Here is a 72,089-nt window from a genome sequence, read left to right on the forward strand (position 1 = left end):
TCTGAACTTTTTGATAATAATAAATGTTTAATTTCTGTTAAATTCAGTAAGTTAATTTTACACCAATTTTTTTTCAGCAGCTCCTTCTAGAACCAAATTTTTATGTAAATTGAGATATCTATCTATCTATCTATCTATCTATCTATCTATCTATCTATCTATCTATCTATCTATCTATCTATCTATCTATCTATCTATCTATCTATCTATCTATCTATCTATCTATCTATCTATCTATCTATCTGTCTGTCTGTCTATCTATCTATCTATCTATCTATCTATCTATCTATCTATCTATCTATCTATCCATCTATCTGTCTATCAGACTGATAAATTGAATAAATATATAAACAGACACTGTAACATTTAGTAAATCCTGGCTGTTAGCTACCCAGCATCTCTGCATGTAAGTTATCTAGCTATCCTTGAGGTATGATCCTTACCTAGTAATTCAGGCCCAGACATACTTGGAAGAGTTGTGTATTACTGCAGTGATAGGAGATATATAAATACTCTCTTAGACTTCAGGACAAGCTCCCTAAGGTACCTACAGATTAACACTACAGCTAAAATAAGACATAAACTCTATAGACCCAGCAATAATCTTGGGATTCTTTCCTTACAGCAATTTTATCTCTAGATCTGTAATTCTGCACTAGGACAACGATGCAAACAAATAAAGTTTATATTATGATAATGGGCTAAATACATAACTGTTTGTGTTGTTGTCAAGGGGCTTCTTAGTAAAGGCAAGGTCATGTTCAAAATGCGTAGAGCACCGCTTCACCTATGTATTCCACATATTTGTTAATGGTCATCTCTGTCACTAATATCTATAGCTGTGTGAGGTTGCTTAATACATGATATCATGCACCAAAATGAGAACTATTACTAATGTAGAAGGGCAATAAGCCCAACCTCAACAATAAAAAATCAGTTAGTAAAACTGTGTAATTGTAATTGGTAATATTATAATGTTTTCGTATGCATCTAACCTGATCAAACAAAAGGAATCTCTACAATCTTTTATTTGATTGGTTGATATTTTTCGCCTACACTTAAGTCCAGCAGGCAGAATTCATAAGAACTGTAATGTCCTTGTGAAGTATCTTGTAACGCGGTCGCGTCTTTCAGTTTCAAAGCTCATTTTTTTCAATATTTTTTATTTTGTACTTATTTTATTTCTCTTTAACTGTTTTAAAATGTTATTTTTGCAAATGTTAAAGATGGATTCGTGTTGCTCTTTTCTTATATTTACAGATTCTATCAGGGAAATGATGGCCCCCGTAACCCAGAGAAGCAGCATAAATTTAAATAAAAAGAAAATATTAAAAAAGGGGAAAATTAAAAACAAATTCTGTGCAAGTTGAACTCCCATATAAATCTGCAATAAACAGTATCAATATACCTCAAAATGTGTTTTCTGCGTTATTATAATATACAGTATATAATGTTTCTATGATTAACTTTCACATAACCAACAACTTTCCAATTTTTCTGACACCGATTAGAGCAGGCCATACTGTATTGGACCAATAACTAACAACATTTGCATGAGGCCTCACAGGTTCCACCGCGCAATTTGAAAGTTAGCGCATCGCTGCCAGTGGGTGAGTTAGGCATGTTACAAAAGACTGACACCACAAAAATGAATGCCCTTGATAATCTCACAATCACTCAGACTTATAACGTAGTTGCTATACACACAATGATTCTGGATCCAAAGGTTTCAGGCTATTCTCCCAAGGATACTGCCCGGACACTATACTCACACCATAGCTGTAACATGCACTCTCATAGCAATCAATTACAACCGACAGATAGATGGCAGGCATGGAAGACTCCCAAGAGCCTCAACACCACAGCTATTAAGGATTTTGCTGTTTTAAGTAACTTCATGGTGCACCATCCCGACATCAAGCAATGATACTCACTAAAATACTACAACGGGGCATCAATTAACTGAGTTGGACATTTACAACAGTTTAGTGGCCACCACACAAACCACTAAAGGTTTGAAGACACAAACCCTTATGTAAACTGCTAGCCCCCTATAAAGGGTTCATGTATCTTTCAACTATCCAATTGGACATTGGATTGCCCCTTGCTAGCACTTCACATACTTTCATTTAGTACACCTTGTGAACTCTGGCACATCTGACATATTTTCCCAAAGTTTAATATGGTGGCTCTGCCCCTGCACTCACAGAGGGTTGACTTAAATTAACAAGATATTGCAGCCAGCAGCAAATATATCCATATCACATTTCATATCTAAAATGCCTTAATCCTATTGTTATTATGTCTATTTTCTGTCTGTCTTTTCCCATGGTTAACTTTCTTTAATAGATGTTTACATTTAAATAGTACCCTAGGCCCACTGGGAATGATGTTAAACAGTTTAAAATTCCTTCAAAATAACATTGGGATATAGGACTATCTATCGGCAGGGATATAGCTATTTATTGAGATACGCTTTTTAAATTTACAAGAGATTTTCACAAACGCTAGCATAACGCAACCTCTTATAATCAAAACCCCTTCACTTGGGCATTAGATACCCGTATATATTCTGAGTCTTTATTTCTTATCATTCACCCTAACATAACTATGACCTTTGGACCTTACTACTTAATAGGTCTTAGTACTGCTGCTTGGGGCCGAGGCGTCGAAACCCGTGTTCTCATAAACATCCTAAGCGTCAGCACATCTCTCTATATACAGGAGTTTATTAATTTCTTAAGCTTATACTTCATACTAACTATTGCAAATTATGCATTAAAATCTTCTATACCCCTGCCCTTAATCTTCTATATCCATTTCTATGAAAATGTTCACTTGTCTAAACACCTTCATGATTGCTCTTTTTTTATCGGCCACTAGATAGCTCCATTAATAAGGAAGATAGTATAGGGAGACTCAATTTACTTACACATACTTGTGATGCAAACTAAATTCCCTATCATTCTCAACAATGTTTCATACTATTATGGCCAAATTCCTGCCAAATTGCCCCGATATCCCTACTGTTCAGATTGGTTAAATTTGATATCATACTTGCTATATTCTTTATTTTAAAGTATTGTTTTATATACTATTAATGTATACATTTTTGTCTCTTGCATCTTTATTTTTCAAATAACTCTTCAAATATAACATCAATCTTTCCTAGAATGCAATGTATGTTTTCCTTTTAATCTTTTTTGTTTTTGTCTACAGTTAACCCCTGTTTATAAATGTACAGGGAGTGCAGAATTATTAGGCAAATGAGTATTTTGACCACATCATCCTCTTTATGCATGTTGTCTTACTCCAAGCTGTATAGGCTCGAAAGCCTACTACCAATTAAGCATATTAAGTGTGTTCTAATGACATCAACACCCTATATCAGGTGTGCATAATTATTAGGCAACTTCCTTTCCTTTGGCAAAATGGGTCAAAAGAAGGACTCGACAGGCTCAGAAAAGTCAAAAATAGTGAGATATCTTGCAGAGGGATGCAGCACTCTTAAAATTGCAAAGCTTCTGAAGCGTGATCATCGAACAATCAAGCGTTTCATTCAAAATAGTCAACAGGGTCGCAAGAAGCGTGTGGAAAAACCAAGGCGCAAAATAACTGCCCATGAACTGAGAAAAGTCAAGCGTGCAGCTGCCAAGATGCCACTTGCCACCAGTTTGGCCATATTTCAGAGCTGCAACATCACTGGAGTGCCCAAAAGCACAAGGTGTGCAATACTCAGAGACATGGCCAAGGTAAGAAAGGCTGAAAGACGACCACCACTGAACAAGACACAGAAGCTGAAACGTCAAGACTGGGCCAAGAAATATCTCAAGACTGATTTTTCTAAGGTTTTATGGACTGATGAAATGAGAGTGAGTCTTGATGGGCCAGATGGATGGGCCCGTGGCTGGATTGGTAAAGGGCAGAGAGCTCCAGTCCGACTCAGACGCCAGCAAGGTGGAGGTGGAGTACTGGTTTGGGCTGGTATCATCAAAGATGAGCTTGTGGGGCCTTTTCGGGTTGAGGATGGAGTCAAGCTCAACTCCCAGTCCTACTGCCAGTTTCTGGAAGACACCTTCTTCAAGCAGTGGTACAGGAAGAAGTCTGCATCCTTCAAGAAAAACATGATTTTCATGCAGGACAATGCTCCATCACACGCGTCCAAGTACTCCACAGCGTGGCTGGCAAGAAAGGGTATAAAAGAAGAAAATCTAATGACATGGCCTCCTTGTTCACCTGATCTGAACCCCATTGAGAACCTGTGGTCCATCATCAAATGTGAGATTTACAAGGATGGAAAACAGTACACCTCGCTGAACAGTGTCTGGGAGGCTGTGGTTGCTGCTGCACGCAATGTTGATGGTGAACAGATCAAAACACTGACAGAATCCATGGATGGCAGGCTTTTGAGTGTCCTTGCAAAGAAAGATGGCTATATTGGTCACTGATTTGTTTTTGTTTTGTTTTTGAATGTCAGAAATGTATATTTGTGAATGTTGAGATGTTATATTGGTTTCACTGGTAAAAATAAATAATTGAAATGGGTATATATTTGTTTTTTGTTAAGTTGCCTAATAATTATGCACAGTAATAGTCACCTGCACACACAGATATCCCCCTAAAATAGCTAAAACTAAAAACAAACTAAAAACTACTTCCAAAAATATTCAGCTTTGATATTAATGAGTTTTTTGGGTTCATTGAGAACATGGTTGTTGTTCAATAATAAAATTAATCCTCAAAAATACAACTTGCCTAATAATTCTGCACTCCCTGTATATATTATTACAGGTCCAAGAGCGACCTACTTTGTTCAGTCAAGGGGAAGAAAATTTAGGACAGTAATCTTTTATGTACTCTCCAGACTATCAGAAATTATATTAATATTTGATAATGTGTTTTTGTACATTATATTGTTTGTGCATTTACTGTTTTGTCCTCAATAAAATACCAAAAAAAAGTAACTCAGCAAACACACTTGCCCACTATACCAATAATGCCCCTGTTCAAATCCCTTAAAAAACATGCATATCTCTATGTTTTATTAAGGTTAGTTGTACAAATGTTTATCATACATAAACACTATTAAAATGAATCAATCAAAATAAGGATCATTCAACCTGTGATGTAATCAAGAAAATCAACAAATCATCATTGTTATCGTGACCATTTGGTGATTATTGAGGAAGATGATGATTTTGTGATTTTTTTTCAGGAGATTTCAATTTCTAGCTTAAGTGAATTAAAGGCAGAAGCATTTTGTGATTGTGATCACTGGAAACATACTGACAATATCCGTTGAATTTCAGAAATCATTATTTGCTGAAAACAAGCACAGAATTGTCAATAACTCATTTGTGTGGTACAACCAAAGAGCATTAAAGGTATTACAAAATGTGTTATAAATCATAGTAAATGTTATATTCTATGGTAAGTTTCTCAGTTAAATTTGCATCACACCTACTGCAGTAATCACAATCAAGTGTAGAGCAATTAGTATATAGACACCACCAAATCACACATTACTTCCCCAGATCAATTAATTGTTGCAGGAAACAATAGGGTCTGTGTCTTAAACACACACATCCACATCACTCTATAAGTTATCCATCTGCTTGCTGGGGAATTACATTGTAATCAATGAGACAAACTGTGATTAGGCACATAGATACAAAAGAATACATGTTAATATGTGAGTTAGTCTTAGTGAACTTAAAAAGGTTAAGAAGCTATTTTTTGCTTAATGTATCATAAGTGTTTAACGATATCTTGATCCACTTATTCCATGTTAATGTTTTTAACCACAGTGATTTATTTTATTGTGTACAGCATGACGTTGTGACTGGGTGTCATGCCAACGCTCTGGGCATGCGCAGTGGTGCGGGCAGAACGCCGGACGACTTCCGGTACAGAGACATGTTCAGTCGGTGGAGGGTATTTAAGGTAAGATATTTTGTATGTTTATGTAAGGTTTGAGGACCGGGTTGGAATCCCCGAAACGTCACCTCTATTAATAAAAAGCTTCATATGCTGTATAATTGTTAGTCCCGGTGAGTGCTCTCTCTTTGCTAAAATTTTTATATATATAGATATATATATATATATATATATATACATACACATATATACTGTGTGTGTATATATATATATATATATATATATATATATATATATATATATATATATATATATTAAGACATTATTTGCAAGTCAGATGATTGAAGTGTTTATATCATAAAAAAAATATCCTTCACTGTATGATAGTTTGTCAGTAGGTAGTTGTTTAACCTTAAACATCTTCTTTGGTGATTGACAGTTATTTAAGAAAAATATCTGCTTGGATAAATATGTAATGAATGTACAAACTGGCCTTTAAAAGTACTTAAAAAATACAACAGTAGTTATGATAGGTTTAGGAATTGTATCCTAGGGGATAAAGTCACATGATACAATCATAATAAAGTATATACTTGTATTGTTTCTGAATGTATTAAATGCATGCAACATATTTTCAGTTGTGTTTTAAGTCACATAGTTGTATAGATTCAGCAATAAATACTTATTCTTTGAATGTTTGACAGATAGACAAACAGTAAATGTACAAGTATCTAGTGACTAATCCGTTTAAGTATTTTAATGCCTAATGAAGATGTATTGAAGGGAGAAAGACATATGCTGTATCACGGTGGTCACGTTGTAGTGCACACTGCACTGTGTAGTCTGTGTGAGTCTCAATAACGCGGTGGAGCCAGGAAGAATACCGCATTCCCTCTCAGTCCAGGCCAGGCTGTGCAAGTGAGCTCCGCCTCCACTGTCACCACGTCATGCACACCCACATACAATCCCATAGGATAGCAATAGCCGGGCCAGCCATTTAAGTCATTAGTAATTGGTTGATTTAGCCACCCGGCCCTGAGTTCAGTAGAGTGGCCCTAGGGACTCAAAATTCTGCTGCCCCTTAAAAGTCTGCTGCCCTAGGCACCGGCCTTGTTGGCCTATGCCTTAATACACCCCTGGTGTAGGTGACTTATGAATATGTGTAATATAAGGTAAGATATGAATTATTAGCTAAAAAAAGTAATAATTATATATATTATTTCCAACACAACACATTCCTTTGAAACCAAGAGTCATTTCTAAACCACAACTTATTAATTACACAGTTAGCTTCACACTGACACACACGGATACTGCAGATGCTATAAATGGTCTTAGCTGATTAAGAAATATCAGACTAACAGCTGTTGCTGAATTATTGTATTAGGAAACAGGTTTGCCAGTAATTATCCTAAGTATTGTTTAATTATTTATGTTTTTTATTAGCATCTACTTTATCATCTATCTATCTATCTATCTATCTATCTATCTATCTATCTATCATCTATCTATCTGCAATCTATCTATCCATCTACTGTATATATATATTTTTTTTTCAGGAATATATATATATATATATATATATATATATATATATATATATATATATATATATATATACATATATATATATACAGGGAGTGCAGAATTATTAGGCAAGTTGTATTTTTGAGGATTAATTTTATTATTGAACAACAACCATGTTCTCAATGAACCCAAAAAACTCATTAATATCAAAGCTGAATAGTTTTGAAAGTAGTTTTTAGTTTGTTTTTAGTTATAGCTATTTTAGGGGGATATCTGTGTGTGCAGTTGACTATTACTGTGCATAATTATTAGGCAACTTAACAAAAAACAAATATATACCCATTTCAATTATATATTTTTACCAGTGAAACCAATATAACATCTCAACATTCACAAATATACATTTCTGACATTCAAAAACAAAACAAAAACAAATCAGTGACCAATATAGCCACCTTTCTTTGCAAGGACACTCAAAAGCCTGCCATCCATGGATTCTGTCAGTGTTTTGATCTGTTCACCATCAACATTGCGTGCAGCAGCAACCACAGCCTCCCAGACACTGTTCAGAGAGGTGTACTGTTTTCCCTCCTTGTAAATCTCACATTTGATGATTTACCACAGGTTCTCAATGGGGTTCAGATCAGGTGAACAAGGAGGCCATGTCATTAGATTTTCTTCTTTTATACCCTTTCTTGCCAGCCACGCTGTGGAGTACTTGGACGCGTGTGATGGAGCATTGTCCTGCATGAAAATCATGTTTTTCTTGAAGGATGCAGACTTCTTCCTGTACCACTGCTTGAAGAAGGTGTCTTCCAGAAACTGGCAGTAGGACTGGGAGTTGAGCTTGACTCCATCCTCAACCCGAAAAGGCCCCACAAGCTCATCTTTGATGATACCAGCCCAAACCAGTACTCCACCTCCACCTTGCTGGCATCTGAGTCGGACTGGAGCTCTCTGCCCTTTACCAATCCAGCCACGGGCCCATCCATCTGGCCCATCAAGACTCACTCTCATTTCATCAGTCCATAAAACCTTAGAAAAATCAGTCTTGAGATATTTCTTGTCCCAGTCTTGACGTTTCAGCTTGTTTGTCTTGTTCAGTGGTGGTCGTCTTTCAGCCTTTCTTACCTTGGCCATGTCTCTGAGTATTGCACACCTTGTGCTTTTGGGCACTCCAGTGATGTTGCAGCTCTGAAATATGGCCAAACTGGTGGCAAGTGGCATCTTGGCAGCTGCACGCTTGACTTTTCTCAGTTCATGGGCAGTTATTTTGCGCCTTGGTTTTTCCACACGCTTCTTGCGACCCTGTTGACTATTTTGAATGAAACGCTTGATTGTTCGATGATCACGCTTCAGAAGATTTGCAATTTGAAGAGTGCTGCATCCCTCTGCAAGATATCTCACTATTTTTGACTTTTCTGAGCCTGTCAAGTCCTTCTTTTGACCCATTTTGCCAAAGGAAAGGAAGTTGCCTAATAATTATGCACACCTGATATAGGGTGTTGATGTCATTAGATCACACCCCTTATCATTACAGAGATGCACATCACCTAATATGCTTAATTGGTAGTAGGCTTTCGAGCCTATACATCTTGGAGTAAGACAACATGCATAAAGAGGATGATGTGGTCAAAATACTAATTTCCCTTATAATTCTGCACTCCCTGTATATATATATATATATATATATATATATATATATATATATATATACAATATATATATATATATATATATATATACTGTATATATTAATTCATATCTAATTTATCTTTTAAATCTTTATTTCTATTTACTCATAAATTATCTATCTATCTATCAATCTATCGTCTGTATGTCTGTCTGTTTGATTATCATCATCTATATTTTTTGAAGGTGTTAGAAAAAAAACAAAAAATGGTGATAAAAGATGATTTGTTAATTTTTAACTCAATAGATTTTTTGTCTCCTTTTAACCTCATGAACAATATTACTATGTATTTATATGTATGACTATTATTATTATTATTCTGCTAAAGTATTGCATTTCAGAACGCACACATTTGTTATATTAGATGTAATTACAATTAAATGGGATAATATATATGATAAATAGGAAGTGCATTATAATTATCAAACAAACACATTTTGTGCATCGAATAACGGCATATTATAAGTTGGAAGTAAAAAGTTTTCAAACAGACTCTTACCTGACGCACACAAAAAATGAACTTAGAATATCGCAAACTCATTAACGTATTCCCCCATAGACTTTAATGGAGTGTGAAAAGTGAAAAAAAAAAAAACTAACACCCAACAGATCACGCAAACCTGATCACATTTTCTCAAGTGCACTAATCCAACATTAAAGGGACACTGTACCCAAAAATTTTCTTTCATGATTCAGATTGAGCATGAAATTTTAAGCAACTTTCTAATTTACTCCTATTATCAAATTTTCTTCATTATCTTGGTATCTTTATTTGAAATGCAAGAATGTAAGTTTAGATGCCGGCCAATTTTTGGTGAACAACCTGGGTTGTCCTTGCTGATTGGTGGATAAATTCATCCACCAATAAAAAAGTGCTGTCCAGAGTACTGAAACCAAAAAAATCTTAGATGCCTTCTTTTTCAAATAATGATAGCAAGAGAACAAAGAAAAATTGATAATAGGAGTAAATTAGAAAGTTGCTTAAAATTGCATGCTCTTTCTGAATTACAAAAGAAAAAATTTGGGTACAGTGTCCCTTTAAATATTAATATTTCCCATTCTAATTTCTAATGTTCTTTACTTAGCAGAATATGTTCTATTTATTCTTAAATACATATTTCTATCTTTATCTGATTTTTTTGTGTAAAATATCTATTTTCTTTCTTTCTTTCTTTCTTTCTTTCTTTCTTTCTTTCATCTGTCTATCTATCTATCTATCTATCTATCTATCTATCTATCTATCTATCTATCTATCTATCTATCTATCTATCTATCTATCATCTATCTATCATCTATCTATCTATCTATCTATCTATCTATCTATCTATCTATCTATCTATCTATCTATCTATCTATCTATAAAAAGCTGCTACAGGTTTAGAAAAGAAGAGATACAATTTATAGACATTTATCCCAGGTTTGTGTCTTGCACCACCAGAAGATTATTTGCCTCTTTTAAATACAAGCTTGGACCACATTACACTCACCCCAGATGAAGAAGTATGTAAACTTCAAAACGTGTAAAGATTGAGGGGTGTTACCTGAAAAATGAACACATAAAGGACCCATAATATAGACAGTTTTTTTTATTATCTAAGTACAGGGATTGCCTGTGGAGCATCTTTACAGTGGTTGTTTTTATTTTAAACGCATACCTCATGATTTGAGGTTTTTAAATGTGATTGCATTTGTAATACATTTTATATATTTGGGATTACAAACTGTACACACTATGATTGTGTCCCTTTCTTATCTCTCTACTTAAGGATTTACTTGCAGTACGTGCCGGGAGATCCCCAGAGGAAGTGACGACACAGGGCTGGGAAGCAACTGATAACCGGTGTGGAACGTTACTCCTCTCCCTTGTGAAGTTATCATAACTCATAGGATTGAGGTTACCACTCGTGAGTACATTTATGAACTGTAGCATTGTGCATTTGTTTTGCTTTCATTTATGTATTGGATTTATTAGCATCATTTTACATATTCATTGTCAATACTCTTTACAGTTAGTGTTGCATGAACTTATTCTCTTGATCTCTAAATTTATCACATATGGATTTTTTAAGGGTAATTGTCCTTTTTGTTTATCTGTTGACCATGCTGCTTCTGTTCTTTGGTCCCATTAGTGCTCCCTAGGGTTGTCTATAACCATATTTCTGGCCTTTAGACTCCATAGGGCCGATTTATGAAGGGCGGAATGGCCCTGAATGCCTCTGTTTCTGCGCGAGCCTTCAGACTCGCCGGAAACAGGAGTTATGAAGCTGAAGTCTTAAGACCGCTGCTCCTTTAACTTGTACGCCTCCTCTGAGGCTGCAGATATCAATCCTCCTGATCTCATACGATCGTTGATTGACACCCCCTGCTAGTGGCTGATTGGCCGCAAATCAGCCGGGGGCTGCATTGCACAAGCAGTTCACCAGAACTGCTTCTGCAATGTTAAATGCCGGCAATGTATTCTGTCGGCATTCAGCGATGTCGGGCGGACATGATCTGCTATTAAATCGGCCCCCAAGTCTCTTTAGTTTCATCTATCTATCTATCTATCTATCTATCTATCTATCTATCTATCTATCTATATATCTATCTATGTATATATATACAGTCCAAGCAAAGCAAAAGAAGCACTAACTGGTCAATTTGTGCAACACTGCTAATTAAATAAAATAATCAAATCATCGTGTTGTCAAAAATCAGACATCTTTCAGCAGGAGTGGATAAGAAGATAAAGAGAAGTTTTGGTTTTCCAGTTTTTATTCCCCAATACAATAGGGAGGGGTTTATTATATGCCATTCAAAGGCTATTGGGAGCGGGCTTCTTAGACAAAGACTAGGCCAAAGCCTAGTCTATAGTTTTATATATGTTTTGTATAATCACAGTATAGTTTAAGAACTACTTGATAAATTCTGTAAACTATGTCACTACATTCCCTCACTTTTTCATCTCCTATGTTGCCCCATTTTCTAGTTATTCCCGCTAGTACAAAAGAACACCGTAGGAGTGAAAACCTTACAGGAAAAATCCTCCCACCATCCCTTTGGAATATCATTCCCAAGGCGATAAAAGCTATTCTGTACTTTCCTATGACCGTCAATTCCTAGTCTAACTTTATACAATTTAAAAAAATAAATAAATAAAATTATGCATAGAAATACAAAATCCTATGCCAAACCCCATTAGCAACATTTATACAATGTTCATAAAATTGGAAAAAAAAATAAAAGTTAATGTATGAGTGCATGAGTGTGGGTGCACTAGATGGGTATGCGTGTTGTAAAATCTTTATTAATAATGTGTGAATTTTTGCCTGTACAACAAAAGTTATAATGGTTCACCAAAATTATTTGTTTTCATCCTTTGGCATCTGGTACTTGCTTTTGCTTTACCAATCGCCTCTCTTTGAACCACTTTGTTTTTTTCCAGGATCCTCAAAGGAATGAAAAGAGATTAAAACAAGGCATATATTTACTTCACACTACAACACATCATCAGCAGTAGAAACCACATTCACAGTTATCAACTTCAAGTTGGGATGAGCCTCTATCATTGCATCATCCCAATCGCCCCCCTTAGTTAAACTTACGTGACTTGCCCTATATGATTATTTACCCCTTTATGCCATATATTGCTTTGGCCTAATGCCACATTTGTGATACATTTTATACTTATGTAATTTGTCCAACTCCACCATCATAGATTCTTGATTAGATCAGTCCTGATGACACCTGAAAAACAACAATATATAACATGTGTTATTGGGGAAATCTGGGAGCAGAGGTGAGAAGCCTTTTATCTTCATTGGTTTTCTTCCTGTAAGATAAGACTCCAGGCAGTTTACATGGACATTTTCTTGCTTGTGGCCTCCCAAAAGCAATAACAATGGAGGTATCTGTTATTTTGTGTTTAGAAAGAGAATGCATCAATTAACTATACATTCTAAATATTGGCATATTTAAAACTTTATTATGAAAACACTTAAAATTATTCATTGAACTTAAAACTAGTACACATTACATGATACAAATGCACTGCAAACAAATATGCTTAGAAACAAAAAAATAATGATTTAATTTGAGCACTCAGCTCTCTCAGCTGTTTCTTTAGAAACTCAATTTGTTCTTTCATTCTTTTGTTTTGTTGTTTGAGTTCCCAATAACTTAATTTTGGCCTTATTGCTTCTCTCATCTGTCCTCAACCTCCAATTGTTATACCTATTTTCTCTTTTGTTTATATGACCGTTTAACTTCCTGACTCTCCATGTTCCTGTATTTGATCCTCTACATTTCTTAAATCCCCAAACATGTCTCCTGTTGCCCCTCTCTGATTCCTGCCTGTGACTATTCAGATTGTTCTCCATTGACTGTTTCACTGCTGAAATTGCCTTAATGGTGTATGGGTGATAATTCTACCACTTCTCAGCTCTAGTGAGCACCATTTCTAAGTTTGTGGAGTTTGGATCATACAGCTTTACAAACTCCTGACACTTTCTAGGGGGAGCTTTAAGTACCCTCTGTATGTGAGCTGGTGACCCCCAGATCATTTGGGTATGTGGCTGGCACAATACACACCAGAATAAAACTATTTTGCTACTTTAAATGGTAATCTCACTAATCTCTTTTTCTAGACAAGTAAAATTTAAAAAGGTTTTAACTATTCTCCCAGCCTAATCAGATATGCTTGAGTTGAATCCGAATAACCTGTTGGCATAGGCCCCCATGGCATTTTCAAGCATTTCTGTCAATTCCAAAATGTTCATACCTACTTTTATGGCTTTTTCAGCCCCCTTGTGAAACCAATGGGAAAAGTTATTAAAGGTGTTTGTGGGTATTGTGCCCCACCATTTCTGAAAAATGTCTGTATCTGCTACAGATGTTGGCCTAGTTTGCTTTGGAAAGCATGTAGGAACTTTCAGGGTGCTAAAATTCTCAGAAATTATGACAGAACTTGTGTTTTTAGTGGGACCCAGTAGCATATTATCTTGTTTTATAACTTGTTTTGGCTCTCTCCTTTGTGACAATTAGTGATCAAAATCTGCATTTCCACCAGAAATGTCACTAATTATTTTTTCTTCTCGTCTTATTTTCATCTATAACTTAGTAATTTTATCTGTACATTCCTTTTTGATGTGTTCCATTAATTTTAACTGAAGTTGTAATTTCCCTATCTGTATGCTGTTAGTTAAAGCAGATACGTTATTACAATCTCTGTCAGTCTTTGTTTGATCTAATTTTAATTTCAGATCTTTTTTTTGCTCTGTCAAGGCTCAAATTATGTGTTTTTGTCCCTTTATTGTTGAAATCACTGACTGTGCTATCATACATTTTCTTTTTTTATTATTATTATTATTATTATTATTATTATTAATAATAATTATTATTATTAATCATTTTAAGAGTTACTACCTTTGTTAGTATCTCTAAGAAACTTTCACAGTTGGGGTTCTTAGTTTCCGGAATGAGGAATGGACCATTATATTTGTGGATATAATTGTTAAAATAGTCACAGACCTCCTGTGAAATATAGTTTTTCCCAGGCATTTTAGTAGGCAACAGTTAACACAAGAAAATAAAAAATAAACCTAACTAGACTTTCAATGTAAATAAAATCTAGTTCTCTTTTTAAAAGATGTTAACACAGGATGTACAAGATACCAATGAGATGCTAATTTTACATAACAAATGAGGTATAGCGGTTTAGCCATCTAGTAGAGATGGTAATTAAATCTGTTTATAAGCAGGTCAGCTTTCCAGCAGAGATGGTAATATAGTTAAGTTCTAAACAGTTAAAAAATAAAAAATTGTAGTTTTTATTCAATGTTTTCCCAACAACTGCACAATATTTTTTTATTTAAGATTGTTTTTAATCTGGGGAACAGACTCGGAATAGTGTGTCTCTCACGGACTATTTTACCTGCCCCCAATACAAGGAATTAACATTAGCATATACAGTTGTGCTCCTAAGTTTATATACCCAGACAGAATTTATGATTTCTTGGCCATTTTTCAAAGAATATGAATGATAACACAAAAACTTTTTTTTCACTCATGTTTAGTGTTTGGCTGAACCCATTTATTATCAATCAACTGTGTTTACTCTTTTTAAGTCATAATGACAACAGCAACAACCCAAATGACCCTGATCAAAAGTTTATATACCCCAGTTCTTAATACCGTGTATTTCCCCCTTTAACAATAAATGACAGCTTGAAGTCTTTTGTGGTATTTGTGGATGAGGCTCTTTATCTTCTCAGATGGTAAAGCTGCCCATTCTTCCTGGCAAAAAGCCTACAGTTCCTGTAAATTCTTTGGCCGTCTTGCATGAACTGCACATTTAAGATCTCCCCAGAGTGGCTCAATGATATTGAGGTCAGGAGACTGAGATGGTCACTGCAGAACCTTCACTTTATTCTGCTGTAGCCAATGACAGGTCAACTTGGCCTTGTGTTTAGGATCATTGTCATGTTGGAATGTCCAAGTACGTCTCATGCAAATTTTCCTCCAGTATTTTTTTATAACATACTGCATTAATCTTGCCATCAACTCTGACCAAATTTCCTATGCCTTTGTAGCTCACACATCCCCAAAACATCAGCAATCCACCTCCGTGTTTCACAGTAGGAATGGTGTACCTTTCATCATAGGCCTTGTTGACTCCTCTGCAAATGTAGTGTTTATGGTTGAGGCCAACATGTTACATTTTGGTCTCATCACTCCAAATGACTTTGTGCCAGATGGTTTGAGGCTTGTCTATGTGCTGTTTGGCGTATTGTAAGCAGGATACCTTGTGGCATTTGCATAGTATTGGCTTTCTTCTGGCAACTAGACCATGCAGCACATCTTTCTTCAAGTGCATCCTTATTGTGCATCTTGAAACCACCACACCACATATCTTCAGAGAGTCCTGTATTTCACCTGAAGTTATTTGTGGATTTTTCTTTGCATCCCGAACAATTTTCCTGGCAGTTGTGGCTGAAATTTTAGTTGGTCTACCTGACTGTGGTTTGGTTTCAACAGAACCCCTCATTTTCCACTTCTTGATTAGAGTTTGAACACTGCTGATTGGCCTTCTCCATTACTTGGATATCTTTTGATATCCTTTTCCTGTTTTATAGAGTTCAACTACCTTTTTCCGCAGACCCTTTGACAATTCTTTTGCTTTCCTCATGACTCAGAATCCAGAAACATCAGTGCAGCACTGGATGAAAGATGCAATGGTTTGTCAGGAGTCCAGAAACTTGTTGACCTTTTATACACACACACTAATTACGCAGATCACAGGTGAGGGTGGTTACCTTTAATAGCCATTCAACCCTCTTTGTGTTAACTATTGTGCATGTTATCAGGCCAAAATCACCTGGGTATGTAAACTTTTGCCCAGTCATTTGGGTAGTTTCTGTTGTCATTATATCTATCTATCTATCTATATATATATATATATATATATATATATATATATATATATATATATATATATATATATATATATATATATATATATATATAACAAAATAACAAGAGTATTGTATTGAGCAATTATACTTTTTTATTGGACTAACTATTATTATTAGTATTCATATTCTCTGAAAAATGGCCAAGAAATCATAAATTCTGCCAAGGTATGTAAACTTATGAGCACAACTGTATATAGGGAAATGACACAACAGACTAAAACAGAAGTTAAATACAAATACAATTATTTGGTTTAACAGGAAAAGGGAAATAAAGTCTAATTCTTGTTAGAAAAGTGTAAATTGTACATTATAGGATGTCATTCAAATTGTAATTGTATGCACAGACAAAGAGTAATTTAGACTTCATGTAAAGGAGATAATTTTGTATATAAGGAGCATCAAGCATTACAAAAAAAGAGAGTCCTAAAATATAGGCCAAACTGAAAATGCAGGCTAAATTAAACACCCTAATTTCAGATGTTTTTAGCTTAACCCCTTAATGACCGTACGCCATACGTCCTCAGAAAAAAGGCAGTTAACGCCTGAGGACGTATGGCGTAAATCCTCGGTTTGGAAAGCAGCTGGAAGCGATCCTCATCGCTTCCAGCTGCTTTCCGGTTATTGCAGGATGCCTCAATATCGAGGCATCCTGCAATAACAATCTGTACCCCTCCGGTGCAGAGAGAGCCACTCTGTGGCCCTCTCTACACCGGACATCGATGGCCGCAATCGTTGGTGGGTGGGAGCTGCAGTGGGAGGCGGGTGGGCGGCCATCGATGGATTCAGAGTCACAGAGGGGGGCGGGATCGGGGGCTGGAGAGTCAGGGGCGCGCACAGACACGCGCGCGTGCACGGGGGATCGGCGGGCGCGTGCACGGGAGGGAGCGGGTGGGAACCGCTTACACTACAGAAATGATTATGTAATAAGTGGGAGGAAGAGGGGGAATAAATGCCCCCAAAAAGTAATCTAAGGGATCTGGGAGGGGGTGGGGGTAGGGGTTGGTCGTGGGGAAGCTACACTACAGAGAGAAAAAAATATTGTTAACTGGGTACTGGCAGACAGCTGCCAGTACCCAAGATGGCCCCCAATAAGGCAGGGGGGGGGTTAGAGAGCTGTTTTGGGGGGGGGATCAGGGAGGTTGGGGGCTAAGGGGGATCCTACAAAGTAGCATATGTAAATATGCTAAAGATGTATTTTTTTTTGTTTTTAAAAAACTTTTATTTTAGTACTGGCAGACTTTCTGCCAGTACTTAAGATGGCGGGGACAATTGTGGGGTGGGGGAGGGAAGGGAGCTGTTTGGGAGATATCAGGGGGTCTGATGTGTCAGGTGGGAGGCTGATCCCTACACTAAAGCTAAAATTAACCCCGCAAGCTCCCTACAAACTACCTAATTAACCCCTTAACTGCTAGCCATAATACATGTGTGATGCGCAGCAGCACTTAGCGGCCTTCTAATTACCAAAAAGCAACGCCAAAGTCATATATGTCTGCTATTTCTGAACAAAGGGGATCCCAGAGAAGCATTTACAACTATTTGTGCCATAATTGCACATGCTGTTTGTAAATAATTTCAGTGAGAAACCTAAAATTGTGAAACATTTTGCGTTTTTTTTTTAATTTCATTGTATTTGGCGGTGAAATGGTGGCATGAAATATACCAAAATGGGCCTAGATCAATACTTGGGGTTGTCTACTACACTACACTGAAGCTAAAATTAACCCTAGAAGCTCCCTACATGCTCCCTAATTAACCCCTTCACTGCTGGGCATAATACACGTGTGGTGCGCAGTCTCATTTAGCAGCCTTCTAATTAGTAAAAAGCAAAACCAAAGCCATATATGTCTGCTGTTTATGAACAAAGGGGATCCCAAAGAAGCATTTACAACCATGTATGCTATAATTGCATAAGTTTTTTGTAAATAATTTCAGTGAGAAACCTAAAGTTTGTGAAAAAAATTGTGAAAAAGTGAACAATTTTTTTTATTTGATCGCATTTGGCGGTGAAATGGTGGCATGAAATATACCAAAATGGGCCTAGATCAATACTTTGGGATGTCTTCTAAAAAAAAATATATACATGTCAATGGATATTCAGGGATTCCTGAAAGATATCAGTGTCCCAACGTAACTAGCGCTAATTTTGAAAAAAAGTGGTTTGGAAATAGCAAAGTGCTACTTGTATTTATGGCCCTATAACTTGCAAAAAAAGCAAAGAACATGTAAACATTGGGTGTTTCTAAACTCAGGACAAAATTTAGAAACTATTTAGCATGGTTTTTGTTTGGTGGTTGTAGATGTATAACAGATTTTGGGGGTCAAAGTTAGAAAAAGTGTGTTTTTTTCCATTTTTTCCTCATATTTTATAAATTTTTTTATAGTAAATTATAAGATATGATGAAAATACTGGTGTATTTTGAAAGTCCATTTAATGGCGAGAAAAACGGTATATAATATGTGTGGGTACATTAAATGAGTAAGGGGAAAATTACAGCTAAACACAAACACCGCAGAAATGTAAAAATAGCCTTGGTCCCAAACGGACAGAAAATGGAAAAGTGCTGTGGTCATTAAGGGGTTAAACAGTAAAACATTTTGAAAATGTTTGTGCTTTTAAAATATTGCTCTAAACTACATTACATGTAAATGCAATCCGGAGAATAGAATCTAAATAGTGTGTCACACACACTAAATACCTTGCCAAACTACCTTCCTCCACCTTCCCCAACAGGATAGAATTTACATTAGCATATGTATGGAGCAAGCTACAGTTAGCTGTAACAAATTTACAGAAATGAATCATACAATACGTTTGTAAAAATAAAATGTGCAAGAAAATCACATTCTTTATTAACTGGACATTATATTCAAAATGTGTTGGTTATTTTTATAGAGGAGCAGAAATCAATCATTTTAAATTGACTAGGACAACTCTTAAAGAAAAGCTTGTCCATTCAGTCACCATCATCTTTGTAAAGAAAAAAACGGATAGATTACGATTTTTGCGGTAGCTGAAAAAGCAGCGTTGGCCAGTCCTAATGCTGCTTTTTAACACCCGCTGGTATTACGAGTCTTGCAGGTACAGGTGTACTGCTCACTTTTTTGGCCAGACTTGGAAATACCGCAAATCCACTTACGGCAATTGCGTATCCTATTTTTTCAATGGGACTTGCATAGCGCCGGTATTACGAGTCTGACAAAAAGTGAGCGGTACACCCTCTCCTGTCAAGCCTGGTACCGCATTTTAAAGTCAGTAGTTAACAGTTTTACGCTACAACGCCGTAGCATAAAACTCTTAACTAAAGTGCTAAAAAGTACATTAACACCCATAAACTACCTATTAACCCCTAAACCGAGGCCCCCCCCCCCACATCACAAACACTAAAAACAAAAATGAACCCCTAATCTGCTGAACCGGACATCGCTGCCACTATAATAAACATTTTAACCACTAAACCGCTGCACTCCCGCCTCGCAAACATTAGTTAATTATTATTAACCCCTTATTATTAACCCCTAATCTGCCATCCCTAACATCACTGCCACCTACCTACATTTATTAACCCCTAATCTGCCACCCCCAACGTCGCCGCCACTAAACCTAAGTCTAACCCTAACACCCTCTAACTTAAATATAATTTAAATAAACCAAAATAAAATTACTATCATTAACTAAATTATTTCTATTTAAAACTAAATACTTACCTATAAAATAAATCCTAAGCTAGCTGCAATATAACTAATAGTTACATTGTAGCTAGCTTAGGGTTTATTTTTATTTTACAGGCAAATTTGTATTTATTTTAACTAGGTAGAATAGTTATTAAATAGTTATTAACTATTTAATAAACTACCTAGCTAAAATAAAGACAAATTGAACTGTAAAATAAAACTAACCTAAGTTACAATTACACCTAACACTACACTATAATTAAATTAATTACCTAAATTAAATACAATTAAATATAATTAAATAAAATTATCTAAAGTACAAAACGCCCCCACTAAATTACAGAAAATAATAAACAAATTACAAGATTTTTAAACTAATTACACATAATCTAATCCCACTAACAAAATAAAAAAGTCCCCCCAAAATAAAAAATAACCTTACCCTACACTAAATTACAAATAGCCCTTAAAAGGGCCTTATGCAGGGCATTACTGGTAAAAAAAAATTACAAATCTTCCCCAACATTAAAACCCATCGACCACACAACCAACCCTACTCTAAAACCCACCCAATACCCCCTTAAAAAAACCTAACACAAACCCCTTGAAGATCACCTTACCATGAGAAGTCTTCACCCAACCAGGCCAAAGTCCTCAACGAAGCCGTCAGAAGTGGTCCTCCAGACAGGCAGAAGTGGTCCTCTAGACAGGCAGAAGTCTTAACCCAGACTGCATCTTCTATCTTCATACATCCGGCACGGAGCGGGTCCATCTTCAAGACATCCAACACAGAGCACCCTCTTCTTTCCACGGTAACTGAAGAATGAAGGTTCCTTTAAGTGACGTCATCCAAGATGGCGTCCCTTCAATTCCGATTGGCTGAAAGAATTCTATCAGCCAATCGGAATTAAGGTAGGGAAAATCCTATTAGCTGATGCAATCAGCCAATAGGTTTGAAGTTCAATCCTATTGGCTGTTCCAATCAGTTAATAGGATTTAACTTCAATCCTATTGGCTGATTGTATCAGCCAATAGGATTTTTCCTACCTTAATTCCGATTAAGGGGTTAGTGTTAGGTTTTTTTAAGTGGGTATTGGGTGGGTTTTAGAGTAGGGTTGGTTGTATGGGTGGTGGGTTTTAATGTTGGGGGGGATTTGTAATTTTATTTACAGGTAAAAGAGCTGATTACTTTGGGGCAATGCCTTGCAAAAGGCCCTTTTAAGGGCTATTTGTAATTTAGTGTAGGGTAGGGCTTTCTTATTTTGGGGGCTTTTTTATTTTGTTAGGGGGATTAGATTAGGTGTAATTAGTTTAAACATCTTGTAATTCGTTTATTATTTTCTGTAATTTAGTGTTTTTTTTGTACTTTAGATAATTTTTTTTAATTGTATTTAATTGTATTCAATTTTGATAATTATTTTAATTATAGTGTAGTGTTAGGTGTAATTGTACAGATAAAATGATACAAACAAAGAAGGCACCACCATAGTGCACAATCAGTAGTTAAAGACACGCTGTTAATGCAAGTAGCGGCGTTAATGCAAGTAATTTCAGACACTTGAGAAGTGTCACAAGCGCCTCCTGGACTCTTACGAGTCGTCCAGCTAACTCACACTCTTGTACTTTCTGGATCCGAAGTCTGTGTGTGACTTGTACTCTCCTGGGCTGGAACACAACCAACGTCTGATGTGAGATCCTGCAGCAGCATGCTCCAAAGAGCTACAGTTAACGGTATAACCAGAGAGTTAATCATTTTACACAGGATTACCGAGCTGATATGTTTAAAAACAAAAGTCTGTGGCACAAAAAGCCTTGATTAAAAGAATAAAAAGACTTTATTAGCACAACGTTTCTCGGTCTTCAATGACCGTTTCCTCAGGTGCATATAAAAACATTAAAATTACCACAAACTTATAGCACTGTGTTCAGCGTCTTCTTCTGCGGGCTGCACATGCGTGAGGGTGTGACTGATACATGGAGTTTCTATTGGTATGATTATTAACCAGTGGAGTGGCTATTAATATAAATACAAGTGTAAAGATTGTTGTCAATAAGTTTGTTAAATCTAAACCGTAAGAAATAGATTCTAGAGACAACATAATATAGTTTAAACAAGCGTTTATTTTCACATTAGACTCCATATTCAAATCACTCCCCTAGCAGCATAACCCTAACATCCTAATATTACAAAAGCACTAGTCGGGGATAATACTCTGTAACTTAGGTTAGGTTTTATTTTACAGGTCAATTTGTCTTTATTTTAGCTAGGTAGTTTATTAAATAGTTAATAACTATTTAATAACTATTCTACCTAGTTAAAATAAATACAAACTTGCCTCTGAAATAAAAATAAAACCTAAGCTAGATACAATGTAACTACTAGTTATATTGTAGCTAACTTAGGGTTTATTTTATAGGTAAGTATTTAGTTTTAAATAGGAATAATTTAGTTAATGATAGTAATTTTATTTTATTTTATTTCGATTTATTTAAATTATATTTAAGTTAGGGGGTGTTAGGGTTAGGGTTAGACTTAGGTTTAGGGGTTAATACATTTAATATAGTGGCGGCGACGATGGGGGAAGCAGATTAGGGGTTAATAAATGTAGGTAGGTGGCGGCAATGTTAGGGACGATAAAGTAGGGGTTAATAATAATTAACTAATATTTGCAAGGCGGGAGTGCGACGGTTTAGGGGTTAATATGTTTATTATAGTGGCGGCAACATTGGGGGCGGCAGATTAGGGGTTAATAAGTGTAGGTAGATGGTGGCAGATTAGAGGTTAATAAATATAATGTAGGTGTCAGCGATGTTGGGGGCAGCAGATTAGGGGTTCATAAGTATAATGTAGGTGGCAGCGGTGTCCGGAGCGGCAGATTAGGGGTTGATAATATAATGCAGGTGTTGGCGATGTCGGGGGTCGGCAGATTAGGGGTTAATAAGTGCAAGAGCTAAATGCTACTTTTTGCCAGTGTTAGACTTTTTTTCAGCCTGCTCTCCCATTGATTTCTATGGGGAAATCATGCACAAGCATGTTACACCAGCTCACCACTGACTTAAGCAGCGCTGGTATTGAAGTGAGATTTGGAGCAAAATTTTGCTCTACGCTCACTTTTTGTCTTTTAATGACGGGTTTGTAAAAACTAGTAATACCAGCACTGTTAGAAAGTGAGCGGTGAGCATAAACTGCTCGTAAGCAACGTACCCCTGTTAACGCAAAACTTGTAATCTAGGCCTTTATTAATAACGTGCAAATTTTTGCTTGTACAACAAAAGTTATAATGGTTCACCAAACTTCATTGTTTTCATCCTTTGGCATCTTGGTCCTTGCTTTTGCTTTACCAATCGCCTCTCTTTGAACCACTTTGTTTTTTTCCAGGATCCTCAAAGTAATGAAAAGAGATTAAAACAAGGCATATATTTACTTCACACTACAACACTCCATCAGCTGTAGAAACCACATTCACAGTTATCAACTTCAAGCTCGGATGTGCCTCTATCATTGCATCATCCAACTCGCCCCCCCCTTAGTTAAACTTACGTGACTTGCCCTATATGATTATTTACCCCTTTATGCCATATATTGCTTTGGCTTAATACAACATTTTACATCACCATTGTGATACATTTTATACTTATTTAATTAGTCCAACTCCACCATCATAGATTCTTGATTAGATCAGTCCTGATGACACCTGAAAAACAACAATATATAACATGTGTTATTGGGGAAATCTGGGAGCAGAGGTGAGAAACCTTCTGTCTTCATTGGTTTTCCTCCTGTAAGATAAGACTCCAGGCAGTTTACATGAAATTTTTCTTGCTTGTGGCCTCCCAAAAGTAATCACTATGGAGGTATCTGTTATTTTGTTTTTAGAAAGAGAATGCATCAATTAACATTCGGGTAGATTTAGAGTTTGGCGTTAGCCATCAAAAGCAGTGTTAAGGGGTCCTAACGCTGCTTTTTACCGCCCGCTGGTATTTAGAGTCAGGCAGGAAAGGGTCTACCGCTCACTTTCTTTCCGCAACTCCAGGCTACCGCAGATCCCCTTACGTCAATTGCGTATCCTATCTTTTCTATGGGATTTGCCTAACACTGGTATTTGGAGTCCTGGAACAAGTGAGCGGTAGAGCCTCTACCGACAAGACTCCTACCGCCAAAAAAAGTCTGTAGTTAAGAGCTTTATGGGCTAACGCCGGAACATAAAGCTCCTAACTACTGTGCTATAAAGTACACTAACACCCATAAACTACCTATGTACCCCTAAACCGAGCCACCCCCACATCGCCAACCCTCTAATAAATTTTTTTAACCCCTAATCTGCCGACCGGACATCGCCGCCACCTACATTATAGCTATGAACCCCTAATCTGCTGCCCCTAACATCGCCAACACCTATATTATATTTATTAACCCCTAATCTGCCCCCCAACATCACCGCTACCTTACCTACACTTATTAACCCCTAATCTGCCGACCGGACCTCGCCGCCACTATAATAAATGTATTAACCCCTAAACCGCCGCACTTCCGCCTTGCAAACACTATAATAAATTTTATTAACCTCTAATCTGCCCTCCCTAACATCGCCGCCACCTACCTACAATTATTAACCCCTAATCTCCCACCCGCAACGTCGCCGCTACTATAATAAAGTTATTAACCCCTAAACAGAAGTCTAACCCTAACCCTAACACCCCCTAACTTAAATATAATTTAAATTAAACCAAATAAAATTCCTATAATTAAATAAATTATTCATATTTAAAACTAAATACTTGCCTGTAAAATAAACCCTAATATAGCTACAATATAACTAATAATTACATTGTAGCTATTTTAGGATTTATATTTATTTTACAGGCAACTTTGTATTTATTTTAACTAGGTACAATAGCTATTAAATAGTTAATAACTATTTAATAGCTACCTAGTTAAAATAAGTACAAAATGACCTGTAAAATAAATCCTAACCTAAGTTACAAATACACCTAACACTACGCTATCATTAAATTAATCAATTAAATAAATGAACTACAATTAGCTAAACTGAAATACAATTAAATAAACTATTCTATAATACAAAAAAACAAACACTAAATTACAAAAAATAAAGAAAAATTACAAGAAGTTTAAACTAATTACACCTAATCTAAGCCCCCTAATAAAATAAAAAATCCCCCCAAAATAAAAAAAAATGCCCTACCCTATTCTAAATTACAAAAGTAATCAGCTCTTTGACCAGCCCTTAAAAGGGCTTTTTGCGGGGCATTGCCCCAAAGTATTCAGCTCTTTCACCTGTAAAAAATATTACAACCCCCCCAACATTAAAACCCGCCACCCACATACCCCTACTCTAACCCACCCAAACCCCCCTTAAAAAAAACTAACGCTAACCCCCTGAAGATCTCCCTACCTTGAGTCGTCTTCACCCAACTGGGCTGAAAAGCCCTTTTAAGGGCTGGTAAAAGAGCTGATTACTTTTGTAATTTAGAATAGGGTAGGGCATTTTTTTATTTTGGGGGGATTTTTTTATTTTATTAGGGGGCTTAGATTAGGTGTAATTAGTTTAAACTTCTTGTAATTTTTCTTTATTTTTTGTAATTTAGTGTTTGTTTTTTTGTATTATAGAATAGTTTATTTAATTGTATTTCAGTTTAGCTAATTGTAGTTCATTTATTTAATTATATTTTTTATGTATTAGAACAAATAAAATAAGGAAGCTAATCACAGTAGGCCTAATAAAACATTAGGGTATACAAAACAAAAATAAATCAGATTTAATGAATATAAGATCAGAATAAGTATAGGAGCAATTATAGCTCAGAGGGAACTCTGCATCCTCAGACCGTGGAAACAAGGGTTCAATACCCGGATAGATCATAATTTTTAGGAAACTTTAATTTAGAGATTCAGTTTTTATATGCTTCAAAACTAGGTTGACAACTAATATGTTAACATTTTTATCTATTTTATGAGTCTTATATCAATTTAGAATGAATAATTAACAGCCTGGTATAAATAAATAGCACAAAGACAGCGGTATATGATTATATACAAAGATCACACTTTAACTGTTGAAAGGCTTCCAGGTCAAAGGAGGAGTGAACTTAGCAATTACAGGTGTGTTTGAGGTGTATTTAAGGAGAGCAACAAGCAGCATACAGCATCTTGAAAAAGCCCTGAGTGGAAGGGTGAAACGCGTAGAAAGGATTGTATGCAAGCTGCTGTGAGAGGTAACAGAAAGACACTTGAAAGGAGAAACTCTGCGTACTTGGTACTTAAGAGCAGAGCAACTATTGCATCTTCATTGCTTGGATGGGAGTCCGATTGTGGTAAGTAAGGCTTGCGCAAGTGAAGAACCACACAAAGTTTTCCAGCAGACTGAGACGCGCAGTGCAAATCGTGTCTCAGCGGGAGAAGACCAGCCGGAAGGAAAAGCCAAAAGCAGGTGAGAGTGTATATACACCTAAAGTTTCCTGCAGATGGCAGCCAAAGAGGTGAGAAATCATCTGAACACAAAGAAGCTGAAATAGATTAAGCGTAAGGGAGCTACCTCCCATAAATCACAAGAACCAATATTTTTTTTTTTATTTTTTTTTTTATTTATATTTTTTATTCAGTTTTAAATTTACAACATAAACAATAATCAGCAATTCTCAGCAGAAATACATATACAAAAAATAAAGAAAAGAGAAGGTCTCCTGTTAACACATAGATAATTAAAGGCATAAACTTTTTAAACCAGGTTTCAGTTTAACCGTTATCTGTTCGACATCTGCGGGAAGAGGGGGGGCGGCACAGAGGGAGAGCGAGAGAAAGAGAGAGAGAGAGAGAGAGAGAGAGAGATAAAAAAAGGGAAAAGGAAAAGGGGGAGAGCCTTTCTTACCAAGAAGAGAACTCACCCCAATATGCGGCAGACTAATTAAAGAAGGCATTTTTGCCACTGTACTATATCCGGCCAAACTCAAAATAGAATTTCAGGGCCACATATATTTTTATGAGACCGCTGCGGAGGCAGAAAAGTTTTTTATGGAAAAAGTTGCTAAATAGGATAACAGGTTTATTAGTAGTCTAAATGTACTCACTCATATTTCTGACAAACAAAAATGATTGGTTCTGTTTTCTTTTCTTTTTCTTTTTCTGCACTAAGTCTTAAGGAGAATTACTCTTCTGGGGACGGGGATGGGAGGGCAATACATTTATTTTTCCTTTTAAGAGGGAGAGAGAGAGACAAGAGAGAAGAGGGAACATTTTTTCCCCTTTTCTTTTTTTTTTTTTTTCTCTTTCAAATCTATCATGTTATTATTTGTTTATAAGTTATTTATTTACATCCTATCCTCAACTTTCTTTTTAAGCGATGTCTAAAATAGGTAAATTCATTTTAACGTCCTGGAACGTTGGGGGTATCTCCTCTCCAATAAAGCGCAAGGCTATAGTGTCGCAGCTGAGGAAACATAACACCGATATATCTTTTATACAAGAGACTCATCTTAATGCAGATGAATCGGCTAAATTAAAAACCTCTTGGGTGAAAGAGGTATTCTATGTACCTAGCATTGGTAGGAAGCGGGGAGTGGCTATTTTACTGGGGAAGAGGCTATCCTACGAAATATTAGCGAAATATCTTGACTCAAATAGTAGAATTTTAATTTTGAAGATCAAACTGGCAAATTCTGTCTATATACTCTGTAATATTTATGCCCCCAATAACTTTGACTCTAAATTTTGGGACTCGGTCCAAACTAATATTCTACAAATGGGGGAAGGGAATGTCATATTAGCAGGGGACTTCAATATGGTACCTCGAATACCCATTGACAGGCATAGGGGGAAAAAAAATACCTGCTCGCAATCTAAGAGAGATAAGCTAGAGGCCAGAATGTTTAGAACTTTAGAGAGTAACTTGGCTCTTAAAGACTTATGGAGATTACAACATCCAGATCAAAGAGACTATACGTGCAAGGCTAGAAACACCAACTCTCTTTCAAGAATAGACTTATTTCTAGTTAGTGATAAAGTTATAAAGATAGGCTCTACTACTAAGATTGCACAAATAACCATTTCAAATCATGCCCCAATCTTACTAGAGATCCCTATCTGTGGTAAAATGCACCCCTCACGGCGGTTTTTCTTCCCAAAATTTTTATCATGCAATTTAAAGTTTAAAAACTGGCTAATGAATAAAATGAATTAATTTTTTTCTTTAAATCTGGGCTCAGTCAATAATCCAAATTCTTTATGGGAAGCGGGTAAAGCCGTAATGAGGGGGGGAGATTATTGCATATATGGTCAAACTAAAAAAGAAAACTAGTCTTAGACAGAATCAAGCATTTAAAGCCTTGACCAATTCTTATAACAGATATTTATCCCATCCCACCCCTCTAAATTGGAGACAATATTCTAATGCCAAGAGAGAGAGAGAGACCTTACTGATCCACAACACGGTCCAAGCCGACTTAAGATCTAAAGCAAAGTTCTATCGCCATGGGGACAAAGCTGGTAAATTCCTGGCCAGTCTATATAAGAATGTACAAGGGAATTCCTCAATTGACTCACTGCTAGAATCTGACTCTTTGATTAATGATTCGAAAGAAATACTAGAAACTTTCTCAGATTACTATAAAGGAATTTATTCCTTTAAGCAATCTGATATGGTAGCCTCAAGAGATTTCTGGGAAGGCCTGGACCACCCAGTACTTACGGAAGAGGCAGTAAATAAAATTAATACCCCTATATCGGATCAAGAGATCCTTCAAACCATTAAGGAACTCCGGTCAGACAAAGCTCCTGGGCCGGACTCATTGCCTATTGAGTTTTATAAGTTGCTGGCACCGATTGTCACTCCACACTTAAAGACACTCTTTAATTACTTTTACATAGAAAGGAACCCTATTCCTATATCCTTCTCCGCCTCCACGACATCATTGATTTTAAAGCAAGGTAAAAACCCTCTAAAAAAAGGAGGCCTATTGGCCCATAGCATTACTAAACTCTGATTACAAACTATTGACCTCGATCCTAGCCAAAAGATTACAGAGTGAGATTGGGCCTCTCATTAATGAGGACCAGGCGGGGTTTCTAAACGAACGCAATTTAACAGCTAAAATCAGAGAACTCTTTCTGATCCTTGACTATTTCAATAACTTTGTGAAAACACCATCTCAAGATCAAATGGATCTGGCGGTAATAGCCTTAGACGCAGAGAAGGCGTTTGATTCAGTACATCATCGGCATATTCTGTCTTCCTTGCTATCCTTTGGTTTTAAGGACAACTTTGTACACTTTATTAAAAATCTCTGTGAAAACTCATCAACCAAGCTTTCCATTAACCAGCTAGAATCTGGTCCAATTAAACTTCAAAGGGGCACCAGACAAGGCTGCCCCTTATCTCCTTTGCTCTTTGACCTAGCCATTGAGCCTCTTGCCCTTAAAATAAGAAAAGATCTCCAAGGTATTCAGATAGGGTCAGTGGAACAAAAAATTGCTTTGTATGCCGATGATGTACTGGTCTACGTCTCAAATACCAGATCCAATATCCCCAAATTACTCTCGATTACAAACTCTTTTGGAGCCTTTACGGGATATAAAATTAATCTGACCAAATCAGAATTAATGTGGATTAGGAAAAGTGAGACATCTATGACTGACTTACCTTTTAATGAGGTTAGATCTCACTTCAGATATTTAGGCATTAACATTTCCCCCAATCCACAAGAGTGGTATGATCTTAATATCTCTCCAGTCCTATTTAAGGTAAAGGAGTATATGAAGAACTGGCAAAATTTCCCCCTCTCATTGACGGGTCGAATTGCTCTTTTCAAGATGGTCCTTCTTCCCAAGATCCTCTTCCCTTTGCAAAATGTACCAGTTATCTTGAAAACTAAAGACTGGAAGAGTCTATGTAAGGCTCTTCGGTACTTCCTATGGAGGTGCAAAAGGCCCCGAATTTTGATCTCTAGATTGCATCTGCCCAGGAGATATGGTGGCATGGCTTTACCAGATCTCAGTAGCTACAGCTTGGTCTTTTTAGCTCGAACTGTAATAGATTGGCTATTAAATACGAATTACTTCACGAATAACATTCTTGAAATAAACATATTATATCCGTATAAGCCTACAGCGTTAATTCACTGCCCACTGCACCTGATTCCTAAGGAAGTGAAATGCCTTAGCTCTATATACACAATATTACAAGCTTGGAGAAAATTGGGACATAAATTAGGCATAGACCTATCCATTCCGAAATTTCAAGGATTATGTGGCAATCCGGAATTTCAAAGAGGTACCCAATCGCAGGTCTTCCAGGGATGGAATAGCCTCGGATTGACTTACCTCACACAATTTATAAATCAGGAGGCCTGTCTAATTAAAACTTTTGAGACCTTAAAACAGGAATTTGAACTAAGCAATAAAGATTTCTTTGCGTACCTACAGGCTAGGCATTATCTTTTCTCGCTTATCAGCAAATATGGCTGGTCCTGGTCTTGGGGGAAACTAGATAGCTGGCCTATTCTGGTTAAAAATAACCTATTCTCCATCTCAACTTGGTATAACTTGCTGGTCAGCCAGAAAGGTGAATCTAATCTTGAGTATATAACGCAAAAATGGAATTTACTATTGCAAGATCTAGACATAGACCCCAACCAGGTTGAAAATTCTATAGCTACAATAACACAAACTACCTTGTCTGCTAGCTGGATGGAATCACACATCAAGCTATTGTATAGAACTTATTACACCCCCCTCAAAGGATTTAAATGGCATAACTCCAACTTTAATATGTGTCCAAAATGTTCCCTCCCAGCGGCGGACTTAGTCCATATGATATGGACCTGTCCCCGATTAATGCAGTTTTGGCGGAAATTAGAATTTTGGCTCACTAGGGTGTTGAAAATCCCTCCTTTCTCTCTCTCCTTGGCAGAAGTAATCTTCTTTGCTGAACCCCCGTCCACTCATAACTCTAAAAAAATAATAAACATGACAATTCTGGCCGCAAGGAATTTAATTCTTAATAAATGGCGAGACACTTCAATCCCGAGTATATCAGAAGTTAAAAACTACATGAAAAAGTAATGTCTCATCGAGCAGCTGGACATAACTCTGGCTTCCGAAAGAGACATAATTCTCTTTTTTCAGAAATGGTCTAGATTCATCAAAATCTTCCCCCAGAAAGAAATAGATAATTTAATATACCCCCTTAGAAATACAGAGACAGTCTTATTAGAACCAATATTTTATTATACTCTGAACTGTATAATCACCTCGTCTCAGAGCACAACGTTTTTTAAAGAAATACACCCACACCAATTGCTAATAGAAGCAGAGACTGTAATTTGCAACTTAAAAGCACCTGCATCAATTGTCTGTGAAAACAGCATACAAAGGAAAGACTGTACTATCTGAAAAAAAGGTTACAGCCTGCAGGCAAAAAAAAAAAAAAAAAAAAAAAAAACGAAAAAAAAAAAAAAAAAGGAATTTAAAGAGATACCGCTGTCATTTATCACTGTGAATATGTTTTACATTTGAAGCATTAGAGCTGTGTTTTCTAACTGCATGGAAACGAAGCAGTCACTGTAGCAAGAATTTTAGAGATATTGTGTCTATCAAACATTTTTTAAGATGTTTTAAAGCTGACAGTTAATATATATGATTTTAGATTTATTTGCATTATGAAAGCTTGAAGAAATTTTACTGTACAAGTTGGTCTATTAGAGCAAAATTGTTCAAAAATAATGATAATAAAAGTTGTTATAGATTTGATTGAACTACAGAGTGGGAATCAGTTTGTTGGAAAATTGTGACTATCTAGATATAGTCTAAATTTAGAAGAGAGTTTTGAGAATTATTCATCACACTTTATAACAGTGGGGCATACTGTTAGCCAGCTAGCCAGGTCATAGACCATATCCCTAAACAAAGGAGAGGAGGTAATAGAGAGCTGTTACTAAAAAAGAAAGAAGTATGGTGGATACAAAATCTGAAAACTCTGTATCGGAATGGATTAAACAAGGATTATGATCTGCATTTGTTTTTATAATTGTTTTTAAATTCCTGTGTACTGTAACCTTTGAGCTATACTTACTCTAAACATAATACAAAAGCATAACATGTTAAATTAGGCTAATAGACATATAAGTGTTTGGATATAAATTTTGAAAAAAAAGAAAAAATGTTTGATTTTAACCTGACCGGTTGGGGGTAGCAACATTAATTATCCTCAGGTAAACCATTGTAATTGATTAAGCCACACCCTGCACACAGGTGGTATATAAAAAGATTATATGTGGATGGAAACAATGTAGTAGGGAAAATGTTGCAAAAAATATAAGCTAGTATTAACATATGGCCCTCATACTAGCACCTTAATAGGCAAGTGGTGCAAACCCTTATAATATAATTAGCAAATCTATAAAAAATAAAGAAGAACAGTGGTATACAGTAGTAGCACTGTTTAAAAGACAGGGGATACAGCACTTTTTTTTTTTAGAAAATAATGCAACAGATTCAACTGATAGATATCAAATTGCAAATGTATTAATACATAATATTGAGTCAGAACTTGCAACAGCAGCACTGATCAAAGGATCACTGAAAATATATACCTATAAACAAATAAAATAACAATAAAACAGGACCAGTCCTAGAATTACACAGCTGAGATTGTGCCTAATAAAGCACCACAAGGAAATTTAAATACCCCTGCAAACATAAGAATATCAGTTACACCCACTCAGTATTCAGAACCCCCAAATGAGGCACAATCTGAGCTGAGGGATCTAAGTTGTCTGTACATAGCCACTCAACACGTGGAAGGATAAACATAATACAACAACATGTACTATGTAATAGCAGGGGGCGTGGCCACGCTGTATGGGATAAACAGAGCTTTATACAAAGACCCACATACACACAGTATTTCAGTACCATGGGTACATATAAAATATAAGGGACAGAAGTAGAGCAAAAATGTCCACAGTCAGGGTATGAACTGTAATGAGCAAAGTCCGGGTCAGAAGCCAAGTGTAACAGTCAGAGCCAATTTTTAAGGTGTCCTGGTAGGGCAAACGGAATTGGTTCTTACCCCAGTAGAGTAGTAGCGTGATTAATGAAGAGTGCCAGTTTGTAAGCATAAAGCAGGGTTAGTGTTGCCAGCTAAGCATGTGGTTAAGGCAATAAGCACATACCCCTCTGTCAGTCGCATCTGCTTATATAGTTGCCTGCAAAACGTCGTACAGACTCAAAAACCTCCTGCTGTAGTTCTTTGAATGAAAGGATCCAAACTTCCATACTTTACTGCTACATACCGAGGTAACAGAATCGTTTTGCCATTCAGCAAACTCTCCTAGTCTTCAGCATCTGCCACAACGTTCAAGACCAAACAACTCAGTGTGTCAGTCAAATTGATCGGTCAGCCAATGCTGACGCTTGTTTCACCCCCTCGTCATCAGAGAGATGGGGCTTCCTCAGGGCTTGTTAGATTCAATACTTCTTGCAGGCTATTTAAAGCACTACTGACTCCACCCATATTGGAGGTGAAATATAAACATCTTAAAAGGGCCAATACAGTATTTAGCTCAAAAAAGAAAATAATATACAAAGTTTAAAACTTATACTTATTTACATTTTATAATCATAGATTTCTGCGCGGAAACAGGGGCATCAAGCTCCATTCGGAGCTTGATAATTCGGCCCCATATACTTTTTTCAGTGATTTGACTAAAAAAGTATAGATCTTATCATCATTGGAAATTTATTCTTGAAAACTGTCCATGTCTAATTTTTCGTTCATGCCCTTAGGACTAATGGTAGAGAGGTTATATATCCATCTGAACTCCTTTTGAAGGAGAACTTATTATTATCTCCACCTCTACCAATAGTAATGCCTCTGTCTATGCCAACGCATACACTCAAAATTATTGTGTAGCATATTTCCAATGTGATGCTAGCCTAGAGCTGCTGTTTAAATTAATTACTTGACTTACTGTTTTGCATATAATAATAGTTTTCTAGGACTATACTTATTTGGATGATTGGTAAAAAAAAACAAAAAACTTAAATCTGATTCTGTTACACAGAACTAAATAAAGAATAATATAGTATATTCATATTTAATAGGGATGCACCAAAATTTCGGTCGCAGAAACATTTTGGCCAAAAATGGCATTGTAATTATTTTTTTCCATTTTGTTTTTATTTCCCTGTTTTTTTTTTCTTGGTAAAATTATTGTGTAGCATATTATTGCTTTAATATATTTTTTTGTCCAATTTCAATGTGTTACTTTCAATAAAAGTGTTATTTTATTGTATTGGCTTGCAGTTTTTCTATTCAGATTAATTAATTAAATAGTCTAATTGTGCCTTAAAAAACAAAAAAGGAATTTACTGTTTCAGTTTTCGGCCAAGTGCATCCTGGATTTTCGGGTTCGAATTCATCTCAGAATTTCCATGTTGGTGCATTATATATATATATATATATATATGTGTGTGTGTGTATATATATATATATGTGTATATATATATATATATGTGTGTATATATATATATATATATATATATACATATATATATATACACACATATATATATATATATATATATACATATATATATATATATATACATATATATATATGTGTGTATATATATATATATATGTGTATATATATATATGTGTATATATATGTATGTATATATATATATATATATATATATATATATATATATATTATCTGAACAAGGATAAGCACTCACGTGACGTTTCGGGGCATTCACCCCTTCCTCAGACAACCCAAAATGTGATACAAACAATGTTAAATAGCAAATCAAACCATCAAACAAAAAATCAAATCAAACAAATGATTTAGATCATCCCCATGGTACACTGAGGTCTCCCACTGACAGTCTAGAGTTACTAGGGAGTAATTTATAGCGGTTAGTAGTAGGACACTTTGGACCCAATAACTAGATAGTCTTAGTATGTGTTTTATTGGTAATAGAATTGACAGCTTACCATCAATATATATTCTTGCTAGATTCCAGATTTGAAGACATATGGCTATATATATATATATATACCTTATTTTTGATACAAGATCCCCATTAGATTTTCTAGTATGTATCCACTATGATCCCACAGGTTGCCTGCTTGTCTCATTATGGATATCTGAGCTATATCTCAAATATCTGCTGTCAGTTCTATCACTTGATAGCTGGTTATTGAGTCAGCTTTTTGTTAATCGGATACTGAGATGGCATGTATTATCTCCCTAAATCTACTTAGTTACTTGCAGTGTCTGATTAGACTAAATTACCCGCTAAGCTGGCTCATTGAGTTTACATTGTACCTTTGGGATCTCTGTATATATTACCGTATAAATGGTACTGGGTTGCCATGACAACCTACTGCTGACTTACATATGATAGCCTCTCTTTGGTGATATCAGTTGTGTCGCGGCATGTTACCATGGCAACATATAACATTGCTTGGGGCATTGCACTCTGTGATTGGATTTGATGGTAACCCACGCTGGGTTGAGCGTGGTAATGAATGGCCGAACACATATACTGCCTGTTGACTGACGAATATGGTTTAAAAAGTAAGCTGTTTTACACTGTTATATTAACTTAATTTTATGCCTTATGTGTTGAAAACATTGTGTGCTGCAGAGGGCAGATTAAACAATATGTTGATTCTGGTTGCGCTCCATAGCCACTCACTATATTGTCACTGACACATATTAACATCTCACAATAGATGTATATTCTATACACATGCTTTTTATTAATATTGTATGCTATGGTGGTATTATACAGAAGTGTAATTGTTTTTGTTAACATACATCTCCTATGGATTTGATTTGATGTATTTTGATTGGCTGAAACTTGATGGGGGAGGGGTTTGATTCGCTATTTAACACTGTTTGTATTACATTTTGGGTTGTCTGAGGAAGGGGTGAATGCCCCGAAACGTCACTGCCGAATAAATTATTTGTTGTGTTTAAATCCAGTGAGTGCTTATCCTTGTCCAGATTGAATATTTTGTTAAGCACCCTGGTCTGTATTTGGGTTGGCAAGTGAGAGTGCACTTATTTGGAGTCTCTCTCTCTTTATATATATATATGTAAATATATATGAATACACACATATAAATACAAAAAATACACATGTAAACAAATATATACTGTATAAATATATATATATATATATATATATATATATATATATATATATATATATATATATATATATACATAATATACATATACTGTACATATTTAGACATGTATGTTTCTCTATGTTAAAGTCATTTGCAGGTGTTTGCACACCTGAGATAGTGTTATTATGAGTGTAACTGTACTTTTAATATAATTTTGGTGTATTTTGTGCAACTTTTTTTGTCTTGCGTAACAGTTAAGCAGAGCTCTCAAGTAGCATTTTCAGAAGCACGTTAAATTCAATTGTGCTTCATCAAAAAGCCTTTATAAAGCCCCTTTACAGTCGAGCGCAACAGTTAGCACACCACTCATAATATAGCCCATAACAGCACATGATAATGTTTAGAATTTATTTAGTCTTTTTCAAACTATTTTTCATGGCCTTCAAAACCTCTTTATTTCTCAGGCTATAAACCAGTGGATTTACCATGGGAACCACGCCAATGTAAATCATGGAGAGCAGTTTATCTATTTCCAGAGAATTTTCCGACTTAGGTTTCATGTTCAAGCTCATAGAAGTTCCGTAAAAGAGTACAACAACTGTGAGATGGGAGGAGCAGCTGGAGAAGGTCTTCAGTCTTCCAGATGATGATCGGATCTTTAGGATGGTGGCTATGATATAGATATAGGAAATCATAATAAGGGTAAATGGTATCAAACCCAATACTGTGCTTTCCAATGGTATAAACAAAGTCATAATATATGTGATGTCACTACACGAGAGCTTCAGTACTATTATTAAATCACAGAAGAAATTGTTTATGACCTTCTTATTACAGAAGGTTAAATGAGACAAAATCAAAGAGTAGGCACATGCATTCAGGAAGCCGCCAAACCAAGACACAGTGATAAGCAGAGCACACACCGTTTTGCTCATAATAAGAGAATAATGCAGTGGGATACAGATGGCCACATAGCGGTCATAAGCCATGGAGGTTAGCAGGAAAAATTCTGTATCAACGCAGAATACAAATAGAAATATCTGTGTAATGCAGCCTGAGAACGTTATGCTGGTGTCACCTGTGATAGTGATGGCCAACAGCTTTGGTAAAATAGCAGATACGTACATGATGTCTTGTACTGATAAACTGCACAGGAATAAATACATTGGTGATTGCAGCTGGGACACCAGAGATACAAGTGTGACAATAGTGACGTTTCCAAGTACAGCCAGTAAATACATAAACAAAACCCCAATGACAACCACAAGTTGTCCTTTATCAGATACATTAAATGTTTTTAGATAGAATCCTCCCAATACTGTGCTGTTTCTTACAGTCTCACTTGTGATTTTTTCTAGGAAAATAAAATATAGTTATATTAATGTGATATTTTGAGTTAATGGATGATGTTTCATATTACTTTTGTAATGTTTTCTGCAAATTAAAAATACACAACTGCTTACACATTTGTTCTATGTATGTTCTATTGGTTACTGAAGGTTGAGTACATTCCGTCACTCTCACTGGCTTTAGTTGCATATAGAACAGACTGCAGGAAGACTATGGTTTTCTAACCCCAGTTATGAAGGGAAGAAACTTAGCTCACAACATCATATAAATCCTCTCCCATATTCTACAATATTTCCACCCACTTCTTACCATATAAGGGCCAGATTAGGAGTGGACATTAAAGATATTTGTGCTCCTCCAATGTAAGCTCATATTAAAAGTTAGAAGCAATGCGAACGCGAGCTCATGTTCACATTACAATGGGAGACTCATTCTCATGCCGTGAGACATGGTAGAGAACCTAGCTCAGTAAAGGGGATAGACAGCAAAGTGTAAATATATATGTATATGAATATATACCTATATATTTATGTGTTTATATATGTATATACAGATATTAACATATACTTATATATGAATACAAGCATATTAACACATAAACATATATTATATGTATATACAGATATTAACATATACTTATATATGTATACAAGCATATTAACACATAAACATATATTATATGTATATACACATAGTAACACATAAATATATCTGTATATACACATAGTAACACATAAATATATATTTATATACACATAATAACACATAAATATAAATGTATATACACATATTAACACATAAATATATATATGTATATACACATACTAACACATAAATATATATGTATATACACATAGTAACACATAAATATATATGTATATACACATAGTAACACATAAATATATATTTATATACACATAGTAACACATAAATATATATGTATATATACATAGTAACACATAAATATATATGTATATACACATATTAACACATAAATATATATGTATATACACATACTAACAAATAAATATATATGTATATAAACATAATAACACATAAATATATATGTATATACACATAACACATAAATATATATATGTATATACACATAGTAACACATAAATATATATGTATATACACATAGTAACACATAAATATATATGTATATACACATAGTAACACATAAATATATCTGTATATACACATACTAACACATAAATATATATTTATATACACATAGTAACACATAAATATATATGTATATACACACAGTAACACATAAATATATATGTATATACACATAGTAACACATAAATATATATGTATATACACACAGTAACACATAAATATATCTGTATATACACATAGTAACACATAAATATATCTGTATATACACATAGTAACACATAAATATATATTTATATACACATAGTAACACATAAATATATATGTATATACACACAGTAACACATAAATATATATGTATATACACATAGTAACACATAAATATATATGTATATACACATAGTAACACATAAATATATATGTATATACACATAGTAACACATAAATATATATGTATATACACATAGTAACACATAAATATATATGTATATACACATAGTAACACATAAATATACATGTATATACACATAGTAACACATAAATATATATGTATATACACATAGTAACACATAAATATATATGTATATACACTTAGTAACACATAAATATATATGTATATACACATAAAAACATATAAATATATATATGTATATACACATAGTAACACATAAATATATCTGTATATACACATACTAACACATAAATATATATTTATATACACATAGTAACACATAAATATATATGTATATACACACAGTAACACATAAATATATATGTATATACACATAGTAACACATAAATATATATGTATATACACATAGTAACACATAAATATATATGTATATACACATAGTAACACATACATATATATGTATATACACATACTAGCATATAAATATATCTGTATATACACATAGTAACACATAAATATATCTGTATATACACATAGTAACACATAAATATATATTTATATACACATAGTAACACATAAATATATATGTATATACACATAGTAACACATAAATATATCTGTATATACACATACTAACACATAAATATATATTTATATACACATAGTAACACATAAATATATATGTATATACACACAGTAACACATAAATATATATGTATATACACATAGTAACACATAAATATATATGTATATACACATGGTAACACATAAATATATATGTATATACACATAGTAACACATAAATATATATGTATATACACATAGTAACACATAAATATATATGTATATACACATAGTAACACATAAATATATATGTATATACACATAGTAACACATAAATATATATGTATATAAACATAGTAACACATAAATATATATGTATATACACATAGTAACACATAAATATATATGTATATACACATAGTAACACATAAATATATATGTATATACACATAATAACACATAAATATATATGTATATACACATATTAACACATAAATATATATGTATATACACATAGTAACACATAAATATACATGTATATATACATAGTAACACATAAATATACATGTATATCAACATAGTAACACATAAATATATATGTATATACACATACTAACACATAATTATATATGTATATACACATATTAACACATAAATATATATGTATATACACATAGTAACACATAAATATATATGTATATACACATACTAACACATAAATATATATGTATATACACATAGTAACACATAAATATATATGTATATACACATACTAACACATAAATATATATGTATATACACATAGTAACACATAAATATATATGTATATACACATAGTAACACATAAATATATATGTATATACACAAAGTAACACATAAATATATCTGTATATACACATATTAACACATAAATATATATGTATATACACATAGTAACACATAAATATATATGTATATACACATAGTAACACATAAATATATATGTATATACACATAGTAACACATAAATATATATGTATATACACATAGTAACACATAAATATATATGTATATACACATAGTAACACATAAATATATATATGTATATACACATAGTAACACACAAATATATATGAATATACACACATAGTAACACATAAATATATATGTATATACACATAGTAACACATAAATATATATGTATATATATGTATATACACATAATTACACATAAATATATATATGTATATACACACATAGTAACACATAAATATATATATATATATATATAAGTATAGTATTACATAAATATATATGTATATAAGTATAGTATTAATAAATATATATGTATATACAAACAGTAACACATAAATATATATATGTATATACACATAGTAACACATAAATATATATGTATATACACATACTAACACATAAATATTTATGCATATGCACATATTAACACATAAATATATATGTATATACACACAGTAACACATAAATATATATATATGTATATACACATAGTAACACATACATATATATGTATATACACATACTAACACATAAATATTTATGTATATGCACATATTAACACATAAATATATATGTATATACACACAGTAACACATAAATATATATATATGTATATACACATACTAACACATAAATATATATGTATATACACATAGTAACACATAAATATATATATATATATATATATATATATATATATATATATAAATATATATATATATATATACATACTAACACATAAATATATATATGTATATACACATAGTAACACATAAATATATATGTATATATACATAGTAACACATAAACATATATGTATATATGCATAGTAACACATAAATATATATGTATATACACATAGTTACACATACATATATATGTATATACACATAGTAACACATAAATATATATATATATATATATATATATATATATATATATATATATATATATATATATATATATATATATACATAGTAACACATAAATATATATGTATATACACATAATAATGCATAAATATATTTGTATATACACATAGTAACACATAAATAAATATGTATATACACACAGTAACAGATAGCTATATATGTATATACACATAGTAACACATAAATATATATGTATATACACATAGTAACACATAAATATATATTTGTATATACACATAATAACACATAAATATATATGTATATACACTTACTAACACATAAATATATGTATATACACATAGTAACACATAAATATATATGTATATACACATAGTAACACATAAATATATATGTATATACACATAGTAACACAAATATATTTGTGCATAAACATATTAACAAATAAATATATATGTATATACACATACTAACATAAATATATATGTATATACACATAATAACACATAAATATATATGCATATACACATAGTAACACATAAATATATATATGTATACACATATTAACACATAAATATATATGTATGTAAACATATTAACACATAAATATATATGTATATACACATAGTAACACATAAATATATATGTATATAAACATATTAACACATAAATATATATGCATATAAGCATATTAACACATAAATATATATGTATATATGCATATTAGCACATAAATATATATTTATACACACATTGTAACACAAAAATATATATGTATATACACATAGTAGCACATAAATATATATATGTATATACACATACTAACACATAAATATATATGTACATACACATAGAAACACATAAATATATATGTATGTAAACATATTAACACATAAATATATATGTATATACACATAGTAACACATAAATATATATATGTATATAAACATATTAACACATAAATATATATATATATATATATATATATATATATATATATATATATATATATATATATATATGCATATAAGCATATTAACACATAAATGTATATGTATATAAGCATATTAGCACATAAATATATATGTATACACACATTGTAACACATAAATATATATGTATATACACATAGTAGCACATACATATATATGTATATACACATACTAACACATAAATATATATGTATATACACATACTAACACATAAATATATATGTATATACACATAGTAACACATAAATATATATGTATATACACATAGTAACAAATACATATATATGTATATACACATAGTAACACATAAATATATATGTATATAAACATATTAACACATAAATATATATGTATATAAGCATATTAACACATAAATAAATATATATGTATATAAGCATATTAGCACATAAATATATATGTATATACACATAGTAACACATAAATATATATGTATATACACATACTAACACATAAATATATGTGTATATACACATAGCAACACATAAATATATATGTATACACACATACTAACACATAAATATATATGCATATAAGCATATTAGCACATAAATATATATGTACTGTATATACACATATTAACACATAAATATATATATGTATATAAGCATATTAGCACATAAATATATATGTATATACACATAGTAACACATAAATATATATGTATATACACATAGTAACACATAAATATATATGTATATACACATAGTAACACATAAATATATATGTATATACACATACTAACACATAAATATATATGTATATACACATACTAACACATAAATATATATGTGTATAAGCATACTAACACATAAATATATATGTATATACACATATTAACACATAAATATATATGTATATACACATATTAACACATAAATATATATTTATATACACATATTAACACATAAATATATATGTATATACACATAGTAACACAGAAATATATATGTATATACACATAGTAACACATAAATATATATGTATATACACATATTAACACATAAATATATATGTATATACACATAGTGACACATAAATATATATGTATATACACATAGTAACACATAAATATATATGTATATACACATAATAACACATACATATATATGTATATAAGCATACTAACACATAAATATATATGTATATACACATATTAACACATAAATATATATGTATATACACATAGTAACACATAAATATATATGTATATACACATAATAACACATAAATATATATGTATATACACATAGTAACACATACATATATATGTATATACACATACTAATACATAAATATATATGTATATACACATAGTAACACATAAATATATATGTATATACACATAGTAACACATAAATATATATGTATATACACATAGTAACACATAAATATATATGTATATACACATATTTACACATAAATATATAAGTATATACACATAATAACACATAAATATATATGTATATACACATATTAACACATAAATATATATGTATATACACATAGTAACACATAAATATATATGTATATACACATAATAACACATAAATATATATATGTATATACACATAGTAACACATAAATATATATGTATATACACATAGTAACACATAAATATATATGTATATACACATAATAACACATAAATATATATATGTATATACACATAGTAACACATAAATATATATGTATATACACACAGCAACACATAAATATATATGTATATACACATAGTAACACATAGATATATATGTATATACACATAGTAACACATAAATATATATGTATATACACATAATAATACATAAATATATATGTATATACACATAGTAACACATAAATATATATGTATATACACATAATAACACATAAAAATATATATATATACACATAGTAACACATAAATATATATGTATATACACATATTAACACATAAATATATATGTATATACACATAACACATAAATATATATGTATATACACATAGTAACACATAAATATATATGTATATACACATAGTAACACATAAATATATATGTATATATACATAGTAAGACATAAGTATATATGTATATACACATATTAACACATAAATATATATGTATATACACATAGTAACACATAAATATATATGTATATACACATAATAACACATAAATATATATGTATATACACATAGTAACACATAAATATATATGTATATACACATATTAACACATAAATATATATGTATATACACATAATAACACATAAATATATATGTCTATACACATATTAACACATAAATATATATGTATATACGCATAATAACTAATAAATATATATGTATATACACATATTAACACATAAATATATATGTATATACACATAATAACACATAAATATATATGTATATACACATAGTAACACATAAATATATATGTATATACACATAGTAACACATAAATATATATGTATATACACATATTAACACATAAATATATATGTATATACTCATATTAACACATAAATATATATGTATATACACATAGAAACACATATATATATATGTATATAAGCATATTAGCACATAAATATATATGTATATACACATAATACCACATAAATATATATGTATATACACATAGTAACACATACATATATATGTATATACACATAATAACACATAAATATATATGTATATACACATAGTAACACATAAATATATACGTATATACACATAATAACACATAAATATATATGTATATACACATAGTAACACATAAATATATATGTATATACACATAGTAACACATAAATATATATGTATATGCACATAGTAACACATAAATATATATGTATATACACATAGTAACAAATACATATATATGTATATACACATAGTAACACATAAATATATATGTATATAAACATATTAACACATAAATATATATGTATATAAGCATATTAACACATAAATAAATATATATGTATATAAGCATATTAGCACATAAATATATATGTATATACACATAGTAACACATAAATATATATGTATATACACATAATAACACATAAATATATATGTATATACACATAGTAACACATACATATATATGTATATACACATAGTAACACATAAATATATATGTATATACACATAGTACACATAAATATATATGTATATACACATAGTAACACATAAATATATATGTATATATCTCTCCTAGGTGTAATGCCTACTTTGATTTAGCATTCGTGCTTGTTATTTTCCTTTTTCTCTTTTTTACTCCTCATATTTTATTTATTTCTTAAATATTTTTCTTTTCCGATCATATCATCGCAACTTTTATAAGGCTAGATACATATGAAACTCCTAGTTCACATATAGCAAATGTTATGAACTTTTTTCTGTACTATATAGTTGCGTTAATATATTTATTCACATCTATACCGTATATTACTATCGGCTAGATTTGGAGTTTGGCGGTAAAAGGGCTGTTAACGCTCCGCGGGTTTTTTTCTGGCCGCACCATAAATTTAACTCTGGTATCGAGAGTTCAAACAAATGCTGCGTTAGGCTCCAAAAAAGGAGCGTAGAGCATTTTTACCGCAAATGCAACTCTCGATACCAGAGTTGCTTACGGACGCGGCCGGCATCAAAAACGTGCTCGTGCACGATTCTCCCATAGGAAACAATGGGGCTGTTTGAGCTGAAAAAAAACCTAACACCTGCAAAAAAGCAGCGTTCAGCTCCTAACGCAGCCCCATTGTTTCCTATGGGGAAACACTTCCTACGTCTGCACCTAACACCCTAACATGTACCCCGAGTCTAAACACCCCTAACCTTACACTTATTAACTCCTAATCTGCCGCCCCCGCTATCGCTGACCCCTGCATTACACTTTTAACCCCTAATCTGCCGCTCCGTAAACCGCCGCCACCTACGTTATCCCTATGTACCCCTAATCTGCTGCCCTAACATCGCCGACCCCTATGTTATATTTATTAACCCCTAATCTGCCCCCCACAACGTCGCCGACACCTGCCTACACTTATTAACCCCTAATCTGCCGAGCGGACCTGAGCGCTACTATAATAAAGTTATTAACCCCTAATCCGCCTCACTAACCCTATCATAAATAGTATTAACCCCTAATCTGCCCTCCCTAACATCGCCGACACCTACCTTCAATTATTAACCCCTAATCTGCCGACCGGAGCTCACCGCTATTCTAATAAATGTATTAACCCCTAAAGCTAAGTCTAACCCTAACACTAACACCCCCCTAAGTTAAATATAATTTTTATCTAACGAAATAAATTAACTCTTATTAAATAAATAATTCCTATTTAAAGCTAAATACTTACCTGTAAAATAAATCCTAATATAGCTACAATATAATTTATAATTATATTATAGCTATTTTAGGATTAATATTTATTTTACAGGCAACTTTGTAATTATTTTAACCAGGTACAATAGCTATTAAATAGTTAAGAACTATTTAATAGTTACCTAGTTAAAATAATAACAAATTTACCTGTAAAATAAATCCTAACCTAAGATATAATTAAACCTAACACTACCCTATCAATAAAATAATTAAATAAACTACCTACAATTACCTACAATTAACCTAACACTACACTATCAATAAATTAATTAAACACAATTGCTACAAATAAATACAATTAAATAAACTATCTAAAGTACAAAAAATAAAAAAGAACTAAGTTACAGAAAATAATAAAATATTTACAAAGATAAGAAAAATATTACAACAATTTTAAACTAATTACACCTACTCTAAGCCCCCTAATAAAATAACAAAGCCCCCCAAAATAAAAAATTCCCTACCCTATTCTAAAATACAAATATTACAAGCTCTTTTACCTTACCAGCCCTGAACAGGGCCCTTTGCGGGGCATGCCCCAAGAATTTCAGCTCTTTTGCCTGTAAAAAAAAACATACAATACCCCCCCCCAACATTACAACCCACCACCCACATACCCCTAATCTAACCCAAACCCCCCTTAAATAAACCTAACACTACCCCCCTGATGATCTTCCTACCTTGTCTTCACCATGCCAGGTTCACCGATCCGTCCTGGCTCCAAGATCTTCATCCAACCCAAGCGGGGGCTAGACATCCACTGAAGAAGTCCAGAAGAGGCTCCAAAGTCTTCCTCCTATCCGGCAAGAAGAGGACATCCGGACCGGCAAACATCTTCTCCAAGCGGCATCTTCTATCTTCTTCCATCCGATGACGACCGGCTCCATCTTGAAGACCTCCAGCGCGGATCCATCCTCTTCTTCCGACGACTAGACGACGAATGACGGTTCCTTTAAGGGACGTCATCCAAGATGGCGTCCCTCGAATTCCGATTGGCTGATAGGATTCTATCAGCCAATCGGAATTAAGGTAGGAATTTTCTGATTGGCTGATGGAATCAGCCAATCAGAATATAGTTCAATCCGATTGGCTGATCCAATCAGCCAATCAGATTGAGCTCGCATTCTATTGGCTGTTCCGATCAGCCAATAGAATGCGAGCTCAATCTGATTGGCTGATTGGATCAGCCAATCGGATTGAACTTGATTCTGATTGGCTGATTCCATCAGCCAATCAGAAAATTCCTACCTTAATTCCGATTGGCTGATAGAATCCTATCAGCCAATCGGAATTCGAGGGACGCCATCTTGGATGACGTCCCTTAAAGGAACCGTCATTCGTCGTCTAGTCGTCGGAAGAAGAGGATGGATCCGCGCTGGAGGTCTTCAAGATGGAGCCGGTCGTCATCGGATGGAAGAAGATAGAAGATGCCGCTTGGAGAAGATGTTTGCCGGTCCGGATGTCCTCTTCTTGCCGGATAGGAGGAAGACTTTGGAGCCTCTTCTGGACTTCTTCAGTGGATGTCTAGCCCCCGCTTGGGTTGGATGAAGATCTTGGAGCCAGGACGGATCGGTGAACCTGGCATGGTGAAGACAAGGTAGGAAGATCATCAGGGGGGTAGTGTTAGGTTTATTTAAGGGGGGTTTGGGTTAGATTAGGGGTATGTGGGTGGTGGGTTGTAATGTTGGGGGGGGGGTATTGTATGTTTTTTTTTACAGGCAAAAGAGCTGAAATTCTTGGGGCATGCCCCGCAAAGGGCCCTGTTCAGGGCTGGTAAGGTAAAAGAGCTTGTAATATTTGTATTTTAGAATAGGGTAGGGAATTTTTTATTTTGGGGGGCTTTGTTATTTTATTAGGGGGCTTAGAGTAGGTGTAATTAGTTTAAAATTGTTGTAATATTTTTCTTATCTTTGTAAATATTTTATTATTTTCTGTAACTTAGTTCTTTTTTATTTTTTGTACTTTAGATAGTTTATTTAATTGTATTTATTTGTAGCAATTGTGTTTAATTAATTTATTGATAGTGTAGTGTTAGGTTAATTGTAGGTAATTGTAGGTAGTTTATTTAATTATTTTATTGATAGGGTAGTGTTAGGTTTAATTATATCTTAGGTTAGGATTTATTTTACAGGTAAATTTGTTATTATTTTAACTAGGTAACTATTAAATAGTTCTTAACTATTTAATAGCTATTGTACCTGGTTAAAATAATTACAAAGTTGCCTGTAAAATAAATATTAATCCTAAAATAGCTATAATATAATTATAAATTATATTGTAGCTATATTAGGATTTATTTTACAGGTAAGTATTTAGCTTTAAATAGGAATTATTTATTTAATAAGAGTTAATTTATTTCGTTAGATAAAAATTATATTTAACTTAGGGGGGTGTTAGTGTTAGGGTTAGACTTAGCTTTAGGGGTTAATACATTTATTAGAATAGCGGTGAGCTCCGGTCGGCAGATTAGGGGTTAATAATTGAAGGTAGGTGTCGGCGATGTTAGGGAGGGCAGATTAGGGGTTAATACTATTTATGATAGGGTTAGTGAGGCGGATTAGGGGTTAATAACTTTATTATAGTAGCGCTCAGGTCCGCTCGGCAGATTAGGGGTTAATAAGTGTAGGTAGGTGTCGGCGACGTTGTGGGGGGCAGATTAGGGGTTAATAAATATAACATAGGGGTCGGCGATGTTAGGGGTAGCAGATTAGGGGTACATAGGGATAACGTAGGTGGCGGCGATTTGCGGTCGGAAGATTAGGGGTTAATTATTTTAAGTAGCTTGCGGCGACGTTGTGGGGGGCAAGTTAGGGGTTAATAGATATAATACAGGGGTCGGCGGTGTTAGGGGCAGCAGATTAGGGGTACATAAGTATAACGTAGGTGGCGGTCGGCAGATTAGGGGTTAAAATTTTTAATCGAGTGGCGGCGATGTGGGGGGACCTCGGTTTAGGGGTACATAGGTAGTTTATGGGTGTTAGTGTACTTTAGGGTACAGTAGTTAAGAGCTTTATAAACCGGCGTTAGCCAGAAAGCTCTTAACTCCTGCTATTTTCAGGCGGCTGGAATCTTGTCGTTAGAGCTCTAACGCTCACTGCAGAAACGACTCTAAATACCAGCGTTAGAAAGATCCCATTGAAAAGATAGGCTACGCAAATGGCGTAGGGGGATCTGCGGTATGGAAAAGTCGCGGCTGTAAAGTGAGCGTTAGACCCTTTAATCACTGACTCCAAATACCAGCGGGCGCCCAAAACCAGCGTTAGGAGCCTCTAACGCTGGTTTTGACGGCTACCGCCGAACTCTAAATCTAGCCGTATGTACCTTTTGTGCATTTTTGCACCAGCAGTCCTAATTTTTCTCAATATTATTATTATTTTTCCATTGATATTTATTTAGCATATGGTTTAGGTATTGCACTTTATCTCTCACTATTTTTAAGTTGATTTATATATTACATCTTCTCCTGACATATATGGTTCCTTGTATAATACTTTTGTCCCTTATTTTGACATATATTTAGTCCCTTTGTCCTTTAACCATCCTATTTGTTTCTATGTTCTAAATAATGATAATTGTATCGATGTTTGTATATATATGAATCTTTATACCATTCATTGTTTATTGGACTATACCAGTAGAGTTGGTGTATTTGCTTCACCTATACTATATTCAGTTCTTGACACTTCCAAGCGGGCGGGTTGTTTTTCTTTTGCTTTTAAATTTTCTTTATATATGTATATACACATATTAACACATAAATATATATGTATATACACATAGTAACACATAAATATATATGTATATACACATACTAACACATAAATATATATATATATATATATATATATATATATATATATATATATATATATATATACATGTATATACACATAGTAACACATAAATATATATGTATATACACATATTAACACATAAATATATATGTATATACACATAGTAACACATAAATATATATGTATAAACACATTATAACACATAAATATATATGTATATACACATACTAACACATAAATATATATGTATATACACATAGTGTATATACACATAGTGACACATAAATATATATGTATATACACATAGTAACACATAAATATATATGTATATACACATAATAACAAATAAATATATATGTATATAAGCATACTAACACATAAATATATATGTATATACACATATTAACACATAAATATATATGTATATACACATAGTAACACATAAATATATATGTATATACACATAATAACACATAAATATATATGTATATACACATAGTAACACATACATATATATGGCTCTTTTAGGCTTGCTGTATTGATTCTCTGTTAAAGTAACATTGTCTGTTTAAGTATAATAGCTAACCAAGCTATTTTCTAAATTATTTGCTTTGCAAGGGTTGCATTTTTATTTTAAAAAAGGAAATAACTAAATAACTTTATTTCTAGCATTCCATTTTTTTTTTTGTTTGTTTTTCTGTCTGTGGGGGTAATTAGGGGTGGGATTATTTTCACCTGTTTGGGCCTTTGAAGCCTATAAATTTAGCACATTTACTCTGTGAGCTTGCTCTTTTAGGCTTGCTGTATTGATTCTCTGTTAAAGTAACATTGTCTGTTTAAGTATAATAGCTAACCAAGCTATTTTCTAAATTATTTGCTTTGCAAGGGTTGCATTTTTATTTTAAAAAAGGAAATAACTAAATAACTTTATTTCTAGCATTCCATTTTTTTTTTTTTTGTTTTTCTGTCTGTGGGGGTAATTAGGGGTGGGATTATTTTCACCTGTTTGGGCCTTTGAAGCCTATAAATTTAGCACATTTACTCTGTGAGCTTGCTCTTTTAGGCTTGCTGTATTGATTCTCTGTTAAAGTCACATTGTCTGTTTAAGAATAATAGTTAGCTAACCAAGGTAGTTAGGCAAACAAGGTTTTGGGGTAACCAAGGGGAAATATATTTATTTTATACTTTTAAGTTAAACCTTTTATTAAGAATGTGTGAGAATCTCATTCAGTGTACAGCTTGCAACATGATTGCATCACTGGAGCAGCCGCTTCTGGGATTATCTGTTTGTGGCAAGTGCGAGCATATTGTCTCTTTAGAAACTCGTATTGGGGATCTGGAGGAACGAATTGCAACACTACATGAAATTCAGACACTTGAAAGGGAAATGGATAGGACTGAGCTGGTTGTTAATGGTTCCAGCAGTGGGAATGGGGAGGATTCAGATGAGGAGACTCCAGGATGTAGCTGGGTCACAGTTAGAGGGCGAAGTAAGCGGAAGAGACAGGCCAGTTCTGAGCTGGTACACCCCAATAGATTTGCAAGATTAAGTGAAGATGTTGGGGATATCAGTTCAGGGGTGGCAGTGTCAGAGAGGGCCGTGTTGCCTAGTATAGTGAACAGTCCTTTAGCTGTGGAAGAGGAGCATACTATGGTGGGCAGTCCTTCAGTCATGGAAGAGGGGCATACAAGTCAGGGCCAGAGGCAGATGTTGGTGGTAGGAGACTCTATTATAAGGAAGGTTGATAGGGTAATTTGTCATCCAGACCCTTTACATAGAACAGTTTGCTGTCTTCCAGGGGCTCGTGTTAGGCATATTGTGGAGCGTATTGATAGATTGTTAGAGGGATGCGGGTCTGATCCTGCAGTCATGGTGCATATTGGTACTAATGAAGAAATCAGTGGGAGATGGAGAGTCCTAAAAAATGACTTCAGGGAGTTAGGTAGCAAGCTTAAAGCAAGGACATCCAAAGTAATATTTTCTGAGATATTACCAGTGCCGTGTGTTAACTCAGTAAGGCAGAAGGAGCTAAGGTCTGTTAATTCATGGCTAAAAACATGGTGTAAAAATGAGGGGTTTGACTTTTTAGAACACTGGGCTGATTTTTCACTAGGGTACAAATTGTACAGTAAGGATGGATTGCACCTGAATGACATGGGTGCAGGTGTGTTGGGGGAAAGGATGGTAGCACGTTTAGAGAACCTTTTAAACTAGGCAAAGGGGGGGAGGGTCAATTTGAACAAAATAGAACAGAGAGATCAGTGTCTGAATATGTCACTCCATTAATATCTCAAGGAAGGGATGACTTAAGAAATGTCACATTAGAAAGTATAGAGGAAAGTACACCAAGTAGCAGCAGAAAGCACATGAAAATTAAATGTATGACAACAAATGCAAGAAGCATGACAGGTAAAATGGGGGAGCTGACGCTCTTAGTTGCAGAAGAGGACTATGATGTTATCAGTATAACTGAAACTTGGTGGGATGATTCACATGACTGGGCAGTTAACTTAGAGGGGTATACATTATTTAGGAGGGACAGGAATAATAAAAGGGGTGGAGGAATCTGCATGTATATTAAACCTGACCTTAAACCTACAATAAGGGAAGATATTTATGATACAAGTGACAATGTAGAGACCCTGTGGGTTGAAATAAAGAGTGGGGGGAAAATCCTAAAAAAATATTACTAGGAACATGCTACAAGCCTCCCAACATTAGTGACCCGGAGGAAACTCAACTACTTATCCAAATAGGTAAGGCTGCTAATAACAGTGCTGTAATTATGGGAGATTTTAACTACCCTGATATAAACTGGGCCAATGAAACTAGTAATTCAGCTAAGGGGGATAGATTTTTAAATGTTCTCAGGGATAACTTCTTGTCACAATTAATAGAGGAGCCAACTAGGAGTAAAGCTATATTGGATTTAGTGCTATCAAACAATACAGATATAATATCAAACATAGAAGTTAAAGAACATTTGGGTAACAGTGATCATAACATGGTCACATTTGAAATCTCTTTTCATATGCAGTGTTTTAAAGGCTTAACTAAGACTTTTAATTTCAAGAAAGCAAAATTCAACGATTTAAGGAAATCATTAAATAATATAAATTGGGACAATGTATTTTCTAATAAAAATACAGAGGATAAATGGATAATATTTAAAATTTGTTAAATAAATATACATATCAATACATACCATATGGTTATAAAAATAAAAATAAAAAAAATAAGCCGTTATGGCTAAATAAAAATGTGTTAAAAGAAATTAGGAAAAAACGTAGGGCATTTAAATTATTAAAAGAAAATAGTACAGACTCAGCATACAATATTTATAAGGAATGTAACAAAGCATGCAAAAAAGCAATCAAATTAGCCAAAATTGAAAATGAAAAATTAATTACCAAGGATTCTAAGTCTAACCCTAAAAGGTTCTTTAAGTACATAAATAGCAAAAAATCTAAGAAGGATAATATAGGTACATTAAAATGTGTGGAGGGTAGCATGATAAATAATGACAGGGAAAAGGCTGAGGTACTAAACCAGTTTTTTTCTTCAGTATACACAAGAGAGGAACCATTGAATGATACTTTGGAACAGAATAGAACATGCCAGTCCATACCACTAACTGGGTTTTGTTTAGAGGATATCAGGAAAAAACTAAAAAATATTAAGGTAAATAAAACTCCGGGCCCAGATGGAATACACCCAAGGGTGTTAAGTGAACTTAGCACTGTTATAGACAAACCTTTACTCTTAATTTTTCAAGACTCATTATCCTCAGGCATGGTACCCCAGGATTGGCGTAAAGCTGATGTGGTGCCACTCTTCAAAAAGGGAAGCAGGGATGATCCAGGAAGCTATAGACCAGTTAGTCTGACATCAATAGTGGGGAAGATATTTGAAGGGATTATAAGGGATTATATTGATGAGCATATTCGTGTAAACAAGATTATGAGTTCTAATCAGCATGGCTTTAGGAGAAATAGATCATGTCAAACTAATCTAATTAGATTCTACGAGGAAGTAAGTAAAAATATAGATAAAGGGGAATCAGTTGATGTGATATACTTAGATTTTGCAAAGGCATTTGATACAGTGCCTCATGAGAGATTAATGCACAAAATTAAGGGACTGGGAATAGCTGAAAATGTTAGCTCATGGATAAATAACTGGATAAAAGATAGGGAGCAACGAGTAGCAGTAAATGGATCATACTCAGATTGGACAAAGGTAATCAGTGGCGTCCCCCAGGGATCAGTACTGGGCCCTGTTCTTTTTAATATTTTTATAAATGACTTGGAGCAAGGATTAAATAGCGACATCTCTATTTTTGCAGATGATACTAAGTTAAGTAAGGTCATTAGGTCAGAGCAGGATGAACTCTCTTTGCAAAGGGATTTGCTAAAATTAGAACTATGGGCAAGTGAATGGAAAATGAGATTTAATACGGAAAAATGTAAGGTTCTACATTTTGGCAGTAAAAATAAGCAGGCTATGTATTTTTTAAATGGGACAAGACTTAGCCAAACACAGGAGGAAAGGGATTTGGGAGTAGTAATAGATAACAAGCTAAAGATGAGTGCACAATGCAGAGCAGCGGCTTCAAAGGCTAATAAGATACTAGCATGTATTAAAAGAGGCATTGATTCAAGGGAGGAAAGCATAATTCTGTCATTATATAAAGCCCTGGTAAGACCTCACCTTGAGTTTGGAGTGCAGTTCTGGGGACCGATTGCTAAAAAAGATATTGCAGAACTAGAAAAAGTTCAGAGAAGGGCCACAAAGCTAATAAGGGGATTGGAGAAATTAACCTATGAGGAGAGGCTAGCCAAACTGGGTCTGTTCTCTTTAGAAAAAAGGCGCTTGAGAGGTGACATGATTACTTTATATAAATATATTCAAGGCCCATATACAGAGATGGCAGAAGCTCTTTTTATTCCAAGAAAATTGGTTCTGACAAGAGGTCATAATTTAAGGTTGGAGGAAAGGAGATTTAATCTCCAGCAACGGAAACGTTTTTTCACTGTAAGAGCAATAAAATTGTGGAACTCATTAGCAAAGGAGGTAGTGAATGCCAATACCATAGATACATTTAAAAATAGTCTGGATAATTTTCTGTATATAAACAAAATTCATGGATATGATTGCTAGTATTAAATGGGTCACATTTTAATGGGGTTATTTAAGCTTAACTGGAGCTTTTTGTAAGTATTTTAGATTTGTATAGGTTGAACTCGATGGACTTCAGTCTTTTTTCAACCTTATCTACTATGTTACTATGTTACTATGTATATACACATACTAACACATAAATATATATGTATATACACATAGTAACACATAAATATATATGTATATACACATAGTAACACATAAATATATATGTATATACACATAGTAACACATAAATATATATGTATATACACATATTAACACATAAATATATAAGTATATACACATAATAACACATAAATATATATGTATATACACATATTAACACATAAATATATATGTATATACACATAGTAACACATAAATATATATGTATATACACATAATAACACATAAATATATATATGTATATACACATAGTAACACATAAATATATATGTATATACACACAGCAACACATAAATATATATGTATATACACATAGTAACACATAGATATATATGTATATACACATAGTAACACATAAATATATATGTATATACACATAATAACACATAAATATATATGTATATACACATAGTAACACATAAATATATATGTATATACACATAATAACACATAAATATATATGTATATACACATAGTAACACATAAATATATATGTATATACACATATTAACACATAAATATATATGTATATACACATATTAACACATAAATATATATGTATATACACATAGTAACACATAAATATATATGTATATACACATAGTAACACATAAATATATATGTATATACACATAATAACACATAAATATATATGTATATACACATAGTAACACATAAATATATATGTATATACACATATTAACACATAAATATATATGTATATACACATAATAACACATAAATATATATGTCTATACACATATTAACACATAAATATATATATGTATATACGCATAATAACTAATAAATATATATGTATATACACATATTAACACATAAATATATATGTATATACACATAATAACACATAAATATATATGTATATACACATAGTAACACATAAATATATATGTATATACACATAGTAACACATAAATATATATGTATATACACATATTAACACATAAATATATATGTATATACTCATATTAACACATAAATATATATGTATATACACATAGAAACACATATATATATATATATATATATATATATATATGTATATAAGCATATTAGCACATAAATATATATGTATATACACATAATAACACATAAATATATATGTATATACACATAGTAACACATAAATATATATGTATATACACATAATAACACATAAATATATATGTATATACACATAATAACACATAAATATATATGTATATACACATAGTAACACATAAATATATACGTATATACACATAATAACACATAAATATATATGTATATACACATAGTAACACATAAATATATATGTATATACACATAGTAACACATAAATATATATGTATATACACATAGTAACACATAAATATATATGTATATACACATAGTAACACATAAATATATATGTATATACACATAGTAACACATACATATATATGTATATACACATATTAACACATAAATATATATGTATATACACATATTAACACATAAATATATATGTATATACACGTAGTAACACATAAATATATATATATATGTATATACACATAGTAACACTTAAATATCTATGTATATACACATAGTAACACATAAATATATATGTATATACACATATTAACACATAAATATATATGTATATAAACATACTAACACATAAATATATATGTATATACACATACTAACACATAAATATATATGTATATACACATAGTAACACATAAATATATATGTATATAAGCATATTAGCACATAAATATATATGTATATAAGCATATTAGCACATAAATATATATGTATATACACATATTAACACATAAATATATATGTATATAAGCATATTAGCACATAAATATATATGTATATAAGCATAGTAACACATAAATATATATGTATATACACATAGTAACACATAAATATATATATATATATATACACATAGTAACACATAAATATATATGTATATACACATAGTAACACATAAATATATATGTATATAAGCATAGTAACACATAAATATATATGTATATAAGCATAGTAACACATAAATATATATGTATATACACATATTAACACATAAATATATATGTATATAAGCATATTAGCACATAAATATATATGTATATAAGCATATTAGCACATAAATATATATGTATATAAGCATATTAGCACATAAATATATATGCATATAAGCATAGTAACACATAAATATATATATGCATATAAGCATAGTAACACATAAATATATATATGTATATACACATAGTAACACATAAATATATATGTATATAAGCATATTAGCACATAAATATATATGTATATACACATATTAACACATAAATATATATGTATATAAGCATATTAGCACATAAATATATATGTATATACACACAGTAACACATAATATATATGTATATACACCAACTAACACATAAATATATATGTATATACACATAGTAACGCATAAATATATATGTATATAAGCATACTAACACATAAATATATATGTATATACACATACTAACACATAAATATATATGTATATACACATACTAACACATAAATATATATGTATATACACATAGTAACACATAAATATATATGTATATACACATACTAACACATAAATATATATGTATATACACATACTAACACATAAATATATATGTATATAAGAATATTAACACATAAATATATATGTATATACACATACTAACACATAAATATATATGTATATACACATAGTAAGCAAGGAAGGAAATGGTTGTCACTAAAGTCCGTGTGTAGTATAGTAAGCCAAGCCTGGCACCGGGACTTAATGTAACACAAACACCCCCAAACAATTGTATAGTGAGCCAAAGTAGAGAGGTGTACCTGTAGCACCGAAGTGAGAAAGTCCTTGTAACAACGGAACAACATCCGATGGCAGCGTGTCTGCCGACTTCTCTTCCTTCCGCCTCTCGCAAAACCCGGTCTGCAGCTCGATACGCGTCACCGCGTGACGTAGGAGAAAGGGGGTGTGTGCGAAAGTCAGCGTATTCACCCGGTCCGGCAGCAGAAGAGGAGTTAGAGACCTGGGCTCAAATGCTGGTAAAGGACATCACAAATGAAGAAGTGGAGTCCCAGGTGAATATAGTAAAAACAGTCCTTTATGGGGGCGGAGCTAGCCGCGGTACAGAGCAGCAGCACAAGTGGCGAGCTCTGTTAGCCTGTGTGTATTAAACTCTATATTTGGCAGATTAAACTCTCCAAAATCTGAAAAAATTTACATCCTAAAGCAGCCTAGAACACCTTAGCACTTGCCAACTTAAAGTGAGAGAGAAAACTTTTTGGCGCTATCCTCCACTCGATGAAGTATAACTGACCTCCGGATTACGGGACAACTACAGCAGCCTAACAGCCACAGACTACACGGCCCTGGAGGGTCGGGGCTCCGCTCCAGGGCGCCTGTGAAGCCTCTCTACTAACATTGGAATTGAGGTTCTCACCTCGAAGCTTAACAGCCATCCCACCATAAGCGTACCCACAACCGCAGTGTCAGACTGGGAGGACAACCTGAGGCCTCATACTGGCCCTCGCACGAGTGCAACTACCGACAAAGCAGAGACTTGGCTCTGATCTGCTAGACCATCTGACCTCGCAGCGATACCCTTGCTCTTGCCTCAGCTGTCCGGAGGGTCGGGGCTCCGCTCCGGAACAGCAGACTATTACCAACTCTGAATCTGCTTGGGGGTATCGGGTGGCTAATCCTTCCTAGAGGACGCACATTTAAACTTACCATTCACCAGGGCCATCCGATTCCCTGGAACTACAACCTGGAGCTTGCATTGGATTGAGGTGGGGGACCAAAGTCTTCAGAATTAAAGTGCGCCACAGCCTATTAGGCGCGAACCGCCGCCATCTTGCGGCCTGCCTACCCGGACCTGGCAGCAGAACAGACACGGCAGAGGAGACCGGGTAAGAGTGTTATACACATATAAGGACACTTCTATGTTAAAACCCTGCTGGCTATATAACCGGGATAACTGTGCCTGGCGTCTAGTTATTAACCTCGGTAGGCCCTGTCAAAACTTATAAGACTCTTTCCTGCACCTGAGGCCTACCATTAACCACCAGCATATTTACTATTGTCAGGCCACCAGCAAGATATCACAGCCTCATAGATGCCCTAAAGGTCGCATTGAAAACTCTGTATCTCAGCATTAGAAAAGGGCCTACTTCTGACATATTTATACCCAAGTTTTTTTGTGAATACCTCTATACGCTCTATCCCCAGAATTATTTGATTGAGGTTGATTCTGAAGCACGCTTTCAAATTTATGTCAGATACAGATGGCAGGGCCGGAGTGACCACAATAGACTTTCTCTACACCCTCTTGGCGCACACAGTACAAGCGCAGTGACAAAGAGACTTAACAAGCATCTGCATCCTAAATAATACTGCACTATCTATGCTCTGTAGGATATTAAAGAATCAGTCTCTATATGACATAAAGCAGGACATTTTATTACTATACAATTTATTGCTACACCTTTCCCTGTTTGATGTTAATATGCTGAATATGGCTGCCTAACTTAAGATTGACGTCAGGGGGACTATGTCACAATTTTCTACAATCTACCCTTTATAGTTGCTATTCTACTATTTGGTGCAATATCTGACTGGATTCCAGCTATCTACTCTCCTGCGGCTGAGGACAGGAAACTGAGCATGTCCCAAAACTCTAGAAGAAAACCAAGGCTATCTCAACCATCCAAGAAGACAGTAGCTGACCACTTTAAAGGCCATCTGTCTCAAACATACCGAGACTCTGCTTCTGTCATGGATGACAGCGAATCTGACAACAGTATTAACTCTCAAGCTCCCACACCAGACGCAATGTCTACATCTATTGTTGATGCTCTCACCAAGCGCATGAACCTTCTTCAAGACACCTTAACTAAAGAAATAAAGGGTTCTACAGCTGAGCTGCGCAGAGAAATTGCGTCATTGGGAGAAAGGACGGACACCCTAGAACGCAAGCAAGAAGATCTTACGGTGGATCAGGCCCATCTCCTGGCATATTCCCAGAGCTTGGCAACCCAGTTATCAGACTTGGAGATAAAATTGGCTGATATGGAAGACAGGTCCAGACGGAATAATTTGAGGTTCCGAGGAATATCTGAAGATGTTGGCTCACAAGATCTGGAACCCTATGTTTTAGAGTTTTGCAAGGCTATACTGCCTGATACTGACCCAACAAGTTTCCTACTAGATAGGGTCCACAGGGTGGCGAGACCACGGTCGGTTTCTCAAGATAAGCCGAGAGATGTCCTCGCTAGGATACATTTTTTCACTCATAAGGAGAGGATTCTAAAAGAATTGGCCAATAAACCACAACTACCAGCTAAATTTCAGCAGCTCTCTGTATTTCCAGACATCTCAAGCTTCACTCTACAAAGAAGAAGGACTTTTAGAAATATTACCCAAATCCTAAGAGCAGAAAATATTAGGTATAGATGGGGTTACCCGACGAAATTGGTAGTTTCAAATAAGGGCGAAACCCATACTATCCTTACCATCCAGGAGGGATTTGACTTGTTAAAAGAGTGGGGACTGATAGCATCTGAACCCAGAATAAGAAGGAACTCAATGCCTAATACTTCTGGCCTGGATACATCCTCTCAGGCCTCTCAACCTAAATTACGGGCTGGAGCCCTAGATTTCACACCTGGGCCACAAAAACCATCAATAGGAGGACAAATTTCCTCTGCTGCTGCTCTCCTGAGAGATAAAAAATGATATGATAGCACTTTTTTCAAATGATTTATATGTCACTATAAGCCCTGTTGTATGTACTTATGTTTCTGTTTAGATATCTGTTTCAGGTTGTAGGGGAGGAGATTCGGAATTTCCTGCTGGAAACGGAAAATCTGCCCTGAGGCGTATTGCCTTTGTCCACTAAACATCTCTTTTTCAGATGCTGAGGGTTGCGAATATCTCCCCTTCTCCAATCTGTTTATGCTGCAAGCGGTTTGATAGACAGATCATAAGAGCTGATTAAAGCCAAATCTAGATTCGGCTGAAGCATATTTGCTGTTCCTCTGAGGGGTGGAAAATGACATGTTGCATACCCTTAAATGATACATATGTTATTGCTAAATTTGTTTGATGCATTTTTATCTCTGTTTAGGTACTTACCTCATGTTGAAGAGGAGGAGATTCGGGATTCCCTGTAGATAACAGAAAATACGTCCTGAGGCGTTTTGCCTCTATATATTAAACATCTCTTTTTTAGAGGATCAGGATCGTGACTATCTCCCCTTCTTCAAATAGGTTATGCTGTAAACTGTTTCATAGATATAAAGGAAGTATCATTTAAACCTACATCTAGATCCACCCAGAATTCTAAGCAGCAAACTGTTTGCCAGACATATAGTAGAAATTGTTTTCACATTGTAGAGGAGGAGATTCGGGATTTCCAGTTGGAAACAGCACTTCAGCCCTGTGGCGGCTTACCACTGCCCATTCAACATCTCTTTTTCAGATGCTAAGGGTCGCAGGTATCTCCCCTTCTCCAATGTGTTTATGCCGAAAGTGGGTTAATAGACGTATCATTAGAGTTGATTAAAGCCAAATCTGTATCCAACCAAAACCTAATTGCTATTCCTTTGAGGGACGGAAGGTGCTCTGTTTTCACTCCCCCAAATGATACATATGTTATTGCAAACCTTGTTAGATGTAGATGTGCTTCTGTAGAATCACTTAAAACTACATATAGATTCGCCTAGAATTCTATGCTGCACATTCTTTATCAGGCATATAGTAAGAATTGTTTTAAACTAGAACTAGATCTAACTGAAATTGCATATATGGAAATGACGTACAACAGACTAATTGCACTAAATGTAGACCCCTGTTACTATGTTAGTTAATTTAAGATATGATTGTTATCCTATAGTTCACACTCCCCCATGTTTAGTCAATCTATTTTTTCAGGTTGATATACTTGTACCGCCCCCCCCCCTCATATACGCAAATTATATTTGTGATATCCCCTCCTAAGGGGACAGGAGAAGTTGGTCTAATCTTTAGACAAGCTTCTCCATTTGATGATCCGGCGGGTCATCATACTTGTGAATACACTTATACCCCGAACAAATACACCTGAGTAGACTTGGTCTGATGTTGACGATATAGATTGTACTTTCTATATTTTATAAAGAATCCCTGACTAACTGTACTTCCTATTTCAGGTAACAATTACATTTTCTCTCGAACTTGATCTCTTGAGACCTTTCTGAACAGAGACCAGAACTTCTCAATTTAAGATTATTGGGAGTCGTCTCTAGGTGTGCGCCCTCGGGCGGGGTAAGTTTTTGTGCCTTAACTCTGTTTCTCTCTCCGCTATCTTTTTCCCTCTCTCCTTCCCAGCTTCCTAAGCCTGCAAAAATGTCAATCCCCAACAATATCTCTTTTGCAACACTAAATGCCAAGGGTCTCAATTCACAAGACAAACGAAGTATGCTTACAAACACTATGAAGGCTCTCAAAATACATATTATCTTCCTACAAGAGACACACTGGCTGGCATCCTCCCAGGCCCCGTACAGAACCCCAGACTATCCCACTGTGATTCTAGCCTCCCACTCTGAAAAATCTAGAGGGGTAGCTATTGCCATACATAAAACCATGCAATATGAACATATCTATGAGGAGAAAGACTCTGAGGGTAGATATCTCTTGCTCACCTGTAAGCTTAACGGTATTCTATTCACATTGGTAAATATTTAAGCCCCTAACCAATCACAACCCAAATTCTTGAAAAAGGTACTGTCTAAAATAGAAAAATACAAAGCTGGAACTCTGATTCTAGGGGGTGATTTCAATATGGTGTGGGACCCCCTAGTTGACAAGAAAGTTCAGAGGGGGAAAGAAATTGACACGTATACTATAACTACTGCCAACAGATTCCGTCAGTACATAATCCAGCACAACCTATATGACATTTGGAGGGCATACCACCACAGTGACAGAGATTACACATACTTCTCTAGACCCCATCACTCTTACTCGAGACTAGACCACTTTTTCACGGATTCATGGACACTTGACAGAGTTTTAATATCACATATAAAGGTCTGTGCTTGGTCGGATCATGATGTTCTCATGTTTACCCTCTCCACTGACCAAACAACAATGTCTAGGCCTGGTTGGAAACTTCCTAAGCAGGCCCTACAGGACAAGCCTTTTAGGACTTCTCTCCAAAATTCTATTAGAGAATTCTTACAGCTAAACGAAACTCCGGGTATGCCATCTCAAACAGTTTGGGCCGCCCTGAAGGCATATGTGAGAGGGATCTGCATTAGGAGACAGGCAAAACTTAGGCATCAGATGAAAGCCCCTTTGGGCCTTCTTATGACAGAGCTACGACGGACTGAACAAGAAAATAAGACCTCCCCGTTGAGCCCTCTAGCTGATAAAATCAAAACTCTTAGAGCGCAAATAGCGGATAGGGAGCTGGAGAGGGTAAGGGAAGCCCATACTCGATTCAAAAAGTTGCTATATTGTCAGGGTAATAAAGCCTCAACGCTCTTAGCACACAAACTGAGAGGTAGAACCGCGGCAGCTAGAATACTATCACTCAAACAGGGAACCAAATCGGTCTCCTCGCCTAAAGAAATTGGACAAACCTTTGCGGCCTATTATTCTGATTTGTATCATCTCCACCCTTCAATGGCTGGTGAAGAATCACCTATTCCAGAAGTGAAAGATTTCCTACAAGGTCTTAATCTATCCGCACTATCAGAGATAGATAAAGAAACACTTAAGGCCCCATTCTCTCTAACTGAAATTAACTTAGCTATCAAGCATACCCAAAATAATAAAGCCCCGGGCCCTGATGGGTACCCGGCATCCTTCTATAAGCTCTTTAAATCTGATCTGAATAAGATCCTCCTCAAGGTTTTTTTGGAGGCTCGAGAGTCAGGTCTGTTTGCTAATGAATACCTGCAGGCAATAATTCTACCTATCCCCAAGCCGAATAAAGACCCAACACAATGTACTAGTTACAGACCAATCTCATTGATTAATGGTGATGTGAAACTTTATGCCAAACTTTGGGCCAACCGTCTTAATGCCTTACTCCCGAAGGTAGTACACTCAGATCAAGTTGGATTCACCTTTGGTAGAGAAGGACCGGATAATCCTCGGAAAATGCTTAATATTCTCACAGAAGCGTCTCGTCTAAAAATTCCCATGCTGGCCCTGTCTTTAGACGCAGAGAAAGCGTTTGACAGGGTCAGATGGGATTACTTATGGTGCACATTAGCCCAATTTGGCATACCAGACGAAGTAGTAACAGCTATCCGCGCCTTATATTCCTGTCCATCGGCGGTTGTTAAGGGCTTGGGTTTTGCCTCTCCGGAAATTCATATCACTAACGGTACTAGGCAGGGGTGCCCCCTATCGCCCTTAATTTTCACATTAGCCATTGAACCTTTGGCCCAAGCCATTAGAAACTCACGTACGATACGGGGAGTGCAGTTTTCTGGTCAAACAGAAAAAATAGCATTGTTCGCGGATGACGTGACATTATTCCTCACAAACCCATTAGGCTCCCTACCTGCCCTTCTTGACCTTGTTTCCAAATTTGGTGCCCATAGTTATTATAAGGTTAACGTTTCAAAGACCGAGGCTTTGCCGGTTGGTCTCCCTGTCTTTGAACTAGATGTTCTGCGAACCTCATACTCCTTTCAATGGTCACATTCCACCATCAAACACTTGGGGATTCAACTTGGTGCAGATCGGAGAGCAGTACTTTCTATAAACTACTCAGACATTATTAAAGAAGTTACCGAGCTCACCACCTCATGGAACTTTAAAGAGATCTCTTGGCTAGGCCGCATAGCATCTTTTAAGATGACAATCCTACCTAAAATTCTCTATTACTTTCGCTGCTTACCTCTTAATGTTCCTAGTGCCCTTATAGATAAGCTCCAATCTCTTGGTCAAAAATATATCTGGGACAAATCTAAGCCTCGTATAGCAGCAAAGATCCTTCAGAAAAAGTATGAGCAGGGAGGTGTAGCTATGCCTAGTATTCGTGGATACTATGAAGCTGCTAGGCTCTCTCACATCTTAGCCTGGGCAGATAAGGGTGAACCGCAAGGTTGGAAGACCATAGAGACCTCTGATCTCCCTACAGGTCTGAGTTTGGCTGATTTACCATGGATTCCTACCTACCGACTGGATACGTTGGGAATAAAGAATGTCATTATCAGAGACAACTTGAAAATTTGGCACAACCTCAGGAACCTACCAGAGGTTGCCCCACATCCATCTCCTATCCAGTCTTTGCCCGCCTTGCTTGCAGCCCTGCCGGACACACACGTACAGCACTGGGGTGTTTGGGATCTGAACATGATCTCCCAGCTATATTCCTCAGACACTCTGGTAAGCCCGAACAATATAGAATCTGTCATTCCAAACCCCCCTATATGGCTTAAATTTGAGTACTCTAGACTATACGCCTTCCTGGTCTCTTGGGGATTCCCTAAAGGCCCTAATAGACCTCTGACCGCTTGGGAAAAACTGTGGCAACTCACTGTTAAGACCCCTAAACTTATCTCATTCCACTATAGCTTACTACTCTCATCCACAAACAAAGACAGACCTTGGCAACTTAGAGCATGGGAGGGAGACTTGTCCAGACCAATCACTGACAAAGATCTGCACATGGCTATGACTCTAACCAAGAAGACAGTACACTGTGCGAACACTCTAGAATCATATATGAAACTGTTTCTAAAATGGTATTATACCCCCTCTAGACTCTCACAGATGTTTCCTACAACCTCCCCTCTCTGCTGGAGAGACTGCGAATCAAGAGGGTCCGATATTCACATATGGTGGGAATGTCCTAAATTAAAACATTTGTGGACGCAGGTGTCCTCCCTCTGCTCTGCCCTTGGACTGAATAGATCACTCACCCCTGATATGGCTTTACTACACGTATTCCCGAGACACATTCAGGCTCCCCTGTCTAAATTGTTAATTTTTGTTCTTGCTGCCACTAAGTTGGCGATAGCGAGAGCTTGGAAACAGACTCAACCCCCTGACATAACAGTTATTATCCCCATAATACAGACATATGCCAAGATGGAACAGAGTTTTTACTTCAATATAGATAAAGAAGATCTCTACTGGCAGATTTGGGAACCTTGGTTCTATTACCAAGAAAACAATAGATAGGCGGATAGATCTTGACTCTTGTAACAAACTCCCCCGCCTATTCTCTTTCATCTGCAATCACTGACCTATGCTTTCACTCCTTCTTCTTCCATTCCCCTAACCCCCCCCCCTCTCCTCCTACACTGTGTAACCTATTTCCCCTACCCCGGCCCCTATTTTCTGCTGTCCCTACTTCTTGTGGGGTGATTTGCCCCGCCTGGAGGTGCACGCTGAAATTGATCTGTCGGATCACTGAGAGAAGCAAGATAATGATTTTCATTAGACTGACTTGCTGTAATTACCATAATGCTGAGTTAACGCCTATGATTATTCTGCCCTGCTAATCATCATAATTAAGATTGGTTAAACTGTAATGTCCTTTCTTCTATGATTATGTAACCTGTAAGACCCTTGTGGGTATATGATATGACCTGTATTTGCCTATGATGACACTCTCACTGTGATTTCAGAAAAACCTATGTATATGCAAAAAAACTGTATAACATATTGTTGTTATTCACAAGTTTATCTTAAAATAAAAAGTATTTTTAAAAAAAAAAAAAAAAAAATAAAATAAAAAAAAAACAGTCCTTTATTATAAACATTTAAAACGGAAATTCTTGTGAGACGCAGCTCACTCGGTCCCAACAACAGCCTTGGAGAGGAGTAGAAAGAGCGTAGCACCAGTGGCTTACATGTTTCGGCTAAATGCCGTAATCATAGCCTAAGGTGCTATGTAACTACCTTAGAGACTCCACTTCTTCATTTGTGATATACACATAGTAACGCATAAATATATATGTATATACACATAGTAACACATAAATATATATGTATATACACATAGTAACACATAAATATATATGTATATAAGCATATTAGCACATAAATATATATGTATATAAGCATATTAGCACATAAATATATATGTATATACACATAATAACACATAAATATATATGTATATACACATAGTAACACATAAATATATATGTATATACACATAGTAACACATAACTATATATGTATATACACATAGTAACACATAAATATATATGTATATACACATAGTAACACATAAATATATATGTATATACACGTAGTAACACATAAATATATATGTATATACACATACTAAGCATAAAACAGAAAAAAAGACCCCTTGCGCCATAAAACATAAACTTATATTTTTACTTAAAAATCAGATAGCAGTACATCCAAAACATATGTGGAAGGAATAGCGCAGCACACTGGTTTATGCGTTTCGGCAAGCAGTCATAGTCTTAGCCTAATGTGTAAGTTTTTCTGTATTCTTAAAAAGCATAAACAAATTCTTATTGGTTAACAGAATGCGCTAAACCTCCCTCTAATGCCTCATTAAAGGAATATGTGAGACACCTGTGGATTCGGTTGCCATTGAGAAAACTCCAGTCATACATGGAACATATAAATCTGAAAATATTTGCTTTTAAGGCAAAAAATTGTCATAGACAAATGATAATTTGTTACAATAACCTTTAACTTATCTTATCAGAGACAAAACTAAATATCATAGTTGATAATTGTTTAGGAGCACATTCTAACTAAGTTTAATTGTACTAACTATCTCATTTTTACCTTATTGTTTTACACCAATCATTGTATCGAACTGTAGTTTATTTTTAAACTGATGTAAAAAGGACTAATTACTAATCCCCTTATATAAGACTGATAACTAGTTTATTTTAGAGGGCAAATACTAGTCCCTATATTAGGATGTTCCACTCTTGATGTTTCAATATTCAGGAGGTGAGAAGTGGGAAATGAACTGATGCTGTGTTATTCCCAATAGTTGATTAGATCATATCTAGAGTTCAGACCCTCTGGATGTCTGGTTCTCAACTTAAACATCGCAAACCTAAAATTTTCGGTTTGCGAACGGCGGACTCGAACTTCCGGTATTGTTTGCGAACCCACGAACCACACGAACCGCCATTGAATTCAATAGGCAGGCAAAATTGAAAACCTACAAGGACTCTTTCTGCCCACAATAGTGATGGAAAAGTTGTTTCAAGGGTACTAACACCTGGACTGTCGCATGCTGGATGGGGATCCCTGGCAAAACTCCCATGGAAAATTACATAGTTTATGCAGAGTCTGCTTTTAACCCATAAAGGGCCTAAATCAACTAACATTCCATAATTGTTTGCAATACCGTGCTTTAAAACATCAGTTATGATGTTGTATCTATCAGGTTGTGTAAGGGTTACGGCCGCATCACAGTGACAGAGCAAACTCCAAGTGTTACGCACCGCAATCAACCGCAAACAGTCCACTTGCACAACCACGAGATAGATAGATTTGATAGATAGATACATAGATAACATAGCTCAATCGATGCAATATACATATGATCGATACACTGTACATAGCTCAATAGATGCAATATACATTTGATCGATACGAATTACATCGATCAATAGATGCAATATACATTTGATAGATAAGAATGTTATCGAATCAAAGATGCAATATACATTTTATAGATACGAATGACATCAACCAAAATATGTAATATACATTTTATAGATACGAATTACATCGATCAATAGATGCAATCTACATTTAAACGATACGTTTGATAGTTCGATTGATTTGATATATAAATAAATGGATTTGAAATATATATTATTTCCCTGACAGAGTATAACAATAAGACATGCGGTCTGTGACCCGTGGTGTGTTAAGTAGTACTATTCTTAACGTTTTACTACAACCTGTTACTCCCCCTATCAGATGAGGTCTATATGGCCTTCATTTGTGGAACCGGGAGATGGAAGAAGATGATTGTTCTGTCCTCCTACTTCAAATTTGTCAGAAACACAAGTGGCAGTCTCAAAACATCCTGAACAGAAGATAGATTGATAGATAGGATACCAGCACCAGCAAACTGAGGATTCACAACAACTATTACCAAAAATTTAAAATTTTAATTATTAAGAATACTGTGACAACAAATATGATTGGTGTAAATATTTTTCAAGTAGGCCTGGCACACAGGCTTGGAAGGCAGTAGAAAAGTGCAATTCTAGGGCACGAGCAAACTGAGGAATAAGATCATCAACAATCAAGATTTTTTTAATTTTAATTAGTAACTATACTGTGACAAAAAATTATGATTGGTGTAAATAGTTGGCAAGAAGACCTGGCACAAAAGACTGGCAGGTAGGAGGTAGATGCAATTCAAGGACACTAGGAGACTGATTACTGACTGTCAAAACAGTGAGGATTGACAATTTTTGCAATACTGTTAAAAGAAATATGATTGCTGGCAATAATTGGCTAGGTGGGCCTAGCACACAGCAGGCTGCAAGGCAGGAGGAAAGTGAAATTCAATGGCACCAGCAAACTGAGGATTCACAACGACTATTACCAAATATTTAAATTTTTAATTATTAAGAATACTGTGACAACAAATATGATTGGTGTAAATATTTTTCAAGTAGGCCTGGCACACAGGCTTGGAAGGCAGTAGAAAAGTGCAATTCTAGGGCAAGAGCAAACTGAGGATTAAGATCAACAATCAAGAATTTTTTCATTTTAATTAGTAACTATACTGTGACAAAAATTATGACTGGCAGGCAGGAGGTAAATGCAATTCAAGGACACTAGGAGACTGAATATTTGCAGTCCAAAAAATTATGATTTTTTTATATACTGTTACAAGAATTATGATTGGTGCCACTAATTGGCTAGTTGGGCCTGGCACACAGGCTGGCAGATATGAGTTGTGGATGGTAGGTAGTGCAGCAATTTAACACAGTATGCTGTGTAAGTGACAAAAACACAGGCCTGATAGAAAATTAAGTTACATTACACTAGAAAAATATTTTAAAATTTTAGATTTTAATATTAAAATTATGTTAAGAAGTGCAATGCACATATGAGCGGTCGCACTGGCTGGCTGCTACATAGGGCAGCAATTAACAACAGTATGCTGTGTAAGTCAGATAGACAGTTAGACACAGGCCTGATAGAAAATAAAATTAGATTACACTAGCATAATGATTTTTTGGGGGAATTTAAAGAAAAAGGTTAAGCACATACATATGAGTCGTGGCTGATAGCCTTGGAAGGGCAGCTATTAAAAACAGTAGGCTCTGTAAGTCAGATACACACACGCCTGATAGAATATACTATTAGATTACACTAGAAAAATGATTTAAATTATTTTTTTGGGGGGGAATTAAAAAAAGGTTAAACACATATGAGTCGTGGCTCATAGACTAGGGAGGGCAGCGAGTAAACACAGTAGGCTCTGTATGTCAGCAAAACACACAGGCCTGATAGAAAATTATATTAGATTAAACTATCAAACAAATTTAAACTTTTTTTTTTATATATTTAAATTAAGGTGAAGAAGATATGAGTGCTGGGTGGCTGCCTGGCACAGACCAATTAACCAAAAGACTGAAAAAAATGAGGTATATTAATGCTGAGTGAGCCTGACAGACACAGGCCTGATAGTAAATGTAATTAGATTACACTAGCAAAATATTTTTATTTTTTTTTAAATTTAAAATAATGTTATAAACGGATATTAACACTGGTGGCTGGCACAGAG

At 34.3% G+C, this 72,089-nt stretch overlaps 1 protein-coding gene across 1 annotated transcript; it reads right to left on the reverse strand.

The window, feature by feature from the left end:
• Positions 1–36,787: 36,787 nt before the first annotated feature.
• Positions 36,788–59,781, reverse strand: LOC128636690 (olfactory receptor 1496-like). The gene is made up of 2 exons (XM_053689677.1): positions 59,763–59,781; positions 36,788–37,734 (listed from the first exon to the last, which is right to left on the reverse strand). Exons 1-2 carry the CDS (start codon positions 59,779–59,781, stop codon positions 36,788–36,790), a joined length of 966 nt encoding a protein of 321 aa, XP_053545652.1.
• Between the last annotated feature and the right edge of the window lie 12,308 nt (positions 59,782–72,089).

This window comes from Bombina bombina, chromosome 7 (genome assembly GCF_027579735.1).
Source record: "Bombina bombina isolate aBomBom1 chromosome 7, aBomBom1.pri, whole genome shotgun sequence".
NCBI classification, from domain to species: Eukaryota; Metazoa; Chordata; class Amphibia; order Anura; family Bombinatoridae; genus Bombina; species Bombina bombina.